Source organism: Pteropus medius, unplaced genomic scaffold (genome assembly GCF_902729225.1).
Source record: "Pteropus medius unplaced genomic scaffold, Ma_sr-lr_union100, whole genome shotgun sequence".
Lineage (NCBI taxonomy): Eukaryota > Metazoa > Chordata > Mammalia > Chiroptera > Pteropodidae > Pteropus > Pteropus medius.
The window spans coordinates 5,557,859-5,629,947 of NW_024342257.1; the positions used below are offsets into that span (position 1 = coordinate 5,557,859).

Below are 72,089 nucleotides of genomic sequence, written 5' to 3' on the forward strand. Positions count from 1 at the left end.
ATTCTTAACAGAGTGCCTGGCACATGGTAAGGACTCAATAAGTGTTAGCTACTATCATTGCTATTATGTGTGGTGAGAGATGGTAAGTATGAATGTGCACAAGGGTGACCAAGACTTCTTATTCTTCCTATTCTTCCTAAGCCATCAAGAAAGATACACCACAAAGGTTCTCAAAGAGATATCATGTATTATACACTCAGAAAGATGTACAGCACCAAATGTAGACATTGTGATTAGGAATAAGTGAATACACAGAAATCCTGGTTGCTGCATTCTTGACCATCCCTAAAAAAGAAAGTATAATGCAAAGGAAAATAGCATGAGCAGCCTCATGTTAAAATCCAAGGTCTGGAACTCACATAGCAGTATGAGGCTGATCAAATCAATTAAATTATTTAAGTTCCAGTTAACGAAAGGTAGTAATATTTACTCCACAAAAATTGTTGTGAGAATAATATAGTATAGGTAAAATGTCTAGTACTGTCTCAGCACCTAGTAGCACTCAGGAAATATTCGACAACTTTTCCTCATTTCATAGATAGCTATGGTCTGACTACAGAGATGTTTCTCTCCAGCCTACTGGAAGTGAGGATTATTGATTTTATAAGAGGTATGCCTTCTCTTCTTGCCTCCTTACCAATATATACTATCCTCCTGAACTAAAATATCTTTGAAGTTGAAACTAAAAAATCAGTGAGCAGTTTCTTTACCCACATAAGAAGTGAGAAAAGCAAAACTCTAGCTCATCACTAGGGTTGAACAACTGCAAGTCCAGAGCTGTGTGTGAATTAAAGACATTTCTTAATCTCCTACTGCTATCACACTCCCAAACTTCATAAGCCTTCTACTCAGAAGCTAAGAAAAAAGGAGAATGAAAAGAGAATCTTTGTTTCCTTTGAACAGCAAAGAACCGGGCAGTAGCCTAAAAGAAACTGTTCTTTCACTCCGTGAAAAGAAAAGAAAAAAAAAAAAGACTCTTATACTCATGATCGGACAAAATGTCAAATGAATTAGACCAAACTGTAAAGTTAAACCCAAAAGAAAACCTTTCTTCCTAAATTACTGCATTTCTCTCTAACTATCAGGCACTTTTCTGTAACCATGCTAATGATCTGAATCAAAAGAAAAAGCAAGGATTTGAAGCACAGTGTGGAAAAGAAGTGTGTGTGTGTGTGTGTGTGTGTGTGTGTGTGTGTGTGTGTGTGTTTGAGAGAATCTCATTATTACATCATAGGCATTAGGTTCTAGGAGGAAAAAAATGTTTAATGTTCTATAAAGCAAATCTTTAAAGAATGTGAAAGGATAAATGTTGTCTTTATGATATAGAAGGTTACCTTTTTATCTCAAGATAGTCAAAGAAATATTTTGTCCTTTATAAATGATATTTAGACACTTTTATCCTCTGGCAAAAGAGCTTCTGAACTACTGGGATTTAAAGTTAAAGTTAAGGTACACGTTTAATGGAAAATCTTTGAGTGATGTGGTTTGGAGTTGATATTACATTATGTAGGCAGTTGTATCCAATAGCATAGAAAAAAAAGTATTCACAGAGTGATTTCACAAAGATATATTTCTGGTGTTCTCCAAAATTATATGTCATTACTGAAATTTTAAATTCTAAAACTAAAGGATAAAGTAGTATCTAATATATCATTCTCATCCCTCGATGAGTATACTCTCCCTTTCTCCAATTATATGGATTCACTATGATCTCACAAGAAAATAATAACAATAAAAAAATTCACCTGACTGAACCTACACATTTCAGAAAGCTACAGAAATAAATATTCCATTCACAGAGAAAACTACACTAGATTCACCACTATGGTTGGTGGTAGAAAAGTAGGTTTCTAGGGTCAAGTAGGCCAATTTCTGATGGCACCACATTCTATAACCTAAGCTCTAAATCCATAAGAATTTGGAAGGGTGTTTTCACTTAAGACAAAGGGTTGCTGAGAACAAATAGTTTCCATATAACATTTTCCTCCAAAATCACCCCTTCTGTAAAATCATGTGATGACTTCCCTTTGCCCACTATACTACAGTCACACTGCCCTTCTGTTTCATATACACATAAAATCGATCTCTGCCTCAGAGCCTTTGTGTTTGCTGCTCCATTTACTGAGAATGCTCTCCCAATTTTTCATCCTTCAGAGCTCAGGTCAAATACAAACACTTCCAAGAGGCTGTTCTAAACCATCCTATCTAAAATAGTCCCCAATCCTGCCCTCAACCCCACCATTCTCTGTACCATTACTTTGTTTTATTTTCTTCCTAACAGTGGAACATACTCACCCACACAAATATTTATGGAATAAAGGAATACTTCATACAGTAATCCTTGAGGTGCCTCTACTTCCAGGTAACTGTGCGGAGGCCTCAGACTAATGCAGAATCTATACCAGGATTAAGATAAAGGCAAATTAATAATTGTGTGTTCTCAAATTTTGGAATATATAGTATCAAAATGAAAAAAAAAATACAGATCACTAGCTGATTTTTTTTTTTTACTTTTATCCTATAGATATGATGGCAAAAAATCTGACATGATTCTTATCAAGAACTGCCTTCCTTTAGCAGTAGGAAAAAGAGAGGAAATAAAATCAAGGAGGCCCTGAGAAATGCCTTATCTGTCAGATTGCAATAGTATTGCATCTGGTTGGCATTACAAGTGGAATTATATAAAATTAATGGTGTGAGAATATTCTGCCACTAAATGACTGGGTGGACTTAAACAATTACTTTAAAGGTTTTATCTGTTACATTGGGATAAGAGTTCCTGTCTTGTCTAAATCACAGGCCCTATTGTGAACTTCAAATTAAATAATGCTTAGGAAAGTATTTTATGCTATCAAGCAACATGGAAATGTAAAGTATGGTTTTAACAAAAGTTTTGTATTTTCTCAAAAGGAGAAACAAAATATTTTTGCATAAATTTCAAGTATTTCTAGAAAACAAATGTTTTGGTTAGCTATTAATATTCAAATCCAGTCAAGATGCCATCCTAACATATCTTTAATACCCTCTCTAGATCCATATAGATATATAATTATTTTGTAATAATAAGAAAAAATTTGAAGACTTCTCTTGTATATAGCAAACAATAAATTCACTAAGATTGTGCTGAATTTGTGGGCTAAAAGACAGGTGTAGCAATGAAGGATACCAATTAGTTGAATAGAGCCCATCTTGTGACAGAGGCTGTGTAGAATGATTGAGGAAGCAATGAAGGACTTAAAAATACCTTCACTAGACTACCACAGTTGTCTTAAATTTCCACCATTAGAAGAAGCACTTTTCATGTATCTGAATAAATTTTAATTTGTCTGAGGCATTCATTATTTACTTTGAGTGGGACAAATTGCCACCTAATTAACACTACAGCAGAGACTAATTTTTCTGATTAACCCACTATTACCCACTGCTATTTAGTGAAAAAATCTAACGGACTCTCTGAGGATACCAGAAACAGAAGATGAGGTAAATTTTGCTTGGGTGAAAGAGGTCAGGAGCATAGTGTTCTCATTTGGACACTTGAGGCTTTAAAATGGGCCCTGAGCAGCCAAGAGACATCAAGTAAGGAGGGTACCTGAAGGGGACATGGAAAGTCAATTTAGCCACACAACCAGTAGAAATTAAAAAATAGCAGCCACTCAAACAAAACTACCATGTAGCTGGACTTCAATTTAAATAGAAGTTAAATAAAGTTGAAAACGTTCTTGAGACTCTTTTGCTTTATCAAGTGTTGGTTCTATTTATTCATGGAGTGATTTTTAATTACTTTAACTAGATCTTCACCAAAACCAAACAAAAAAATTTGTCCCCACTTGTGCTTGATAGTTACAAGTTTATCTTTGTCTTTTGCTAAAGAAAATAGTCTTAATAATGTCTATTTCCATGAATTATGAAAACTGAGATTTAATAAAGAAGAAAAAAGGAGTTCTAGTCAAGACAGTGGATTGGGAAAATGCTGTGCTTGCTTCCTACCATGATCACATTAAAATTACAATTAAATTATAAACAATCAACCTGTAGAACCATCTAAAGACTAGCTGAACAGAAGTCCTGTAAATAAGGATACAAAAAAGAAGCCATGTAGAGATTGATAGAAAGGGCAGACATTAAAAAAAAAAAAAACAGTTGGCCCCACACCCATGTATGATGGTTGAGAATTGGGAAGGATATCTCAACTACAGAGGTATTCCCTGAAGACTGAAAGGTTCCAGGTCCACAGCCAAAAGCACCAGTGTCAGGAAGAGAAGTCCCCACAACATCTGTCTGTGAAAATCAGTGGGGATTTTGTCAGTCTGGGTGAGATGAAAGGCTGCTGGAAACTCAGATGTCCCCTTTGAAAGCCCACATACAGACTCCGTCACTTTCAGGCACTCGCCCTGGGCTCCAGGAGAGGGACAGTGGCTCGGAAGGTGCCAGAGACATACAGGGAGAGACTAAGTTGTGTGGATTCAGGGTAAGGGCTGGAGGAAAAGCCACCATTGTCCCTTTGTTGAGCCTTCTTCTCATGTAGCTGGTAGCCAGGTGCCCTCTCTCCTGTGTTATGCCCTCTCCCTTCGCCCATGACCAAATATGAATCTTCATTGGCTTGGTAAACGCTGCTTACTCCACCCTGGTGACTCTCTGGGGCCCTGCCCAAACCAATGCATGCACCTCCAGATGTTCTTTCAGTGGCCCGATAGAAGCTGGTATTGGCCCATGATGCAGTCTTTCTTGGACAATCCTTGGAGGTCTGTGGATCCCAGGTAGGCAGCATCTGGCCACAGTATGCCCCGAGCCTTTTAAAAAGTGGCCCCAGGCTCATCACTGGCACCAGTTCTGAATATGCACTAAAATGGGGAATATCACTCCCCCAACCTTGGTGACTCCCTGAGAACCTGCCTGACCCAACTGACATACTGCAAGAGGCTCTTTCAGTGGCTGAGCCTTACGGGCATATAGCAGATGGTGGCAAGCTTTGGGTTGCCTTAGGCCTTTTGCTGAGCTGTCTCAGGCCTGGTACTGGTGGCAGCTGACTTGGTTTCAAGCATGGCCTCTCTCTCATGCTCCAGGTCTAGCACAAGCAGCGACCAACTCTGGATTGCTTTGTAGCTCATACCAAGTAGCTCCAGTCCAGTCATAGGCAGCTGCTAATCTTGGCCTACATGACAGCCCCTCCCAAGGGTCACCAAAACCAGCACACCTGATGGCTGGCTTCAAACTGCAACAGACTACCACTCAATTAACACATAAGGGGCAAACCCAAATGGTAGCAGAGGGCACCACAGACCACTGAGATGAATCCTGCTCCAGTGGATGAGCCTCGGCACAGCAGCTCAGATGGTATGGTCGTGGCCAGTCCTTACAGCTAGTAAGCCTAAGGGTCAGTCTCACCTACTGATGTGCCAACAGCAATCAAGGCTCAATTACAATGGGAGGGTTCACGCAACCCACACAAGGGACATTGGCAGAGCATCTGGCTCAGCTGATCAGAGATACTGTACCACTGGGCCCTACAGGACACCTACTACATAAGGTCGCACTTTCAAGACTGGGAGAAATAGCAGATCTACATAATACATAGAAACAAACACAGAGAGGCAGCCCAAATAAGGAAACAAAGAAACAGGTCCCAAATAAAAGAACAGGGGAAAACTTCAGAAAAATAACTAAACAAAATGGAGGCACACAAACTACCAGATACAGAATTCAAAACACTGGTTATAAGGATGCTTAAGAAACTTAGTAAGAACACCAACAAAAAGACAGTAAGCATGAAAAAGGACATAGAAACCATAAAAAAGAACCAGTTAGAAATGAAGAATACAATAATTGAAATAAAGAATACACTAGAAGGAATAAACAGTAAGTTAGATGAAGAAGAGAGCAATTTGGAAGACAGAAAACACTCAATCTTAACAGAAAAAAAAAAAGAATCCAAAAAAGTGAGGATACTTTAAGAGTCTTCTGAGAAAACATCAAGCATACCAGCGTTCACATCATAGGGATACCGGTAGGAAAAAGAGAGAGCACAGAACTGAAAACCTATTTCTAGAAATAGTAATGGAAAACTTCCTTAACCTGGTGAAGGAAATAGACATACAAGCCCAGGAAGTGCAGAGAGTCCCAAATAAGATGAAGTCAAATAGGACCATGTAAGGCACATCATAATTAAAATATCAAAGTTTAAAAACAAAGAGAGAATCTTAAAAGCAGCAAGAGAAAGGCAGTTAGTTACCTACAATGGAGCTCCCATTAAAGAGTCAGCTGATTTCTCAACAGAAACTATGCAAGCCAGAAGGGATTGGCATGAAATATTCAAAATGATGAAAAGCAAGGACCTATAACCAACACTCTTCTACCCAGTAAGACTATCATTTAGAATCGAAGGACAGATAAAGAGCTTCTCAGACAAGAAAAAGCCAAAGGAGATCATCACCACCAAACCAATATTACAAGAAAAGCTAAAGGTACTTCTTTAAGAAGAAAAAATTGGGAGAGAACATAAATATGAATAATAAAATAGCAGTAACTATGAACCTATTGATAACCACTTTAAATGTAAATGGATTAAATGCTCCAATCCAAATACATGAGGTAGCTGAATATGTAAGAAAATAAGACCAATACATATATTCTCTACAGAAGACTCGCTTCAGATCAAGACACACACAGACTGAATGAAAAAAGATATTTCATACAAATGGAAATTTAAAAAAAAACATCGTTATAACAAGAATTATAACAGACAAAATAGACTTTAAAAGTTATAATAGGAGATAAAGAAAGATGTTTCATAATGATAAACAGATCAATATAATAAGAGGATATAACACCTTGTAAACAGTTATGCACCCAATATAGGATCACCTAAATACATCAAGTAAATATTAACTGACATAAAGAGACAGATGGAAAGTAATACAGTCATAGTAGGGAACTTTAACTATCCATTGACATCAATGGAAAGTTGTTCCACACAGAAAATCAACAAGAAAACAATGGGCTTAAATGTCACATTAGACCAAATGGATTTAATTGATATTTTTAGAGCACTTCACCCTAAAGCAGCAGATTATACAATCTTCTCAAGCGCACTTGAAATATTTTCCAAAATAAACCACACGTTAGGCCAAAAAACAAGTCTCAATACATTTAAGAAGATTGAAATCAAATAAAGTGTTTTCTCCGACCACAATGGTATGAAACTAGAAATCAACTACAAGAAAAAAACTAGAAAATACACAAACACATGAAAACTAAATAGCATGCTACTAAACAATAAATGGTTAACAATGAGATCAAGGAAAAAAATCAAAAGATACCTAGAGACAAATGAAAATGAAAACACAACAACCTAAAATCTATGGGACATAGCAAAAGCAGTCTTAAGAGGGAAATTCAAAGCAATTCAGGCCTACTTTAAGAGACAAAATATTTCAAATAAGCAATGTAACTTTACACCGAAGAGAACTAGAAAAATAATGGCAAACAAAGCCCAAAGTGAATAGAAAGAAGAAAATAATAAAAATCAGAGCAGAAATAAAAAAATAATAATAATAGAGTCTAGGAAAACAATATAAAAGATAAAAACAAAAAAAAAACAAAAAACAAGGGCTTGTTGTTTGAAAAGATAAACAAAATTGATAATTCTTTAACCAGACTCATCAAGTAAAAAGGACAGAGGATACAAATAAATAAAATCAGAAATGAAAGAGAAGTGACAACTGACTCCATAAAAATACGAAGGATTATAAGAAAATACAATGAGCATTTATATGCCAACAAATTGAACAATCCAGAAGAAACTGACACATTCTTAGAAACATGTAATCTTCCAAGACTGAATCTAGAAGAAATAGAAAATCTGAACAGACTGATTACTCCTAATAAAATCCCATTAGTAATGAAAAAACTCACCAAAAAAAAAAAAAAACAGAAGTCTTGGACTAGATGGCCTCACATGTCAATTCTACTAAACCTTCAAGAGAATAATAACATTCATCCTTGTCAAACTTGTCCAAAAATTGCAAGAGGAGAAAAGGCTCCCAAGTTCATTTTACGAGGTCACCATTACCTTGATATCAAAACCAGACAAAGATATTACAAAAAAACTATAGGCCAATATTCCCGATGAACATAAATGCAAAAATATTCAACAAAATATTAGCAAACCAAATTCAGCAAGATGTTAAAAAGATCATACGCCATGATCAAGTGGGATTTATTCCTGGGATGCAAGGTTAGATCAATGTCCACAATTCAATTAACATGATACATCATATAAACAAAATGAAGGATAAAAGTCATATGATCAGCTTTATCTGCCTGTCATATTTTGCTTAGTGTGATAATCTCAAGATCCATCCATATTGTTGCAAATGGCTAGAGTTTTGACTTTGGTTGCTGAACACGCAATGCAATATATAGATAATGCATTATCAAATTGTATACTTGAAACCTATATAATTTTATTAAGCAATATCACTTTGAAAAATTTAATAAAAATAATTAATAAGATATCCATAGATGCAGGAAAAGTGACAAAATCCAGCATCTATTTATGATAAAGACTCTAAGCAAAGTGGGAAAGAGGAAACATCCCTCAACATAATAAAAGCCATATATGACAAACCCACAGCTAACATCATACTCAACAGGGAAAAGCTAAAAGTGCTTTTCTTAAGATCAGGAGAAAGACGAGGATGTCCACTTTCACCACTTTTATTCAGCAGAGTATTGGAATTCCTAGACACAGTAATCAGACAAGAAAAAGAAATAAAAAGCATCCAATTGGAAAGGAAAAAATAAAACGGTTATCATTCACAGATGACGTGATTCTATATAGAGAGAACCCTAATGACTCCACCAAAACACGATTAGAACTGATAAATAAATTCAGTAAACTATTAGGATACAAAATTAATATTCAGATATCAGTTGCATGTTTATACACCAGTAACGAACTATCAGAAAGAGAAATTAAGAAAATCACATTTACAAATTGTCTCAAAAAAAAAAAAAAGTAAAATACTAGGAATAAATTTAACCAAGGAGGTAAAAGAACTGTCCTTGCCATTTTCGACAGCATGGACGGACCTCGAGATAATCATCCTAAGCGAAATAACCCAGACAGAAAAAGTTGAAAAGCACATGATATCACTTATATGTGGGATATAAATCTACAATCAACAAATGAACAGGACAAACAGAGACTCATGGACATAGACAATAGACTAGTGTCTACCAGAGGGTAGGAGGGGAGGAGGGAAGAAGAAGATAGATGGGGAAAGAAGGGGTCGAATACGTGGGGACAGAAATAAATCTAACTATGGGAGGTAAACACATAATGCAATATATATATGCCTTACTGTTAAATTGTACACCTGAAACTTCTTGGATTTTGTTAATCAATGTCACCATAAAAAATAAAAATTAAAAAAAAGAATAAAAAAAGAAAATATATTAAAAAATTATAAGACATTGAAGAAAGAAATTGAAGATACAAATAAATGGAAACATACGCAGTGCTCCTGAACAAGAAGAATCAATACTGTCAAAATGTCCACACTAGCCTAAGTGATAGAGAGATTCGATACAATCTCTGTCAAAATACCAATGGCATTTTTCACAGAAGTAGAACAAACAATCCTAAACTTCATATGGAACCATAAAAAGACCCCAAACAGACATAAAAATCTTAAGAAAGAAGAACAAAGTTGGAGGCATCATGCTACCTGATATCAAACTATACTACAAGCTATAGTATTCAAAACAGCATGGTACTGGCATTAAAAAAAAAAAAAAAAAAAACAGACACATAGATCAATGGAACAGAATAGAGAGCCCAGAAATAAATCCGTACTTATATGGTCATTGAAAGTCTATGACAAAGGAGGCAAGAATATACAATGTGGTAAAAGACAATCTATTCAATAAATGGTGTTGAAAAACTGAACAGATATATGCAAAAAAAAATGAAACTGAGTCACCTCCTTATACCATACACAAGAATAAAATAAAAAAGGATTAAAGACTTAAATATAAGACCCAAAACCATAAAACTCTTAGTAGAAAACATAGGCAGTAAACCCTCTGACATTGTTCTTAGCAATATATTTTTTCCCTGATATATCTTCTTGAGCAAGGGAAATCAAAGAAAAAATAAACAAATAGGACTACATCAAGCTAAAAAGAAATTTGCACAGTAAAGGAAACCACCAACAAAACAAAAAGACAACCTACTGAATGGGAGAAGATATTCACCAATGATATATCTGATAAGGGGTTAGTAAACAAAATCTACTAAGAAATCATACAATTCAATGCCAAAAAATAAACAATCCAATTAAAGAGATATGACTCCACAATGAGATGTGACCTGTCAGAATGGCTATCATCAATAAATCAACAAAGAACAGTGTTGGTGAGGATGCACAGGAAAGGCACTCTTGTGCACTGTTGGTGAGAGTGCAAATTGGTGAAGTCACTATGAAAAACATTTTGGAGTTTCCTCAAAAAATTAAAACTAGAATTACCTTATGACCCAGCAATTCCAATTTTGGGTATTTGTCCAAAGAAATCCAAAACACTAATTCAAATATATATATATGCACCCCTATTCTCATTTCAGAGTTATTAACAATAGGGAAGATACGAAAGCAAACTAAGTACCCATCAATAGACAATTAGATAAAAAAGTTGTGGTACATATATACAATGGAATATTACTTGGTCACAAAAAGAATGTGCAGCAACATGGATGAACCTGGAAGGTATTATGCTAAGTGAAAATAGTCAAACAGAGAAAGACAAATACCATATGATTTCACTTTAAAGTGTAATCTAAAGAATAAATTAAGTGAACAAGCAAAACAGACACAGACTCATAGATACAGAGAATAAACTTATGGTTGTCAAATGGGAGGGGTAAAAAAAAGAAAGTGGGTAATGGTGAACAAGGATGCACATTCAAGCATTGTTTCTAATAGTAAAAAAAGAGCAACAATCCAAATATCTATCAGAAAGGAACTGGTTAAATAATTTATACCATGTTCATACAATAAAAGACTATGCATCTATCAAAATTTGTAATTAAGATATACATTAATTAATCTGAAAAGATGTTCACGATGTATTATTAGGAAAAAAAAGAAATGCATGATTGTTGGAATATTAGGATGGCCTTTGTAAAAGAAAAAAAAACAAGCAAATTAGTAGTCTTTAATTTTGGAGAGCAATTTGGCAATGTCTAACAAAATGGCCAACAAAATGTAATTTGGTTATTGAAATCTTGTTTATTATACTAAAATAAACTGGAAACAGCTTCATATTCAGCAAAAGAAGACTGATTATATACAATGGAAAACTAATGCAGTTATAAAAAAGTCAGAGATAAGATGGCAATCATTCTGATAAAATTTAGGCAAATATTTAATAGGTATTTCAAAAAGGAAAATTATAAATGATCAGTGAGCACATGGAAAGATGTTCAATGTCACTAGTCATCCAAAAATGCAAATTAAAACCCCAATAAGATACATTTACCCACTTACTAGAATGGCTAAAATTTAAAAGACTTAAAATATCACAGTTTGGCAAAGATGTGAAGAGACTGGAACTCTTATGTATTACTGCTGGAAATGGAAAATGCTACAATCACCATGTAAATAGTATGGCAATAACTTACAAAGTTAAGCATATTACCAAGCAATTCCATCCCTTGGTATTTACCAAAGGATTTTATAAATTATATCCACACAACAACCTGTATATGAATGTTCATAGCAGCATAATAGCCAAAAAGTGGAAGCTACCAAAATGAACCTCAACTGGTGAATAAATAACCAAATTGTGGTATATTCATGCCATGGAAAACTACAAAAATACTATGCCACACACAGAAGAAATGGAATGTCAATAGTTGAAATATCATAGATGAATCTCAAAATCATTACACAAAATGAATAAAGTCAAACACAAAAGATTACAATTCCATGTACATGAAATCCTATAAAAGGCAAAACTACAGTGACAGAAAACAAGTCAATTATTAGCAGGGGTGGGGTGGGGAAGAATGTAGCAGAATTGGATGTAGAAGTGAAAAAAGGTATCTGGAACCTTCTTAGGGTTAAGGAAAAGTTATATAGCTTAATCATTATGGTATTTACGCACTTGCATATCATTAACAAAATTCATCAAATTATGTAGTTAAAATTGGTGAATTGTGTAGTAGGTAAATAATAACTTAATAAACCATTAAAGAGTAAAACACAAAACAAAAGTTAGATGTCATTTCCCAAACTTTTGCCCCTACTGAGGGTGAAGGAAGCAAAGGTAAAAATCACTAGGATAAATCCTGTGTCCCTTTTTGATTCAGATGTGAAGGGCAACCACTCCTCTAGTCCTTCTTTCTCCTAGTATCAAAACCTTCCAATGAAGTTGTGTGTTATTTATTTGGCTAAAAGCAATGTTTTTAAAGGACGATTCCTCTAAATACATGGTCCTTCTGAGTTTGTAGCATGTAGACTTTTTTTTTTTTTTTTTTTACGAAATTGAAAATAAAAGAAAGAATTTTTGAATATGTGGATAATTGGGTAAGTCAGCCTAGTGGTTCACTATAAACTGGAGGAATTCCAAGATGATTGCAGCTAAATCATAAGATTAAATATTTAGTTATTTGACCAGATAGAGCAAATCAGTCACTTGATAGTAATTCAATAAGATAACAGCCTTCTGACTATTGATAAAATAACTTGTAAGAATGTAGATCAAAAGGAGTTATTTCTAGGTGCAGTCCATTAAAAGAATTTCCTACATCTATGAAATCTTATCAATGGTAGGTTTTAGCATTAGAACTGTTCTAGGTAGTAAGACATCAAAGAAAGAAACAAAAAAGTTGAAAAACAAATTCTTTCAAAAGAAGCAAGTTAAGAGATTAAAGATAAGCTTCTATTTTGGAAAGTTCTGGAAATCTAATTAGAGTATCTCCAAAGATTGCAAAAGAAATGCCTGGACAATCATATCAATTTCCATCACTCCCAATATTGCAGAGAAACCAACACAAAAGATTTACTTTGTCTTTTGATATAAATGAGTGTGTGTGTGTGTGTGTGTGTGTGTGTGAGAGAGAGAGAGAGAGAGTGTGTGTGTGTGTGTGTGTGTGCGTGCATGTGTTTACTGGAATATTGGGGTTGGGGTAGATAGTGAGAGGGATACTGAAAGGGGTAACAGGCCTGAGGTTTGCTTATTGATCTGTTGGATATTCTCTGGATACGTTCCAATTAGTCTCTAGCAATCTTTTGCCTTCCTGATGTTCTCCTTGGAGCATTCTCAGTATCCCAGGCCTAGGTCATTCTTTCCTCTCTCTCCTTCAAAATAGCCCTCTTGGATCCTTGGAAAAAATGAGTGATTTAAAGCAAATATTTATATATTTAAACCTACTAACTTCCAACCAAGATCAAGTAACAGAGACTGGATTTACCCTCCAGTCTGACATAAATAAAACACAAACAAAAGATATAAAACAATCGTTTTCAATATACTAGATATCAGACGATGACACCATGATAGTGATCACAGAGAGACAGAAAACAAACAAGGTGATCCCTACAAATGTCCATGCTTACTTCCTTCAGTGAATTTCCAGGCCATGTGCAGTGTAGTGAAAACTAGGTGGATCCCAGTGGCCTAGAATTGAGTTAAGGAAGTTTAGAAACTGAGGATACCAAAATAGCTAGTTTCCCCCAATGTGTAACAAAGTACTGGAGAGGAGAGAACTGCATAGAGGGAGAACTCTAGACATATTTAGAGGCCCTCTTCTTTGAGTATCCAGATGAATACTGATCATGCATGCAACAAAATTACTCAGTCTAGGGAACAAACCATCTGATTAGAGGGAACAGTGTTCAATATTCACACACGGTGGGGAATAGTTCATGTTATCACCAGCTAGATTACAAAAACCCCAAGATTTCAGGGCAATGGGTAGAATGTCAGAGGGTCTTACTACAGTTATAGAGAATAATTAGCCTAGACTGAGCTCTAATATGGCCTGATCCAACGAATCTTAACAGCAAAACATACAAGGACCAAACTATTTCCAAGTAAATTCCAGAACAAAGTTCAAAAATATTTGTATAAATATCAACCCCCCCCCAAAAAAAAATTCCAGCACATAACAGGACCAATTTCAAAATGCTTGGCATTTGATCAAAGATTATCAGTCTTGCAAAGATGCCTGAAAATATGACCCATAATGAAGAGAAAAATCAATTGAAACTGAGAACTGACTCAGATCTTAGAATTAGAAGACAAAGACATGAAAACAAGTTATATTCTATTCAATATAATTATGTTAGAAAAGACATAGCACATGTAAAAAGGAGACTCGAATCAATCTTCTAAAGAGAAAGACTACAATATCAGATGAAAAGTACATTGGAGGAGATAAATGATAGATTAGATATTGCAAAAAAAAAATAGAGAACTTGAAGGCATAATGATAGAAACTATCCAAAATAAAACACACAGAGAAAAAAAAGGTAAATAAAGAATCAGCAAACTGTAGAACAATTTCAGGTCATTGGAGTCTCTAAAGTAAAGGGATGGGGAACAGAAAAAAAAATATTTAAGAAAATAAAGGCTGAAGATTTTACAAGTTAAAAAAAAACTATAAATTGACAGATTCAGAATCTTAATGAAACACAAACACAAGAAACAAGAAGAAAACTACACAATAATCACATTGTTCAAATAGGCGATAAAGAGAAAAATCCTTTTCACACAGCTAGAGGAAAGAGACACATATGTAGAGAGAAACGAATGTGAGGGCAATAGCAGATTTTTCATTGCACACAATACAAGGGAGAAGACACTGAAACAACATCTTTAAAGTACTGAAAGTAAACAAAAATCAACCTAAAATTCTGTACCCAGAGAAAATATCTTTCAAAAGCAATGGCAAAATAAAAACCTTTTCAAACAAACAAAAGATAAAAGAATTCATCACCAGCAAACCTGCATTACAAGAAATGATAAAGGGAATCCTTCAGAAAGAAGACAAATGATACCAAAGGGAACCTGCATCTACAAAGGAATGTAAAGAACTAGAAATGATAACTGTATGGATAAATATATGAGATTTTAAAAGTTTATATCTCCTTTTAAAACTTACCAATCATCTTTGAATGATGCAAAAAAATATAATCATTTTAAAGACTGATAAAAAAAAAGAGGAATCAAGCATTTATCCTGACTTTTTTGATGAACTCTACATCAGGTAACCAAATAGTTGATGTGAAAAGTTTTTAAAATAAGTTCTTAAATTTTCTAGAAGAATGCCAATAATAAATGAAGTAATCTTAGACTCATAATACCACCAATTTGAATCCTCCAAAAAATAATGAAAAGCTGATGAGAATTTTTATAATGCAGGGATTAGTTGATGATACCTGATTTCAATGATCAATTCTAACACAACTAAAAGAAAGGAAACTAGACATTATATACTTTCTAATATGATATAATAAGAAGGTTAAAATACCACATATTAGATATTGTTAACAAAGTAACAAAGCTGAATAAGCCTGCATCTAATGAAACTTCTGTATTAAACCCTCAGTTTATAGGCAATATAGTAGATAGATGGACATGTTTGTTTTTAATACCACAGGACTGCAATTAGTAAAATCCAGAATGTCAGGAACTCTACAAGACAAAATCCTGATTTCTCCAACAAATAAACTGAAAAAAAAAGTGGTAAAGGAAATGTATAGACTAAAAGAGATTTAAGAGACATGTAAAACAAATGCAAAATTTGAATGGATTTGTTTGAATCTGGATTCAAACAAATAAATATTTAAAAGCGTCTAAAACATTTGAGGCATTTTAAACAAGGGTACATTCGAAAGCAAGTAATTTACTGATTTTTCCTTCAGCTGTAATAATGGCTTGGATTTTTTTTTATAGACATGGCTCCTTTGTTTAGAGATACATACTGAAAGTTTTAGGGATAAATTGATATGATGGATTTGCTTCAAAATAATATAAAGAGGGAAAGGGTAAAATTACAGATGAAACAAGATTGGCTATTAGTTAATAATGGTTGAAGCTGAGTGAGGTAAACACAGGGATTCATTATACTATACTCTCTACTTTTGCACATGGTGAAATATTCCATAATTTAGAAAAATACCCTGTTTAGTTTGAACACTATATCATTGGTTTCAAAGGGCAATGAGTCTGAGGAAATAAGGAGCAGTAAGACTAGTGTTCCAGTAGAAAATATACTTAACTTATAAACGGTAAAGAGAATAATGAGAAATTCAAGAACAATGGCTTTAGAAACTAGATTAACTTATTTTGAACAATTATGTGATGCATAGTTTATACATGATTAATCTTTAACACTGCAAGGCTTTAGAAATTCATATAAGTTTACTTATGTATAAATACCCACCTTAACCAATTCAGTTCTGAAAGTCCATAAAGAATACTTTTATTTATTTATTTATTTATTTATTTATTTATTTATTTATTTATTTATTTTCTGGCTTTATTGAAACATAACAGACAATTCGTTGCTCGTATTTACACTGTACAATTCAATAAGTTTTTTTTTCAATTATAGTTGGCATACAATAACATATTAGTTTCAGTTGTACAGCACAGTGATTAGAGAGCTATATAATTCACAAAGCGATCACCTCACTATATCTAGTACCTCTCATCCCCCTTACATATACATTACATTGTTCATTATTTTCCTTATGCTACACTTTATATTTCCATGTTTATTTTGTATCTATCCATTTGTACATAGAGCACATTTTGAGGGATACTAGATGAGAGTGGATGGTGAAAAAGGGCAAAGGGATAAAGAAGTACAAATGTCCCATAGGCTTCTTAATTTATTATTATTATAGCCTTGGCTTCTTTTTTCTTGCTGTTCTGAGTGTCTTTGGCTTCCTCATCCTCTATATCAGTGGTTCGATCCTCTTCTTTCTCCACTCTATTGATTCCCTCTAATATACTCTTCATCTTAGATAATGTGTTCTTCATCTCTGACTGATTCTCTTTTATAATTTAAATTTCCATTTTTATGTTTTTTGAATCTCTTTGTTAAAGTTTTCACTGAATTCATCTACATTTCCCCTAAGTTCACTGAATATCTCTATAACCAGTGATTTGAATTCTGCATCTGTTAGATTGCTTGACTCCATTATTCGTGGATCTCTGTTCTGTTCTCTCACATCATTTCTGCTTCTTTGTCTTCCCATTTTGGCTGACTTTCAGTGTCTGTTTTTATGTACTAAGCAAAGCTCCTAAGTCTCCCAGTCTTATTAGCATGGCTTTGTGTAGTAAGTGTCCAGAGGTACAGTCCTGGGAGGGGCTCAGCTACAGGCTAAGTTTAGCCCCATCCTGTGGCCCTCTAGGGCCACCTGTTAAGATTTAGCAAGCAATCCACAGATGCTGTGCTTATAGTGGCCTCAAGAAACTACACGAGAAACCGATGCCAGCTGTCACCAATGTTAGTCTTGGCTCCGCTCAGCAGGAGCACTGGATTTGCCCAGGACACAACTGGACGTGCCTTGGATACGGCCGTGATTTGAGAGAGGCAGAGTTTCAGGAAATCCTCTGGGCAGAGCGACCTCTATTATCCAGTTTGATGACGTCTCAGCTATGCCAGGGCTGCCTCAGCACTCTGGGAGAGGGGAGGGCTCAAAAGAGGAGCAATGAATACCACTGACACTTCTGCTCAGGAAAGAGCCTCGCCTTCGGCCCTCACTCTGACAACTCAATGACCCCGCGTAAGTCTCTGGTGCCCCCCGGCACCTAACCGGTCACTGGTGTTCAGAGCTAGTGAGTCTGCCACTGTGAAAGTCTGGTCACCTACCTGGCCCCTTTAAGAGGAGTCTGCAGTTGCTGCAGCCTTTGTCCCACTCAGCTGCTTGGTCCTAATCCCTTAACCGTCCAGCCCACGTACCCCGTGGAGGGGTGGCTGCAGTCTTGGGTGAAGACTCCCCGTACAGGAGTTGCACAGACCCTTACACTGACCAAGGTGGGGGGTAGGGCATACCTGGAGCAGCAGGCGCAGTTCTCTGCGAGTCCTCTGTCAAGTCAACTGCACTCCCTACTGGGACCACTGCAGTTTGAAGCAGAGCTCCTGGCTGAACCTGCTGAGACGGGGCACTTACCGAATCCCTATGTAGAGGGTCGGGTTCCCATCCCTGAGGATGGCTGGTATACAGACGGCTTATGCTACAGGCAACCCCCAACATGGGCTGTCATGGCATTACAGCTGTCCATAGAAATCTTCTGGTATGAGACTAGTGCTGGGCGATCTAGCCAATAGGTGGAGCTTCATGCTGTGTGGTTGATTCTCATGAATGAAACTGGTCCAGTGCAAGTCTGCACTGACAATTGGGCTGTGTATAAAGGTCTAACTCTGTGGCTGCCCCAATGGGCTGCCCAGGAGTGGATGATAGGCCACCGCCCCCTATGGGGCGAGGGGCTGTGGGAAGACCTATGGAAGTGGGGTCTTCACCAGGGAGCCACTATATACCATGTCCCTGGCCATCGGCCATTACAGGACCCAAGCAATGATGCAGCTGATGCTCTGGCACAAGTCCGCTCTACCCATGTACCACTGGTTCAGGCGGACACTGATTCCTGGCTCCACTGAAAAATGGGGCCCGTACCATGGAACAGGTAGCAAAGCGATGGGGGCTATCATTGATTCAGGCACAAGCACAAGTTACAGTGTCACAATGCCCCTGGTGTGCTGAGCAGAGAGACTGCGGGTAAAGAGTACCCTGGGGGTGGTGCCCCACAGGGCTAAGCCACTCCAGGTATGACAAGCGGACTACATAGAGCCTTTGCCCACAGACCGGGGACACCGCTATGTGTTCATAGGTGTGAACATGGCTACCGATCTAGGGTTTGCATGGCCGGTGGAAGCTGCTGATCAACATCATACTGTGACTGCTTTCGAGCACCTCACAGCGACCTATGGCTGGCCCTTATTAATCTCCAGTGACAGAGGCACTCATTTTACTGGACAGGAGGTACAGGCCTGGGCCAGCACCAATGATGTGCGGTGGCAGTTGCATGTTCCTTATTGCCTACAGGTAGCTGGAATGGTAGAGCAGTTCAACGGCTTGTTGAAGGGCAAACTGCATGCCTTGGGCTGGCGCCGTTGGTACACTAACCTCCCACGGGCTATACGCCTTCTGAATGAGCAGCCCCGGTGAACAGTGAACGGGGTTGTCTCCCCTTGAGAGGGTTGTAGCAGGCTTGCTGTGGGCTATCAAAGTGTGCCGAGGCACCGCTGCTAAACAGCTCTTGCTCCGGGCCTACCAGAGAGCATTGCTCTTGCCAGCCCCAGAATCTTTGGCAGCAAGTAAACAGGCCACCTGGTCGTGGCCCTGGACTACAGGTAACACAAAAGTCATGAGTGGCCCTGGTGGAGCCCTGGGGACAGGGCTTATGCAATGGGTTGCGGGTAGAACCCTAGACTTGCATTTGGCCCACGCCCTTGCAAGTGTCACTCCTAATGACTGTGGAAGGTTCACTGTTAACAGGGAGTTTTGTCCTTAGCCTCTGGCCCATTCCTCTCTATACCATAATGCCAGTGGAGACCCCCGCGCCTGCTACTCTTGAAGAAACTGTCTGGTACCACAGGCCAGGGGCAATTCCTCTCCCGGCCACCATTCTATCTCAAGACGTGCAGGTGGCCTGTGTCCTCCTGTAAGGACGGGACTTGCCCTTTATAGTCCCTTTTTCTGCTATATCCTATTGCCCAGGCGGACAACAGGGAACAGTGTCATGTCCTGGGTTCATGGGTTTGCTGCTATCCACAATGCTTCCCACTGTTTGGTGTGTACTGAACTATCAGTGGAAGCAGCCGAGGGACTACCATTACTAGGGTTACGGCTGAGAATTGGACATGGCTGGATACCTGGAGCACCACAGCCGAATGGAACCAGCAATGGCGAGCCATGGATGCGCTGCTCCACTGCGATCTAATGGATGGAGATGGCTAGCGGGAGAACATGTGGAATTGCAGGAGCAGGCCCCTCACTGCATAGAGCAAGTAACATCTGTGCCCAACTGTATCATGGAGTGGTTACCCCCCGAGCTGTGTGCTAACACCACCCTTGCTAATATCTCCAAGGTCTGCTGGAATAGGCAACGTTATGTCAGTACAGAGCCTACCGACTGGCTACCTTCAGGGTATCTCTGGGTCTGCAGGCACTACAGTTAACCCTACTTGTCCACTGTTTTGACCAGCTGTTGTACCTGAGGACATCCATATTTAGCTGAATGCATATTACCCACCCTGCCCCAATTCCCTCATAATTTGGATCCCGTATATCACCACTGGCACCAGCAGAAACGGGCAGCATGGTGGTTCTACCCACTGGCGTTATTCATTCCAGGGGTAGGATCCATAGATGTAGAACTGCAGGTAGAAGCTTTAGCCCAGCACACTGCACAGGCATTGGATGCTACACGTCAGGCTATAACCCTTTTAATGAGAGAAATCATGCAAATGCGGAAAGTAGTTCTGCAAAACTGCATGGCCCTTGACCTCCTAACTGCTGCCCAGGGTGGCACCTGTGCCCTACTCCATGTAGAATGCTGTGTCTATATTCCTGATCATGCAGACCAAGCACAAGCAGCCCTCCAGGAAATGGATGCTGAAGTCCAAGTCGTCCATGCCCTGGGTGAAGTCTCCTTGACAACTTGGTAGAATTCCTTGAGGTCCTCCTGGCAGTGGACAGTAGCCATCCCAGCCTTTGTAGCCTGTAGCCTGGTAGTATTTTGCTGTTCTGTATATTGTTGATGTGGATTGTGGGCCCAAGGTAGTGCCCTCCCAGCCAGATCCTGTGCCGCGACCCTCGAGTGGTGGAGTGTGGGTCCCAGGTCTGGCTGTGATCCAAGCTTGCGGCTAGGGATAGGACTCCAGATTTAGAATGTTACATTAATGTAGTAGGTCACCTGTGCCTAACATATAAGTGTGATACAGCTTATTGTATCATGCATGTGTGGCAGAATGCCACTATTGTTCTCTGACATATAAAACCCATGCAGTCCCCTAGCACAGAAGTGCACACTCCCTGAATTAAGTTGGTGCCTGCCATTTCATTCTCATGTCAGCTCCTCATGCATTCTTTCAACTGGACATCTCACCACCGAAACCTTCCCTTCCTGATCAGCTCGGCACTGACACTGGGCTGCCTCTCATCTTCACTCCCTCCTACCTTCTACTGTTGCAGGTTGATGTCTTATTTCTCTCCCTAGTTGCAGGGTTTCTGTTCATCTAGATCCCAGACAACTCTGCCTGCTGTTTGCTCCTTGTTTCCATCCCAATTCTGATTTGGTCGCAAGAGGGATAAACAAAGTCTCTATCATCTATGCCATTTTTCCCAGCTCTCAAGAATACTTTTAAAGTTTAGGAATTGCAGTAGTCAGATAGTGTTATTTGATCTTAGAGTTTATGATAAAGATAGGAGGTAAGCTTCTGATCTTTTGCCATACTATATTAAATTAGAAATCAACAAAAATTGGATTGTTTTGAGCTAAGTGTATGTCTTCTTGCTATAGTGGTTTTTTCCTCTTCTGTCTTATTTTATGCTCTTTTCTGATATTTCATTACAGATTTGGAATGTAGTATAGAATTATATAGTTCATGGCCTCAGAATACAGCACAAGAAAAAATGTTAGATAACTAAAAGCAATGGGGAAATATCAGTTAAATTTTAACCCAGTTACCAGAGTCGATCTTTTCCAAATTTGTTTCCATTTGGTCTCCCTGATGCAAGTTTATATTTAGTGAAATTAAAAAATAAAAACCAGGAAATAGCTGTCAGCATCTAAGCTATCTTAAATCAAGCTTAGTTAGCAGCCTGGATAATACCAATCTAGATAAGAGCAGTGGCCTGTATTTGGCCTGGAGAGGGGAGGAGCGAAGAGCACTAAAGCTGATGAGGGCGGTATACACCAAGGCCTCCCTCCTTCAGTCTAGGAACAGTGCTAAATAAACACATTAAAAAAATAAAAATTTCAGTTTGGTCTCACAATGAAAAACATTTAGATATTTTAAAGTCTGCAATTTTCACTTTGCAGGAAGATATTAGGTTTACTCAGCTATAACAATATGATTATAGATAAGTCCATGAGCCTATGATTTCATTCAATTTGTTTAGCTGTCATGCCATGTGCCTAAGTGACAGTTTTTATCATTAGAAATGTCTGTGCCCATGATTATCTTTTGAAAGCAGTGGAGCTTATCAGGGTTTTATAAAGAAGTAGAAAATAGAGCAAGAGAAAAGAGCACTCAAATGGCAGTCAAGACACCTGAAATATCGCCATAATTTTGGCACTTACCAGCTGTAAGATCATGGGCAAGTCACTTCACCTCTTGACCCCAGTTAACACATTCTGAAAATAAACCGGTTGAATTAGATGATATGCATGGCACTTTCCGGTTACAAATTGTTCATTCAACACATATTTATTAATTGCCCACTATAAGAATACAACATAATAGCTAAGAGCATGTTTCTGAAATCACACTACTTAGGTTCAAATTCTGTATCCTTTCTTTACTAGCTGGGTGTGTCAATGGGTATTTTAACTTCTCTGTATTTCAGTATCCTTGCCTATTAAGTGAGGATAATTATAGCAACTACCTCATAGAGTTGGAAGAATTAAAGGGAAATAATGTATTTCAAGAATTTAGAATCATGCCTAGCATTCAATGAATGTTAGTTGTCATTTGTTGTTGTTGTTGTTGTTGTTATTATTATTAGCTAAGCATTGGGGATACAATGGGGAACAAGAAGGAAACAGTCTCTGTCCTCAGGGAGCATCCAGAAAAGGGGGGTGAATGACAAACATGAATAAAGCTATGACAGCAGAAGTACTTGCTGGAGAGAAACATAGCAAGAAGCAGCAGGTGGGGGCCCTTAATGTAACTTGTAGGAGAGGCTTAAACTGTGAAATAAAGATAAATAAGAAGTAGCTAGTTAAGGAGGAATAGGTTCCAGGCAAAGGAAATGACATGTGTAAAGGCTATGTGTCAATAATTCCTATGGGCTAAGACATGATATTTTCATGTAAATGTAATCCATAAAACAATTATCATACATTAAAATGTACCACAACTTTCATTTCATCAAGATACAACATTAAGAGAGTAAAAAGGTAAATGGCTGAGTAGGAGAAAATATATGTAGACATATATCTGTCCTAGGACTCATGCAGAATATACAAAGATGAAAGGAAAGAATAGATGACCCAATAAAAAAAAATAAGCAAAAGACTTGGCCAGCAGATACTTCATAAATAAGCTATCCAAATGGCCAATAAACATACAAAAAAGTGATCGACTTCATTTGTCACTGGAACAACATAAATTAAAATCACAATGCAATACCACCACACATCCATAAGAATGGCTAAATCTTTTTTTTTTTTAATCAAGTGTTTACAAAGTTGTAGAGAATCCTAGACTTTTTTATAAACCTCGGGTGGGAATGTAAATTTCTATAAACACTTTGGTGATATCTATTAAATCTGAACGTATGAATATTTTATGATATTGCTACTGTACTCCAAGATATATACTCAATAGAAATGGGGGCATATGTTCACAAAAAGATATCTATTAGACATTCCTAACAACGCTATGTTTTCAGTTTCAAAAACTGAAAATCTGAGTGTCCATCAACAGTAGAACAGACAAATCAATCATAGTATATTCACACAGTAGGATGCTAAATAGCAATAACAATGAGTGATCTACAACTAAACCCCCAAATATGGATTCTCACAAAGCTAATGCTGAGAAGAAAATGCAGGTACATACGAAAGTATAACACTAGAAAAAGTATTCTATGCTATTGGAAGTCAGAGTAAAGTTTACTCTGAAGGAGAGAGTAATGACTTGAAGGGAATACATGGGTGGCCACTAGATTGCTGGTAATATTTTATTATCTGATGAGAGTGCTAGTAAAGCAACCTAAAAATCATACTTGAGTCTTCTCATTTTAAAGTGTATCAACAATGTCTATTAATTGGAAACAGAATTGACATTCTTCTTGCAGAACTTTCACAATTAAGAGATGATCATAGCAATTCCAAGAAGTGCATGAATTTGCACTTCCCTCTTCCTTATGAATCTAGGATGATGATGTTTGCAAATCCAGAATCATAATTAAAGAGTAATAAAATGCTGAGAGATCACTGACCATGTGTGTAATTTGCAATAATGAAACAAATAGAGCAAGGTGGCAGCTGACATGTCAGGCTCTACAAATTATAGGTTGGGCATTTTAATTATGGATATAACTTTATAATCTATACATCTATTAATTGTATTCACTTATGAAAACATCAATATTAGTGGCATTATCCTCCTGTGACATTCAACTCATGTTCTTTGAAGTATGAGTATCCACTAATTGGATTCCACATCACTTATCTTGCTCCCACCCCTCAGGCCACACTATGTACTCCCAAATCAAGTTTACTCAATCTCAGTTAGAAACAGGGGTCCCCTTATTCTCCATGAGGTAAATGAGAAAATCATGCCAGATTTCTTTTACTTAACTTTGACAGGATGAGTCCCTTAGAAAAGTTTTTGGAGTTCATAAGTTTTCAATCAAATCAAGAGCCCAGTGTAGTAGACTGAATAATAGTCATCCAAAGATATCAGGTCCTAATCCTTGGAACCTAAGGATCTTAACATAATAATATTATTCTGATTATTCAGATGGGGCCCAAATCCAATCACATGTGTCTTTTATGAGTGAGACACAGGTGAGGGAATGAGAGAGACAAACAAGAGAAGGCCCGAGAAGACGGGCAGAGATTAGACTGATAGGGCCAAAAGGCAAAGAACACCAAGTAATAACAGCACCCACAAGAAGCTAGAATTGGCAAGAAATGGATACCCGCCTAGAATCTCCAGAATGATTGCACCACTGCCAACATGACACCTTGATTTCACATTAGTGAAACTGATTTAGACTTTTGGAATGTTGTTTCAAGCAATCAAGTTTGTGATTATTTGTTACAGAAGCCACAGGAAACTAATATACCAACTCTCTCATAAAAATATATATATATATATATATATATATATACATATATACCATATAATAAATATGTGTGCATAAGAGATAGGCAGAAATTCAATATTGGTATAAACCTTTCCTTTCTATCCTTTAGAATATCTGTTAGCTGCCCACATAAATGAAGATGTCCTATATACCACCTACCACCCTGATGCCCAATGCCTAGTACACAGCCAGGTATATAAAATGGTTGGAGTAAATGAATAATCAGAAACAGTATTGTGCATTTATCTGACATCTTTAGGCACATTAATCTCTAAATTGAAATTTCTAACCTATTAAAATTTAGACATAAAGCAAAAAAAAAAAAAAAAAGGCCTTGCTATTTAAAGTGTGAGCTGACAACCAGCAATATTAGCATCACCTGGGAGCTTGTCAGAACTATAGAATCTCAGACTCCTCCTTAGATCCACTTAATCAAAATCTGCCTTTTAAGAGGATCCCCTGATGATTCCTTTGAAGATTAACATTTGAGAAGCACTGATTTGTGAGATAAGGAAGACTGAACTAATTATTTGATAATATTATGAATTACTGTTAACTTTTTTTTATGTGTGATAATGACATTGGGTTAAAAGAGTCCTTTTAACTGAATATAAAACATGAAACAATAAAATGCTAAGAAGAAAACATAGCAACTAAACTCAAAGACCTTGAACTTAAAGAGGATTTTATGAATTTGGCCTCAAAAGCAAGGGAAGTAAAAGCTAATATAAATGAATGGGACTACATCAAACTAAAAAGCCTCTGCACAACAAAAGAAACCATCAACAAGGTAAAGACACAACCATCCGAATGAAAAAAATATTCGCAAACAACACCTCCAATAAGGGCCTAATATCCAAAATATACAAAGAACTCATACAACTCAATAACAACAAAATAACAAACTATTCAATCAAAAAATGGGCATAGAATCTGAACAGACACTTCTCCCTAGAGGACATACAAACGGCCAACAAATACTTGAAAAGATACTCAACATCGCTAGTCATTAGGGAAATGCAAATCAAAACCACAATGAGATACCATCTCACACCTGTTAGAATAGTTATAATCAACAGGACAAGTAGTAACAAATGCTGGAGAGGATGTGGGGAAATAGGAACCCTCATACACTGCTGGTGGGACTGCAAATTGGTACGACCACTATGGAAAACGGTATGGAGGTTTCTCAAAAAACTAAGAATTGATCTACCATATGATCCAGCAATCTCTCTTCTGGGTATTTACCCCAAAGACTTGAAAACCAATATCTGAAAAGATCTGCACACCAATGTTCATAGCAGCATTATTCACAGTGGCCAGGACATGGAAGCATCCCAAGCGTCCTACGATAGATGATTGGCTAAAGAAGCTGTGGTACATATATGGAATACAATGGAATATTACTCAGCCATAAGAAGAGATGAAATACTGCCATTTGCAACAACATGGATGGACCTCGAGATAATTATGCTAAGCGAAATAACCCAGACAGAAAAAGTTGAAAATCACGTATCACTTATATGTGGGATATAAAACTAAAAGCAACAAATGAACAGGACAAACAGAGACTCATGGACATGGACTGGCAGGACTAGTGGTTACCAGAGGGTAGGGGGTTGGGGGAAGGGGGAGATAGATGGGGTAAAGGGAGTCAGATATGTGGCAACTGAAAGAAATCTAACTATGGGAGATGAACACAGAGTGTAAACATAAATATGCCTTAATGTTAAAGTATACAGCTGAAACTTATTGGATTTCGTTAACCAATGTCACCATAAAATAATTAATTAATTAATTTTAAAAATAGTTCCTTTAGAGAAAAATACTGAAATATTTATTGAGGAAATTATATGACATCTAGAGTTTACTTCAAATCATTCTCGAAGTGAGGATAGGAAGTATATGGGGGTATACAAAGAACAAATGTGGCCATGAAGTGATAATTATTGAGGCTTAGTGATATATACATTATACTATTCTCTCTACATTTGGATATGTTTAAAATCTTCCATAATAGAAAGTTTAAAAAATGTTTAAGTATAGGATCAGTCATTTTCTCTTCCATATATTTTATGTGTTCACTAGTATTCTTTCCTAATAGAAACTCTCCAATACCTGAACTATAATTTAGACACTATTGATTCAGGGAAAAATGCACCATAGTGATCTCATATTTCTCTCTACTCCTACTGCAACCTGTAATCTGGGATAGAACATGTAGAAGCAGGGGCAAATACAAATGAGAACATGCTCATACAGGATTCTGAAGAATTATGTGGCCATCCTGGACATGGGAACAGAGCCTTTTCAATGCTAAAAACATGTAATCTGAGCAGACGCTCTTTCAGACACTGTCTACACCAGAATGCTTGATTAGGGAGTAAATAACTCTAACTGGACAATCTTCAAGGGATACATATTATGTTTGAAGGACGAGAAAAAGAATATCCTGGTATTCCTTTAAGGGACAGTGAGTGTGAAATGAAGCTAATGACAAAAAGATCCATTTTGCTGGCATCGCCTCAGCATTATCACAGAGTATTTGTCTGAGTGATAAATACTATACATCTTCCATTTCACAGGCAGAAGTCTGAAAACGTGCTTCAGGTATCTTATTTTAGCTCCATTCCCCTCTTTGGAGTTTTCAACAGTAATTACTATTCATCTGTTTTACTCATCTTCCTCTGTTGCTGCTGCAGGCAAGAATTAGCAGCAGCAACTCCTGTGATGATTGGTCACTAGATGGCTGAATTTCTATCCGGCTGCAGAACTCTTTTGCTAGGCAACAATGTCATCGTCATTACTGGAAGCTTCAATGCATTTACCAGTAAAAATTGAAAAATTAATTCAATTAAAATCAGTTTGCCTACAGAAAATCAGAAGATTTTATCCCTTTCCTAGCTCATTTTTCTTGAATACCTTGGGTTTATTGAGAAGGTGTAAATATTACCATTCTTTAAAAAGGATGCTCAATACTTCTGTCTGATCAGGACTCCCTATTTTTGATAAATAATCGTCACATCCAAATTGAAAGCCTAAAAGTAATGACTGGTAAATTGGGTTGAACAACATGATTGTAACAGAATTTACTTCCATCCTGCTGCTTTAAGAGCCTAGGAATGGATGGGTGGGAGCTCGAGAAGTTAGGTTTTCTATAGCAATGTAAGTATACCGGGTATATCTTTCAATTAAATTGCATTCATTTTTGAAATCAAATTAATAAAACTGGCTTTGTAGTCTTTTGAATATAAAATTCCATTATGTCTTCAATGCACTACAGGTTTTAATATTTGGGCTCAGTATATAGGAACTCCAAGTTCCAATCAGATCTTTATTATTCCGCTATTTATTTAAAGACTGAGATCAATTACTGAAGATCTGTGGATCCTAACACTGATGCCAGGCAAGAAGAGTCAGGTTGAAGCTAAATGAAATCGCTTGGCCAGAATGTCTACATTATCTATCAATTGCTGACTGGTAATGAACTAAAGGGGAAAATCCTGAGAATAATTTCAATCCTGTTCTCACAAGCCTCAAGCTCTCCAATTCTCACAGCAAAAGTGTAAGATATTGTTCTGCTCATTTTACACATAAGGAAATTGAAGCGTAGAGACCAAGTGACCAAAACACCTTCTGAAACTTCTAATCCACTCTGTCGGGCACTCCTACATAATGTATGGCAGTTTTCTTCAAAGTGGAGTATGTACACTCCTGATAATACATGAAGACTTTCCAAGGAGTCCAGAGGCATGGGTCGTTTAAAAACTCCTTTCCCAAATTTCAACTTCCATATGTATTTTTTTTTCTGTTCTAATATTGATCATTTTCCAAGTCCCCTCTCACTTTCTACAGAAGAAAAGCAGACCTCTTACACATCCAGAACCTGATTACGGCAATTCTTTCAGAGCGTACAACCTCCAAAGAATGCTACAATATAAAGGAACCTCAAAAAAACATTTTGCTCAGTTAAAGAAGGTTGACACAATATGCTACTTATTGTATGATTACATTTACATAAAATTTCCAGACAAAGTAATTCAGTATGGGCAGAAAGCAGAACAGTGCTTACATGGGACTGAGGTTAGGAACAATAATTGTTGACATGTAAGCATGAGCAAAAATTTTGGGAATGATGGAAATGTTCTAAAACTAGACTATTGTGATAGTTACACAACTGTATAAATTTACTAAAACAGTACACTGACAATGGGTGAATTTTTGACATGCAAACTATGCCTCAATAAAGCTATTGAGGGAAAATAACTCCAAGGAGATAAACAAATGGAAAATTAGAAACATTGGTGTCTAAGTGGACTATAATGCTTAGGAACAAAATCTCTTTGCAATCCGGGTAATTTCTAATTCTTTGCTTTCAACAAAATTGAAAGCATACTCAATTCAATTATCAGCTGATAGGTCATTAAAAATAATTATTGATGATCGATAACTATGTTATTTTTTTGGCATATGATGCTGAAGGAAGACAAAAAATTGAGTAATATTGCTATAACACATCTCCCTGTATTTTTTCTACTGAGTACATTTCCTCATTATTTACATTTACAAAAACAACAAAAGAGATATAGGTCTGATGATAAACTGTATCATTATACCAATAAGTAATATTAATGAATATATATAAATTAATTTAAAAATCTATTATGTTAGAACTGCATTTTAAATTGAATGTCTAGTTTTAATGTTTAATAATTATTGATCATAAATTATATATTTTAGGTTGTTTTGATCAATGTTCTATGAACAATAATCATGATAATAACCCAGTCTAGAAAAAAATTTAACCTAGAACCTTATGAGAGGATATATAAACAATTAAACATCAACATATTTACATATTTTTGTTGAACAGAAGTATAATAGGGTTATCAACAAAAGACCTTCTAACATAAAAGTATAATGTAATAACATCTGAATAAAATTCTGTGAGGTAAGAGTATGAAAGTAGAAGTTCAAGGAGAAAAAGAAATTATAGAATTTTCAACTGTTAAAAAAGAACTTTAACATGAATTTTAAATGGATAATAATGGGTTTTATACCAGTGTTTAGCTTCCATTTGGTACATCGATACTTATACAATAAGATTGTTGATACACTGTTTATTATACATGTAGTTCAAAAATTGGCAAAACTAATCCTTTGTGATAAAAGTCAAAATAGTGGTTATTTCTGGAATGTTTTCACTGGGAGGCACATGAGAGAGCTTTCAAAGACTATGGAAATACCCTGAATAAGTAGATCTACAGGACTGCACAGCGGTATGCGTATTCATCCAGCAGTACATTTAAGATCTCTGGACTTTATTATATTTATGTATACCTCAACGAATAAATTAAAAGACAATGATCTATTGACAGAACGCTGGAAATCACATCCTTTGCAACTATTTAAACTCACGATGTAAAAAAATCGAGGTCATCTTCTAAACTTGTAGGAAGCACGCGAGTAAAATGTGTGCTTCCATTGAATGAACATTCCTGACCGGAAGAGCTGTAGCCATCTCCTCTACTGTTCAGGTGCAGCTCTCTGTAACAATAATTTTACTCTCACCTCCATAGCTGCCCCCACCTCCACCACTAACCTGGGCCTCTCCAGGCTTCTGTAGCTCACTGTCCACCTTCATTCCGGGACTACACTTCCCAGTAATGCAACCTGGCTCCTGGTGGAAGTTTACATTTCTCACATTGCATTCTGGACTATGAAGTCATCAATTCAATAGCAGGAAGGGGTGGAAACGATTTGGAAGCTTTGCTCTCTGGGAGTTGTAGTTTTCCGTGTGCTATACTGTTTCAGATCTGCAAGGGCGGGGGAAGCCGACCGCGGCCTTCAAGAGAGAACCAGGCACAGCAAGAACAGAGGCATGTTAAGTAAATCTCAGTAGACCCCAGCAATTTGGCCAAGGGCTACGAATGGCAACTGGCATCACCAGATTAAAAACTAAACAGAATTAAAAAATAATAGTAACTATAGTGTTTTTCAGGTTATAATGAAAATGTTTAGTCTGGTCCCAAAAAATACAGAAATGTTTTCAAATTTTGTTTTGTTTTATTCTTCCATCTCTTCCTTTCCTTTAACCTTGGGGAAAGTGGAGTGTCATAGGAGAGAGAAAATGAAACTAACATTTGTTGGACATCTACTGTATCTCAGGCATACTCTTAAGAAATTTACATACTTTACTCACTTTAAGCCTGACACCAATCCTATAAAATATATACCAACTCCAATTTATAGATAAGAAATTTAAGGCTCAGAGAAATTAAGTAAAAGTTACCCAAGCCCTCGTCACTAATAAGTGGTAGGTCGATGCAAACCTAGGTCTTAGAATATACACATGCTTTTTCTACTGAGACATGGTCTTTTCACATGTTAGCTTTGTAGGATTGGATTCATTACTTATGTGTTTCAGTTTGCTTGCCTTTGGAATGGAAATAAAAATATACCTAATCCATAGGGTTGTTGTGAGAATGGAGTGATCTGATCCATGTGATAAGTGCCTGGGACATAATCAGTGTTCAATTTATGATTGCTACTATTATTATTGTTAGTGTTGTTATTACTACCAAAAAGTTATTGGGAATGAAGTCCATTAGTTTTTTCAGATATTTGTCAGTGCTACAGAAGTTGGATAGTTTGTAATTATTTTAACAAATATTAATTGAGCATTTTCTTTTCACCTACATTGTTCCAGGCAGTTTTACGTATGCCATTGCTAAAATATAAAAATCGAAGGAATTGGAGCTAGAGAGAATTTGTATAACTTGATGATTACTATACACCAATAATTTTTTGAAGCTACAAGAAATCTTACCCTATTCACAAGACCATATGTCCAATTAGCACACGAGCTCAAAATTCCTATTTTTTTTTCACTTCCATGTGTAATAATCATTTTATTCATTTGTCTGAAACATTTCACAATCTATCTCCTAAGAAAGTGTTCATCCAAGTGTATGAATTTTTCATATGGAAAACTGAGATTGCTTATGAATTTTTTTCCCATAAAAAAATCTGTAGTAGTTACGTTGTGTTTTCTCTGCTTGCTTCATGAACTGGATTAGGACACTATATCTTATATGCATGAGAAATTTTCTGGCATGTACTTGAATTTTAATTAAAAGCTTTTAGTAATAAGGTCGTAAAGAAAAGGGTCACACAATTGGTTTGGTGAGAACAGTTCATAAACAACGAATAAATCTAAGTTGCAAGAAGAGTGAGTTCAACAAACAGAATTAGAAATCTAGTGATACTGTTATTAATAAATTAGCACCTAGGCAAGCCTTGAATACCTACTATCCCAGAATGTGATTTCAGTGTTTCCTTTTGATCGATTTTAAGAAATATCTGTTAGAGGAACATCAAAACATTATTTATAGTGCAATTATGTTGTTTTTTTATAATTCCAAAAAGATATCACTTTTAAAAATGTCCTCACCTGAGAATTGCAATATACTAAATTGATTTGACTATTCAGAGATCTCTTAGTCATCTAGTTTATATAATTTAATCACCCTCTGTGAGTAAAAAGCTAATTATTTAGTTTATTTTTTGTTTGTTTGGTTATTATCTGTTTGCAAACACCCTCCATGTCCTAGACTATCTTCTTTTAGAGCAGGGTATTTGTTGTGTTCACTACTATATCCTCTGAGCCTAAGATAGTGCCTAACAATAGCAGAAGCTCAATACCTATTTGTTGAAGGAATTAATCCTACTCCAACATATTAGGAATGTTTTACTTTCTAAAATACAATATTTCAACAATACTTGAACTAAATGCCAATACTCAATTATTCCATTATCAGCCTGCATATCATAGTGTTCCAAAATGTTTGGGCACCTTGGATTTTTCCTTGTGACTTATTGAACTTTTTGTATGAGAAGATCTGGTAAAAGACTCATCTTGAAGATAAGCATTGGAAAGAATACAGAACTATGAGTTCACAGATCATAATTTCAGTTCTGATTTCACTCACTGCATGACCTTAGGCAAGTCACTGTCTCTGTGCCTTAGTTTGCTCATCTGTTAAAATCGGCTGAATAAAAGCTTTTCTTACAACTTCTCCTAATGCCTGTGGAAAACAATGAAAATATGAAGTAGTAACCATATGTGGCTATAATTGTCTGACTCTTAAAATTCTCTTCCTTCCATCCTGGGTGAGATATTATTAGTTCTCCATCCTGAGTGAGATATTATTAGTTCTCAGTGCAACGATGTAAACATGTTGGTAATTAATTGTCATTTGCAACATCAGGGCAAGGTTTGTGATCCACCTTTAATTTATCAAGCTGTCACATCCATAGAAAGAAACTTTTTATCATTATGCAAATTTGGAGGAAGAGGAAGGTAAAATGCATTTGAACTCCCTCTTTTGGAGCCATAAAAATACTTGTTCCAGGTCCTCAATAAATAAAATAAAGCCTCGTTGATATTATTATTCTTATTTTCACAATCATACAGCCTTTAGAAATGTAGTACAGTATAGTGAAACATGTACTACATTGGAATCTAAATAATTCTAATTTGACTTTAGTCCGCCATTTACTGGCCAAATGACTGGACAAAGCTGTTAACCTCTCTGAGCTTCTACTTCTTCCTCTGCAAAATGAAGATTGTATTATGTGTCTAGAAACATAATGAGATAATGTATATGAAATCATTAGCGTGCCATATAGATGGAAGACATTAAAAATCTGAATATATCTCTATTCAGCAGTGAATTTATGCTATGTTTTTCTTACTAATGTTAATTTGGATATAATGTCTTTTTGGCTCTCGTCACTGTCTATCCTTCACCTGTATTAAGGACTATACGACTTGGTGGAAGGATTTAATTTTGACTGCATAAACTCACTATATATCCCAGTCTGGCTCTCTGGAAGTACCACAAATAATCAGGTAATTTTTCTACAATGGTAACATTTACCTGTTCTAATATATAATTTTTTAAAACATCGCAACTAATATATGTATCAATAACTCTTATAACAGGTAAATATGGATATATTTATAATATATTTATAGCCTGAATTAAACAAAGTCAGTATTAGGGAATATTCTCTGTTATAAACTGTAGATACTGCTCTTCGAGGTATGATAGCAAGCCATTTGTTTAACAGAAAACATATTTCAAGAAGCAAATATTACCAACGTATATATAAAATATATTTATTTGAAAATATAATCCATTTGAAAATATATCTATCATCATTTTGTTTTAGACGAAAAATATAAATTACACTTACAGTGTCCTGATGCCCATATCACATGCAATTTAATTAAAATCTGTCCAATATTTTAAAATAAAAAGGTCGTAGAACAGGTAATAGCAAAATTTCAAGAAGTTCAATTTAAAAATCACTTCATTTTGATTTAATGAATCCATATTTATCTATTATGACACTTCCTTTCATTTGAATTGTGGATGTTTCTCAGTCATTTTTAATATCACTTTCTAAATTGATAAGCTTTATCTGTAAATCAATGAGCATTACTGTCAAGCTGTCCTTGAGTAAAAAAAATGGAGCCTGAAATACTGGTTTTCAGTCTTTCATTTTCAGGAAAATAATTATGCAAATGTTGCCACATCTTTCTAATATAGTGAATAAAAATCTCATGATCAGTAATTCCACAAAAATCTATTAATATAATTTAGAGTTCAGAGAGATTTTAAGAAGTATATTGAGAAACTATAGAATAATTTTACTGTAGAAAATAACCAGCACATAGCACCACTCCAAACTCCACTTTTCTATTTCATCATCTATTATGGAATTTTTGCTTGTTTGGTGATGAAAGTAAAAGACACTCAGTTATTAGTAATGATTTCCTTAGTTGAAAGTTTTAAAATAAATGACTGAAACATTTGGCAGAGTTTTTAAATAAGAGTCTGCCTATTATTGATTCATTTTATCCTAACACTTTAATGACAAATACACAATTAATATTCAAAGCATGGTTAATTATAATTATATATCACAGATGTTCAGGAAAAAAATTGAGAACTGTAGTGATTTGAGATTGAGTTGCCATGCAGGAATTCTAATCCTTTGACTCTATCTTTCTCTTAAAAATAAATATCTAGTTTAGTATTTAGATGCCCAAATGCTCGGACAATATGAAATTATGCCTAAATAGTAAATACATAAAAAGGATAGATAGACTTGTTGAGATTTGACACTAAATATACAGAGAATATATGTCAAAAACTTATATTTATTTCTACTGAGTGACCATAGCAGTACTCCTCATACAGTAATATATATATATATATATATATATATATATATATATATTTATATTTATATTTATATTTATATGAATCAACTGGATCTTGTTAAATTTCAGTTCAGTATGGGGTGAGAAATGGGATCCTGTATTTCTTACAAGTTCCCCAGTGATGCTGATGCTGCTGGTCTTGACTATACTTTGACAATGGACTAGAGGGTCCTATTATATCAAGTGTTGTAAAGGCAAATGTAGGCCATCACACAAGCTTCTGGACAAAAAGTGAGACAATTATCCATATACTCAGTGTATTTTACATCATAAATAATACACTTCTATGTTATCTATGTTACTTCTATGTTATCTTTGTGTTTGGCTTGCTCCTAAGTGGACTGGATGTTTTTGTTTCATGCCTTTGCTCTAGGAAAGTAATGAAATACAATCTCCAAAACAAGATGGGTGACCTAAGCTTTCCCAAGAGGACACACAGGTATAGGAAACTGTGGGGGAGTTTTGAAACCCAAAGGTCCTGGGTTAGAATTCTGGTTCTGGTTACTAGCCAGGTGGCTTTGGGCAAGCCACATGTTTTCTGAACCTCTAATTTTTATCTCTCAAGTAGAGATAGTAATAACAGCTAACAGAGAGTTTCTAAGTTCCAATCACAGATCTGAGTGTTTTAAATGTATTATCTCATTACAGCTTTATGATTATCTGAGATAGGCACTACTATCTCCATTTTATTAATTAGAAAATTAAAGAACATAGAAGTGAAGTAAAATGCTCAAAATCACAATGCTAGTGTATGGTATAAGTGGCATTTGAAGTCTGGCAGTTTAACTCCATAGCCCACTCTTAACCACTATGCCATGTTCCCCTTGCAAGGCTACTATCGGCAAGAGCTAATTAAGAAATAGAGGCAGAGAGGTGAAGCAGATAGACATCAAAATAGCCCCTTTATGATTTATAAAACTGATATAGGAGAATATGGGCTCTGTAAGAGGAGAAGTATGGTTCTTAACACTGAACCCCCAAATTAAGCAGACTTATCTGTCCAGGTTCAGGTAGCCATGGAACACCTACACTAGGTTCGTTCTCCCAACTGTCATTCAGAAAAGTCACTAATGGAGCTTCCCCAACATGGAAGAAAGCAAACATGGTAGAGAATAAATATTTTTCCACCTACAGTAAGATTGTCTTTAATCTATATCTAAAAATTGCAATGACAATTATTATATATTTATCTTTTAAAATATTTGAGACTCTCAAATGAGACTTGCTACATACCTTTCTCCTACTAATTAGACAGCCATTAATCATGAGAGGTAATTGATACTGAGCAGGGTACAAATGCTAAGAAACCTGTTCAATGTTATATAAAATAAACATCTGCTCAATTTTAAATTCAGAAAGGAAGATCTATTAGCAAAATCTTTTACACATAGGGACAACTAAAAATGGCATTTGATATCATTAAGCAGCATTCCTCCAACATGTTTCTAAGTTTTTATAAATAGCTCTGAATTTGAGGAAAAATATTTCTGATTAATAGCATTCGTATAAATATCCAATTAGAAAATACTAAAAATATATGAATTTGTAAATAGGAGTCTCAAAACAATGTGAAGACACCAAGAAAGTGTATGGTAACATAATAATAAATTTTACGTTTTGTAAATCAAGTTCATTTACTTATTGGTTGCCTTGCATTGGATCATATCATTGTTCAGTGCTGCCTCACTGAAAACTAACCTACCAGCATCACTTTGGGTTATTTTCTTATTCCCACTAGGTTTGTTCTTTAGCTTGCCTAGCTCTTCATCCTTTCCTTTTTCCTCAAGTCATCAGCCACCATCTAATCTCACTTTCTTCCCTATTTAACTCTGACCCTAGAGTTGTCTCTTCAACTACTCTCAAAGTTAGCACCCTCAGCTTTCTTGTCTATCTGTATTTGCACGGATATTGACCTGCAAATTCTAAAACCTGGGTCAATCCAACCTATTAACTCTTTCAATCCCACCTTAGGTCACTGAGATTGGCCATCTCCCCATAAATATGAATATCGGTACAACCATAAATTAATGGATTACAATCATAGCTGCACTCTCAGCAAAGTAGGGTAATTTGCTCAAGTGCCCCTGGGAAGATCCTTCTTCCATTTCCCACATCATCTATACTTCATAATTCTCCACTCATCTCAGAGGAGTATAAAAATCATCACAATTCTCTATTCGCTTAGAGAATAGATGTCTTTAGGGAAGAACTACTACAATTTCCTATTCCCAACCTGCAAACTTATCTCTATATAACCATATTTCTATTGGTTCAGTCTCTTTCCAAAAGGAAGTTTTCTGCCCGTGTTCTGGGTTACATTCTTTTTTTGTCTCCTCTAAAATCTTGCTCTAATATTAGTTTTCCCTTTACTATATCTTCAATCTATCTTTATTATCCAGCAAGTTCAGTGTGGCCTATAAATATTTTAGTCTCCTGCACATTAAAATATATCAAGCCCTTGACTCCTCTATGTCCCTTTCTGGCTACTAGTCCCTGTCTTTACTTTTCTAAACTATTAATCTTAAAAGGGTTTTCTACACTCATTATTTCCATTCTCTGGCCTTCTGTTTGCTTCACATTTTCATCTAGTCTAGTTTTTGTCTCCACTATTACATCAAAACTGCACCAACCAATTCAGCCAAGGTACCAACAGGAAAGAGATGGCATCCTAAAATTTGTTAATTTAATGATAACTTAATAAAGGCATTATTTATAAAGATGTAGGCAGGATGTAGGTAAACAACTGCCAAATCCTAGGGGTTGCTTTATCACCCTTCAACCCGAACAGGCAAAAGAAGGAAACAGTTCCTAGATTACAACCTGGAAATAGAGAATGCTGCCTAAAGATGGACACTGGACAAAAACTGTGATTTTCTGTTATGGGAAAATAATCTAGCATATGCTGACCACAAAGAGAGTATAAAGTGAATAAATATCCAAACTATACTCTTTTCCTTCCCTTAGATCTGCATCAAGTGCTCCCCAACATTTGAACTTAATAAAAGTCAATTGATGAAGTTCATACACATCACCTGTCCAGGCACAGATCATAATGGAATGCATAAGAGTGAAGAGTGGACCTAGAGAGGCCTACAGAAGATAGCACATCAGTGTTGCCAGATCCAATGACCACCTTTCAATTCTTAATTTATTTGACCTCTGCAACATTCGACATTGTGAGTCCCTCTGATCATCTTAAAATTCTCTCCTCCAACAATTTTTGAACTTGATATTTTTTCACCTTCTCTTCTTCTCCTTGCCTACCTCTTACATATAGGTGTGTTCCAGGATTTGGCCCTCAGCCTATTCATCTCAAAATGTCATCCTTAGTTTGATCCCAGTCACATCTAATATTTCAACCCATGTGCTGAAAAATCCCAAATCAATTTCTCCAGGTAATATATTTTTTTTTTTTCCCAGAGCAACCACCTATATTTTCCTTTGTATATTGGATATTTTTTTTCAGATATCTCCCAGATAACTCTATTTCGGCATGTCCAAAATATAACTTTTATCTTTACCCAAGTAAAGCTATTCTTTTACAAACCTACTCCTCTTTATATGTTCCCTATTTCAGACAATGAAAACAAGTATCCCACTATCTGTTCAAGCCAGGAATTTGGGTGATGTCCTTGTCAGTTTCATCTGCCTTACCTCAGATATCCAAGCAATTCTCAGATCATTTCAATACTACCTCTTTGAAATACTTCATATCTACTTTCTCATCTCTATTCTACTATGACTTTCTTACATTAAGTCCTTATTTCTCCCCTAGACTATTGTTATAGTATCCTAACAGATTTTCTTGGCCTAAAAGGTCAGTCTCCATTTATTATGCTGAAGAATTATCTTTTAAAAAGGCAAATATATTCATAAGGTTACTCTTTGAGAGCAAAGAGAATAAGGCTTTCTCTAATTTGGCCATCGCCTATCAAGATAACCTCATCATCATTCTTTATGAAGATGTTCAATAAAGATTTATGTAATAAATATATAATCAACTGCACTCAGTTGCTGATAATAATTGTTACCATGTATAGAGGAATTACTAGGTGTTAAACACTGTGAAAAATGCTAAGTGGTTAATTTCACTTAAACTTCATTACAATGCTGTGATCCAGATATCATTTTCCTTGTTTTACAGATGAGGAAATGCAGCTCAATAAGATTATCTGACTAAAGTAACAAGATTGGCAATTGACAAAGGCCGAGTTTTCTTCAAAAGTTATCTGAACCCAAAGCTTACGAATCTGACAGACACACAAGGCTTTAGACCCAGATCTCTGGAGTCAGACTACCTAAATTTGGTTCTCCGTTTGGAAACTTATTAGTAGTTATGATGATAAAAAAGAAACTCTCTATGCTGAACACTCAGAAAAGTTCCTGGTACTTGGTAAGTACACAAAAATGTTAGCAACTATTATTAGACACTTGGCTTTTAGGCTTTCTAGGACCTGAAAGAGTTAAATGGTTTTTTAAAACTTCTACATTGATTGCTCTTCTCTCACCCACAATTGCTTTTCTATAGGAAACTTGAACAAGGAATCCTGCTAATCCTCATTCTGCATACAAGGCAGGTTTTGCCTGAAAAAAAGGACTGCAGCGTTTTCTCATTAGGAATTCAAGACCACAATCGCCTGCAGCCTCACAGTGAGCTTTTTTTTTTTTTTTGAGTAATCATTTTAGAGATTAACTTGAGCATCTCCAGATATTGTTATTTATTTTAGGCAGGGTATTATTAGGAGCCGAGTTCAGGGAAGAAAGAAAGAACCACAAACTGGTTTTCTTATGGAGTTTGAGAAAAGAGACCAATATTAAATAAATGTGGAGTAGTATTGGATTGTGGTAACATAACCTTGTTCTCTCCTTTAGCCTTTATAGCATGATGGACCATCTATGGACTGTTTCAGACACAAGAAACAGTGCAGTAGCTCTGGTTTTGGTCACTGCCAGCGGCCCTAAAACTCCATGGCTTCTGTCTGCTGCCTGAGTAGGCAACAGAGTTGAATGACCCTGTCATTTGCTTTTTACCATAAGTGCATGTTCCTTTTCAACATCTTGCCTCAGAGCCTCCTGAAAAACAGTGCACTTCGGTTTGTAGTGATGAAATATATTAACCATGCACATTCTGCTCTTGCTTTCACTCCCTGTTTTTGGCTTAAGAATTAAAATAGTCCTCCTTTTCTTGACAGATTTTCACTAAAAACTACTTCCTTGGCCTTAACTCACTTTTCAGATATCATCATTCCCTTTTATCCCTTTCTCCCTTTGTAAGCTTATATACAGTAGTTAAAACAGTTAATTCAAAAACATTTCTCACTCTCTTCCACTGTGCCAGACACTGCACTGGGCACTGAGAATTCAGGGAATGATCAAACCTATTCCCTGTCCTGAGGAACTTACACATGAGGAAAACCGGCTGTCATCTCTTAGGTAGCTTAATGCCATGGGGTCAGTGAAATTTGTAATCTGAAGTCACTTAGAGGTAGACACATCAAAAAGAACACATTATCAGAATGCTTTACTTTTAATTCAGGAGATAAACATCGACCCAATCTAATAACATTAAGTTTTCATAAATTGAATCACTATCACTATAAGATAAACCAGAAATAGTCAAGTTTTTTGTTTGTTTGCTTAACTAGAATTTCAAACAATTCTTATTCCATGCCAGTGTAATGGTTAGTTTCACTAATCTCAATATTATAGTGCCCATCAGAAAATTTTGACCCAATTCAATGTTTAATAATTAGGAACTTGTTCTTCCCCCGTAAATAGGAATATGTTCTTTTTCACATATATAACATTATATAATATAATATTATATTATATATTATTATACAATATAATATATATATTATTATATAATAATATATATTTCACCTATATAACATATCATACATAATACATAATATACAAAATATAATATAATATATTATGTATTATGTATGATATAATGTTATGTGGGTGAAATATATATTATTATATTATATTTAATATATATTATTATAATATATTATTATAATATATTTATTATAATAATAAATATATATTATTATATATTATTATAATATATTTATTTATTATTATATACTAATATATAATATTATATATATTACATATGTATTATTATAATATATTATTATAATATATAATATTATAGGTTATATTAATATATATGTATTGGTTGCACATATTTCTACATATTATATATTAGCCATATTATTTGCTATATATTATTATATATAAATATATATTATTATTTTTATATATTTATATATAATAATATATTATTATAATATATTTATTATATTATATAATGATATATAATATAATATTATATTATATATACATATAATATATATATATATATTGTAGATGGTTCAGAGTGGATGGAGGTTAGGTAAAGGTACATGGATACAATACTCTTGCACAATTTCCCTTGTAATAAAAAACAAATATTTTTGTCTAAAGATGGCTAAGTAGTATGACTATGAGCCACAGCAAAGGTCACTAGGTTATCAGGAAAATAAATTGAACAGCCTTTAAAGATGGCTCTGGATAAAAATAGAAATTATGTGGCAGTGACCTTCGATGCAGCCAATCTCAACCATCTTTTAAAATATTTGCCAGACTTTTTATTTCTTTTATCTCTTAGATATCAAATACTTTCCTGCTACACTTCATGCTCTTCCATTACAGAAAAATAAAGCATTGTTTATACTAATAATTATCAATAAAGAAGTCCTATATATCAAGTATTCTTAGTCGCCACTTTCTATAAATAATTGCATTTCAAAAGACCTTTGAGGAGGCACAATTTTCTAACTTTGTGTCTTTCATATTACATCGCGAAGCTGGCTATTTGTCCTTAGGTTAGTCCTTGTGAACTCATTTGCTCTGGGTTCTGACTAACAGTTGTTTGAGAAGAAAATTTCTTGGCTGCTGGGCTGCAAAGCACTTACTAGTCCCTAGTGAGGTAGTCCCGAGTAATATACAAATTAGTTGGTTGACGTAAGTCCCCCTTGACTTACTAGTTCCTAATAGAAGCACATCATATATTTGATGGTCATGCAGAATGAGCACCTGACCATGTCAGAGGAGTCTGAAACACAGACTCTCAGCCTTTTTTCTATTATATTTAAGAGAAGACATATCAACCCTCAAAGATATATTGCCATATATAAGGCACTGATGTTCCAACTTTCAAGTTTTTTTAATTGAAATCTTTAGTAAGAAATGTATTTTATATCTTGAATCATTAAACACACACGTATATGTATGCATTTTCATACATGTATGTGTATATGTATATGTGTATATATATATACATATAAATATGTATATACACATACATAAACCAAAAATTTCACAAAGCGATACCCTTATTACTTGAGATATACTCTTAGATCTTCAATTCTCTTTTATTCTATTTTAAAATTAAAAGAAATAATTGTCATAATCTACTAAATTGATCACAACTTACTAACAATAGCAATCTCAATCCACATTTGTAAAAAAAACACTGATATTACTCATATAAGGTAATTCTGTTCCATACAAGAAGCACAAGTTTCCTTGTTCTTACGGAGTCATGAAGCCTCCAGCAGACCTGCTCACTGCTACCAAATGATCTGAGTAGAAACTGGAGGTACCTCCTAACTACCTGACTTATTTCTAGGGAATGTGAAGAAAGAAAAAGGCAGAGGTATTAATTATAAGATTAAATGTTACAGTTTAATTTCACCCCACCTTCAATAGCTTTATTAGGAACTGTGATTCTATTTTTTTTTTTACAGATAATCTTAGATAGTAAGAAAATATACACTTCAAAGCTGTTGTCTATATTTTTAAATTTTTAAGTATAATTAATATAAAATAAAATGTGTCCTTTTTAAATGCACAGTTTGAAGTGTTTTGACAAATGTATACAATCATGTAATCAACATCATACTCAAGATATAGACTATTTCAAACATCTCAAATTTTTTTTTGTGCTCCGTTGTATTAAAATTCACTCTACGAACCCCCAGGCTCTGGAAACTACTGATTTGCTTTTTGTCTCTATAGTTTTGCCTTTTCTAGACTGTCATATACTTGGAATCATAAAGTATGCAGTGTTTCATATCTGGCTTTTTGTCACTTAAGATGATACTTTTAAGATTAATTTCTGTTGTCGCATGTGTCATTGCTGACAAGCAGTACCTTGTATGGATATAACATAATTTTTTATTCGTTATTTGTTTTTTATTGATGAACAGCTGGGCTGTTTCCAGTTTGTGGCTGTTCTAAATAATGCTGCTATAAACATTCACATAAGGTCTCAGTTTGGACATACATTTCTTTTTCTCTTGTGTAATAATCTGGGAGTACAATGGCTGGATTGTATGAAAGGTGCATGCTTCACAAATTAAGAAACCGCTAAGGTGTTTATCACAGTGGGTGTACCATTTTTCATACCCACTAGCAATAAATGAGGGATCTAATTGTCCTATATTTTTGCTCAAACTTGGCATTTCCAGTCTTTTTAATTTTAGTTGTTCTAGTTGTGCATAGTGCTATCTCATTGGGATTTCTGTCTTACTTTAACAACAGTAATTGAGAAAGAAAAAAATAATTAAGCAGATATACTACAATCGTCATATTTAAGTTATTGAAGGCACTCATTTCAGCACAAGAGCCAGCCAGATGACAGAACACACTGCTAAAAAATATCCTTCCAAATCTCTCTCTCCTTATGATACAATGACTCTGAAGCCTCAAATATATATTAATTTTAAATATATCTTTTTTGGAACACTGCAATGTTATATGCAAAACATGTACAGGTGTACAATTAAAATCTTCAATATGCTATTTCAGAATGTGAGGATTTTTTTTTTAATATTTGATGGGTTTAAGCATTAAGAGGGAATAGCTCACAGACTTTAGTTTCCCAAAATTAAAGCAAAGCCACAATAACAAAACACAAAAGCAAAATTAGTAGCCAATAGTTCTATTTTCTGATAAAAATAGTGTCTAAATTGAGATTTATGATTGGAGGCATTATAAAAATGAGATTGGGAAGGAAGCTTAAGGCTAAAATGGTGCTTGATCTTTAATGCTATGCCAAGAAACCAAAATATTGAATGACTTTTACTTGTTTGCATGCGTGTGTATGCATAACACTTCATGTGTTGCTCTCCATTTGTCTGTTACTTCTTTTACACATATAACAAATAATTTATTTAGTAAAATTTTCTATTGAAAATTTCCCTCTATCTCTAATTTCTTTATGTATTTAACTCCTACTCACTATTTCTACCTTATCTGTGCTATTTGTCTCAGCTCAGACATTATTTTCTCACAGAAGCCATTCTTGACCCAACTCTCATTTTGAGTTAGGTGGTCCTCCTCTGTGATCCTAATGGCCAACCTATACTTAGCCCATCACCCCTAGCCACACTATTCACCTCGTATCGTAATGGCATATTTACTTGTCTATTTCTCCTACTAGACTAGAAATTTCTTGAAGTCAGAGACACAGTCTATTCATTGTTGCAACAACCACACCAGGCACAACACTTAGTACTCAATAAATATTTGGTTAATTAATTAATAATTTCTACTTTTATCTGAATCATGCATTTCAACAGGAGTCTTCAATGTCTTGAAAAGATGTAGCTAATACTGAAATTTCAATTAAGCCATATGTTGAGAAAAAGTTTGGGTAGGACATCAACAACCTTCTAATTGAAGAATAGTCTTGCCTCCACATCCTATCCCACTCTCTGTAATGTGTGCTTTCATGTTTTAAGTATATGTGGAATAACTTCAATAATGTCCTTAACTCAGTCTCAGAAAGAGAGGAGATTGATCCAAGAATTTTGTAAACCTGGCACCAGGTACCCTCAGAGGCTCTAGAATACCTTCCTTGACTAAGATCTTTCTTTTCTTCATATTAATTTGTGCCCCAGGTGCTATTTTTAAGATGTGTTCACCATCCTTTCTGTCTCCAAATTGATTTTATCTGTGTGTACGTCTCTCCAACATGTTGTTAGCAGCTTGAAATGAAGGAATGCACATTTTTTAGTCTCCTCATGCCTGCATATTTGGCACACAACAAAAGCCCTTGTCTAATTTTGTGAACTCTCCTTGAGAACTGCTCCTCTCATTTCAGGAGAATCTCTCTTCCTGCAGTGTCCCGCTTGCCCAAATATGTCGGAGCTGAGAGAATTTACATAAATGTGTTATTACAAAGGTGAGACAAATAAGAAAAAAGGCAAAACAAAACTCTAAAATTGAGTTAATTAAGGAGAAAATTTAAAGCATCATCTTTTCCTTTTAAAATGGTCAAACAGAATCACATCCATTCATTCAGGGAACTGATATGATAAATTTCCAGAAAGAAAATTTGTCATTCTAAGCCTCAGTCAATTGCAGCTAGCTATTGGTTCTAACAAGTACCTTTCATTACTTGTTGCTTTTAAAACACATTTTTCTTTATGTTAACATAGCTACATAAGAAGCAGAACTGATTTCTTCTCTTCATGTGATTACATTTTGAAGCAGGATTTGCTGTTAATATGAACGTAGTTAAGAAACTGTTCTTGTTATAGCTCTCAGTACTCCAGGTAGTTGCATTCTAAAGTACCACTAAGAAAAATAAGGAAATAGTTGGTAAGCTAAGTGGAAAGCTGATAAATGACTAAGATGAGGATTTTTTAAAATTTGTATGACATAATGAGCAAAAAAATAAATATTTCAGCAACGGTGTATGTAAAACAAACTTAGAGAAAGCTGGAGTCCAATGGAGCAAAAGGTGTGTGTGTGCGTGCGTGCGCACGCGTGTGTGTGTGTGTGTGTGTGTGTGTGTGTGTAAATACTGTTGTCAAGGGCAAGAAAAGAAGAGCTAAAGAAAAGCCCATAGGTGGACACTAAGAAGAAATGGTCTAATGAAAAGAATGTCAGGGTATCAAGAGGGGAGACTCAGAACAGAGCTTAGATAGGATAATCCAGTACAGTACCCTATTGTTATCAAGATAAAAGGTTATATTCGAGTAAAGGACTGTGGGGCGAAAGTCATTTAAATTGCCCCCCCTTACCTTGTCCAGGTGTAGATGTGAGTTATTCCTACATACAGAAGGATAAATCCAAAAGCAAAGCACAACACAATGGAAGATGATAAACATGTGGGACTTTTCACCCAAATGAAAATTTATAATTTTAGAAAATGTCTTCTAGTTCTTCACCCTCAATAGGCTCAGATGAAAAATAATTGTAAAAGACAACAGAGTGGCATAACTTGGGATGCCACCAGGTCTGACTCAAAGTTTACAAAGTTGGTTCACTTTACATTGTTGCCTCTTGCAAAGTACAGAAATGTTTTTATTTTTTTCCCCTATGGCATAATAATAAATTTTATGTGTTTGCTTATATTTATTTTAAGAAAGAAGAACTGAGGCCGTGAATTGAATAGTATGTGATGGAGAAACCATAACCAAGGGTTGACTCAAAGAAGGGATAAAACTGAGACATAAAAAGGAAAATCTGAGGGAGAGACATCCACACTGAGACAAGAGGAAAACTACATTTTAACATAGCATACTCGACTAGCATTCATTCTCTTCTTAGAAGAGGTCTAGGAGTCTGTCTTTGTCAAGAATTCTGAGGAACCACATGAGGAAGGCTGTTGTTTTTGAGTCCTTCGAAATATTAAAGATCTACTTGAATAGCCTGGTTTTCTTGTATAATGAAGGTCATGTCTGACACTTTTAGAACCCCTTCCTTGATACTCAGTGAGAACCATTATCATTGCCCCCTAGAAATATAGGGAATGACATGTCTTAAAAACATAGGGGAAATGTGCTTTAGTTTTGTTTTGAACAGATAAAATGTTAAATATTTTATCTAGCTGCTAATTATCTTAGATTTTAAAGAGCTGACACAAAACCTCTATTTTTGAAATAGCAGCGATTTATGAAATACAATATTAATAATCAAAAGGAGAACCAGTGTGAATTCCAGTTATTTAAAGAAGTTCTTACCTCCCCCATTAACTCAAATTCATTAAAGTGTCAGCTTAAACGTCACTTAGCAAAGAGATTTTTCCTGACTACCCTGTCTATAAAAGCACCCCATCACTTTCTATATCCTTAGCCTAATTTTCTTTTCTTTTTTATTTATTTTTATTAAATTTATCAGGATAACATTTGTTAATAAATTTATATAGACTTCAAGTGTACAATTCAATAACACATCATCTGTATATTGCATTGTCCGTTCACCACCAAATCTCTTTCTGTCATATATTTGACCCCCTTTACTTCTATCTACCTTCCTCCTCTCCTTTTTTTCCCCTCTGGTAACCACTAAACTTGTAATTGTTTGTTTGTTGTGTTTTTTTGCTGCTTTAAGTTTTATATTTCACATATGAGTGAAATCATATGGTTCTCAACTTTTTCTGTCTGACTTATTTCACTTAGCATGATAATCTCAAGATCCACCCATGCTGTCACAAATGGAAATATTTCATCTCTTTTTTTATGGCTGAGTAATATTTTATTTTCTTCATGGCACTCTTCATACCTGATATTATATTTTTGTCTATTTTCCACATTATACTATAATCTGCATGATGGCACATACCTTATTTTTGTTTACCACTATATCTCCAACACCCAGGGCAGTTCCTTTGAACATAGATACGTTTGAAGAGGAATACAAATTAAAATTGAAGAGCTTCATGCCTAAAAGTGTAACTGACAATATGTTTAGGCTAGAAAGAGAATGTAGTGAAATTTGAAGGAGCCTAACAGAATAGGAAGATTAGGAGGCATCAAAGGTCTGTATGGAAGACTGAAGAGTGGAAAATGAGAAAGTAGATGAAGTGGAAAGATATAAGAATGTGATAAGAGAGAATAGTTTCAGGATTCAAGATTTCAGAGCTTGCACTCTTCCAGATTTGCAAGGCCCATGGCAATGAGAGGGAATCGCAAGCATGTTGGTCAGAATCTTTGATGGAATATAAAATAGGTATCAGCACTGTGAAGCTAGGTTCTTGGACAGGTCATCACAATAATTTTGAATTTGCCAAGAACAAATTTTCTCAGGATGACAGAAGAATAAGTAAACGGGAAACTGTTAGTGAACTGCCAAATCTCCCACTAGAGATGAGTAGTGCCCAAGATATTAACTAAAAAAATAAGTCTAGGAAATGTTTGGGGAAAAGGTAGCAGCTTCAAAGAAGCAACGGTTGGAGAGCAAAGTGGTAGAAAAATTGTATAGAATTTGTAAGGCTTTCAGCTTCACTCTTCTACAAGTCATACATTCCCCAACATTTTCCATCTGTCACTTTGGTTTGGAATGCATGTAGCTCAAACATCTCTCCCTCCACGGAGTCACCCTTTACCTATTCTTTAGGATTCAGCTCAGGTGTCACCATTTCCAAAAGATCCTATTGACTTCCTCAGTATGACTAGGTTATGTGTCCCTTTTTTGTGCCTATCACTAAAATCCACTAACCACAATTTATTTTAATGATCAGTTTGCATGTATATTTCCTCCACTAGGACCATGTCATAATAACCATTCTATCCTTAGTTCCTAGTAGTCTGTGACACATAGTAGGCACTCTATAAATGTGCATTGAATGAGTGTTCTATCTAATTAAGTTCAATTTTATTAAGGTTTTGCTTCACTGAATCTCATGTAAAAACTCTAATACATAGCAAAAATTGCCACTAAGTTTTATTTCATAAACTACTTCTAAGTTAGAATTTTGGCCTATAACTTGGTTTAAAAAGAAAAATCTCAGATCTACACCTAGAAAGTTTGATTAGATGGTTTAGCATGGATCTCCAAATTTATTTTTAACAAGTACTCATGTAATCTTATAATCGTAATCTGAACACCAAATTTTGAAAAACATTCGCTTAAACAAAATGTTTGAGATAAGGCTAGGTTAATGATGTATAAAGAATGTTTTGAAGGACATATTTGGTATGACTGTTTTAGCATTTTTCATTTCAGACGTGGATTTTTTTCATAACCATGGTCCAGTCATGTCAAAGTTAGTTTTATAAGAATGTTTTATAAATATCTATAAATACTAGTTGAATGGTTGATATAGTGTGTCATGCACAAAATTAAAATATTTGTAGCCATAATTCAAAACAAAAGTCCAACATGACTGGATTTAGATTTTTTTCAACAGCGTTATTCAAGCATCAGTAGTGAAAACAGCAAAATATCAGAAATTTTGTTCAAATAGTTCATAAAAACATAATTATTTGATTAAATAAAACAAATGAAGTTTTCATGACCAGTTATTTTTTATTATTATGTAATATGATAGATATATAAAAAGGCAAGGAAAACATGTATAGTCATGTATCACCACCCAGCTTAAGAAATAAACCATTATAAGTATAATCATACTCTAGGATAATACTCTTTAATCAATTTTCCCTCAGAAGTAGTCAATACCCTGAAGCTGGTGGTCATTCCCATTCATAACTTTCTATTTTTGTCAGTAATGTGTTCATCCATAAACAAAACATGAAATTGTTTATACTATTTCATTGTACATCTATACGGGACTATAATTTTTTCTCTTTCTCCTGTTAATGTTGCAGCTTCTTTTTTCAACCTAGAGTTTTAAGTTCACCAGTTTCAATCTCCCAGCTCCAACGTCTTTTACATGCTCCTAATTTGTCTAGTTTCCTTTTAACAAACTTGAGAATTTCCCCACTCTATCGCCAGCATCAATTTTTCTCTTTCTACATTCTAATTTACATAAAGCCTTTTTGACAATTGAGTGTTCAAAGTAGACATGCAAATGATTTTTCTATATATAAAAAATGAGATTCTTAATTTTTATTTATGGAAACTTTTTTAATACACCTGGAATTAAAAGGATCATCTGCTTTGGTATGCAGCCATAGTAACTGCACTTCAAGAAGTTAAAACAAGTGAAATATTATCATGTGCTTGGGAGGAGAACCATAAATATCTATTAAATAACACTAATGACTACCACACCAAGAAAAGTTTATTAAACAACTAGGTAGTTGAAATATTTTATAGAATCAATCAAGTTATGAAGGGATAATCTGTCAAGTAGGATTCAGGACCTAGCCCACAAGATGGACAAGATTTCAGAGCAGACTGGTGAGGAAGCCAATTAAGGCTCAATGTTTTATAAGATCGGATCCATCACCCGTAGATGGATTCCTGTGCTCAATATCTTTTTGCCCCACCAACTCCACTCTCTATACTTCTCTACACTTTGCTTTCTGTCCTGGGAGTCTAGTTTTTATGGCTTACATCAATAGACCCCCATGCCCTCTGACTTCCAGTTGAGTTTGCCAAAAGGGAGCCCTGGAAAGAAATAACAGATTAGGAGATGAATGAGCCCCTAGTATTTATTCTTCTGGCTCTTTCCCTGTGAGATCAGTTCAGGCTTACTGTGTCCCTTAAACTCTCTTGCCAGCAGAGGCAATCCCTCTACACAAAACACTTCCAGTTGTAGCACCAGGAATGGTTGCTTCACAAACTGGAATTATTCCTCCTTGTGAGTCACCACCTATCAGTGTCTTCGGGCCCATAAAAGTATGTGGAGAGCACATATGAGGATGAATTATAAGGATGCTAAACCAAGGTGAATTAAATTTAAGACTCGCAAAGGGCTAAATGCATTAACATGGGTACATTCACTTAGGATTCAGCATGTGATATACTCACTCAAGAACCTGAGGGTAGCATTGGCAGTGCTAGATTGGCTAATTGAATTCGGGACCCAAGGATGTCCTACGATTAACGAGGTAAAAATGCTAATATTTTCCTGTTATACACTGGAGCAGTTGTTCTCAAAAAGTAATCTGTAGACCAGCATCATCAGCCTAATCTGGAAACATGTTAGAGTTGAAAATTCTTGGGGACTACCCCAGAATTATTTACTCAGAAACTCTTGGCATAGGACCTAGTAATGTATGGTTTAACAAACCCTCCAGGTGGTTCTGATGCACACTGATGTTTGAGAACACTGTACTTGGAGGAAAGAGGGCAAAGGCCCAGAGAAATGGGAATGTTAGGATGGATTCATTATAAGTGATCTTCTCAACTCTGTTGTAGCTGAACTCTGTAAGTCAGAGATAACAACAGGGGGTGTCGTGGTAGATTTTTGGTTTCCTGATGTCAATGGGATTAATGGGATCCTGGTATGTTAGAGGTCAAGTAGTAGTATTTTACTATCAGAAATAAGGTACATGCTGCTTCATAATAAGCCAAGGAATATAATAATAATCACAGTATTTTGACCTAAAGCAAACTGTGGCAATGGCCAACTGATCACAGAGTACCTAGAAATTAAATACACTGACAGCCTACTAAGTTGCTAGTGGATAATAAAGGTGGAAAGATTTCAAATCAAGTTAGAAGCCTAACTTGAGTCACCGTATTAGAGACCTAGGGCTTCTTCTCTAAATCCTCAACTTCAATCGAATCAAAGCTCTTCAACTGCGGGGCAAACTGTGAACCTGTGAAGAGAAACCCAGCAATGTGTCCATAGTCTTACACCATGACCCCTCCTTCAATCCTTCTCCAGTGAGACCTGTACCCATTAACCCAAGTAACTGTGCACTGGGGGAAGAAAAATACCCTGACTTTCTGGGGATTAATAGCTACTTATCTGAAATTTAGGTCGATGCCTAGAGAAAAAAAAAATACCACTGTAGTCCACTGGTCAAAATAAGGGCTTAGTGAAATCAGGCGAGAGTTGGAGTCTTGACCCACATCCATTTTTATAATACATCTATTTGTAATGTAGACCTGTTCTGTTATTTCCCTGGTTGCAGAGTATATAGCAGGAATAGATACATTAAGTAACTGGAAGAATTTCACAATGGCTCCTTGTCTCATGGAGTTAAGTTGAAATACTTTATAGAATTGATCAAGTTGCAAAGTAACAATGTATCAAGCAGGAGGGCTATTATGGTAGAAAAATAGCCTCACGGAAGGTTATTATGGTAGAAAAAGTGAAGTGAGGGCCTTTTCCAAGATAAAAAACCAAAAGCCCTTGGAGAATTTCAGAGATTAGTGCTACTATCAAAGACTTTAGAAATGAAGGGGAAATGATTCCTGTAACACTCCCATTCATTGTATTTGTTTGGCTGGTGAAAAAGCCAGAATAATCAGGAGTTGATGCCAAATGTAGCTGTGGTTTCAAATATGGTATATTCGCTGAAACAAATCAACACAGCCCTTGGAATCTAGTATGCAGATACTTGTAAAATATTTTTTTCTTTATATTCTAATAAGTAAGGAATATCAGAAACAGTTTACATTTACATGTCATGGACAATGATATACTATTTATCGTATCACATCAGGACTGTGAACTCTACTGCTTTCAGTCATAAAATAAATAGTCCAGAGGGACTTTGATCATCTTGACATCTCGTAGAATATCATTTTGGCCCATTAGATTAATAATATTATACTAATTGGACCTACTGAGTAGGAAGTAGAAAGCACTTCCTACTAGATCATTTCCTATCAAACTTCACTAGTGAAGAATCATTTTTTAATTTACAATTTTTAAAATTTTAAAATAATTTAATTTTTTAATTTCATTAAAGATCAATACTTTTGTAAAATAATATAAACATAAACCACTAGAAAATATTCATGTGATTGGATGTTGAAAATACGTCAAATTGCTATACAATTTTTTTAAACATTATAATCAATTTCCATATTTATTCTGTTACAGATCAATAGTAAATAGTTTAGGAATTGACACAAGCCCATGGACTATACTTTAAGTAGCACTGTCAGAGAGTAGGAGATAAACTATGCAAAAGTTCAAGACCTGCCATATTAATGAAGCTTCTAGGAGTCCAGTGGTTTGGGGTATATTGGGATATTTTCTCCCAAAATGAGAGACAAGTTGCTTTATCTTTTACCACTCACTACACACACAAAACAAATTAGCATAATGCTTTGTGGTCCTTTTTGGTTTGGGAAGCAATGTAAAACACATGTGTGCTGCTCTGACAGAGTCATTGGTAATCTGTAAATCTTCTAATTTTAACTGCGTTCTAGAAAAGAATGGACAGTCCAACAATTCCAGGTTGCAGTGCAACATACTTCACTACTAAGGCTTATGAATCAGAGGTGCTAAAGGTATGGAAAGTTTCTGTCAAAGAAAGAGATGTTATGTGGACCTCTGGCAAACCCTAATGGGAAGATAATAGCACAGAATCTTTGGGTTTAGGAGAAAGGTCTTACTCTATTCTGTTCTCCATTTTAGAAGCAGTTCTTAGCTTAAGCATGAGCCTTAGAAGAGACTTCTTGTTCATCATACACTAGTGCTGATTCACACAGTCATGATTTTGGATGTGCACAGAAGCATTTCATTATAAAATGGAAGTGGTAGAAGCCTGGCCTAAACAAATCTGGAAAGAAATGTAAAAATTATGAGCAGATGATTCAATCTGCTTGATATTTATCCAAATGAATTGAAAACATGTCTACACAAAAACTTGCACATGGATTTTTATAGCAGCTTTATTCATAATTGACAAAACTTGGAAGCAACCAAAATGTCCTTTAGTAGGTGAATGAATAAATAAACTGGTACATCAGACAATGGAATATCATTTAGTGCTAAATTAAATGATCTAGCAAAGCATAAAAAAACATGGAGGAAACTTAAATGTATGCTACTAAGTGAAAGAAGCCCATCTGAAAAGTCTCTACATATATGATTCCAACTATATGGTATTCTGAATAAAAACAAAACTATGGAGACAGTAAAATATCAATGGTTTCCAGGGATTAGATGTGAGGGAAGAATAAATAGGCAGAACATGGAGGATTTTTAGAGCAGTGAAACTATTATGTATAACATAATGGTGGATACATTTGTCCAAACCCACAGACTGTACAACACAGAGTGTACTCTAATATAAACTATAGGTAATAAAAATGTGTCAGTGTAGGCTCATTAATTGTAACAAAAGTACCCCTCTGGTGCTAGATGTTAATAGTGAGAGAGGCTATGTGTGTGGGGAGAAAGGGGATATATGTGAATTCTTTCTTCTTCTTTCTACTCGATTTTGCTGTGAACTTAAAACTGATTTATAAATGAAGTCTATTAAACTTATAAGCGGATATCTCAGATGCTCATGGTACCTGGTTATACTGCTTTACCACCTCTCCCTCAAACATATCTGTTACCTAATGTGGAATTTCTTACAAGTAGTTAATGAGGAGGAAAAGCATGGGCCTAATTTACAGATGTATCTGAATGGTAAGCGAATACCACCTAGAAGGAATGTCTGTGAAAGTCACTGGTAAAGGGGAATCCTTCCAGTGGGCAGAATATTCCTCAGTATATCTGACTTTGCACAACAGTGGAAGGAAAGATGGCCTGTAGTATGAATATACATCAATTTGAGCAAAGTCTAACAGGTTGGTTAGGGATTAGAGAGATCAGAATTGGGAAATCAGTAATAAGGAATTCATGTTGGGTAGGGAGGAGATATTTAGATAGATCTCTTTGAACGAGCTAAGTGTGTGAATAAATTCATAGTTTATGAAATACTGACAACCAGAGGGCATCAATATAAGAGGCAACTCAATAATTAGATGGGCAGGATGACCTGCTCTTTTAGTTCAACAAGCTCTTTCCCTGGTCTTCCTGATGCTTATTCAGTCAGCTCTTGTACAAAGTATACGTGATGGCTGAGACAGTGGCTATGCATGCGTTCAACAGTATGGTACTTTTATTGCCAGAGCTGACTTGGCTACCACCACTTCTGAGTGTCCAACCCGATCACAGCAGAGGCTAATGTTTAGCGCCTAATATGGTATCATTTCCAATGGACCAGCAGGCTATATGGTATCAGAGTGATTATACTAGACACTTCCTCTTATGGAGGAGGCAACACTGTCCTTGATGAAACGGACACATATTTTGGATATGGATTTTCTTTCTCTGCCTGGAAAGATTGTGCCAGCACCACTGTTCATGGACTTATAGAATACTTTTATTGATTGACATGGTATCTTACACAATATTATCTCTAATCAAGGGATACATTTTAAAGCAACAGTCTCACACCCACAGAATTCATTGGTTTTATTATGTGCCTTTTGTGCTTTACTGAAGATTCATTTGTATGACAAATAGGGGAAAACAACATACTGTCCTAAATGATGCCATATATGCTTTAAACCAGTGGCCAATAAATTATGCAATTTCTCCCATAGCCAGGAACTAAGTGGTGGGTGGGAGTGTCCCTTCTCACCATTAAAGCTCATAATATACTTGAAAGAAATTTATCCTAGCGTAAAATGGAGGATACTTCCACCAGGAAACAAGGTCAACAGTTTGATGGATGGGAAGCTGAGAACACTTCATGACCTTTCTTAAGCTCTTCATGCCACAAAACCAATAGGCAAAGAAGGGAGTCATTGTAGTGGACTAGGTAATTGATTCTAATTTTAAGAGGAAATTTCTTTGTTGCTACACAATGGGAAAGGAGGATTGTGTTTAGAAACCAGAGGCCTCACAGTTGTTACTCCCTTGCCCAATTGTCCTCATCAACTGAAAATTGCAACCACCCCCCAAAAAAGGACCACAGGACTCAGATCCTTCAGCAATAAACATTTGTTGCACGCAACCAGATAAAGAACCTCATCAATCCAGGTGCTGGCAGAAGATAAGGGGAGCATGGAATAGGAGAGGAAAGGTAGCTATGGTTACCAATTCAGCCTTTTAAATAGTTACAGAGGAGAAAAATATAGCACTATGCTTTGTGTTCCTTTTTTCTCCTCTCCCACATGCCACCAGTCTTTAATAAATAATGTCAGTAGTGGCTGACATGTTAGGTGGTGTATGCTCAAAATGACATCATCCTGCAATGATATGGTAACTTGTGTGACTTCATGCACCTGTTGTGGTGGAGGCATGAAATTTTCACTCAGATGAAGGACCAGAATGAATACTGAGGTGCAAAAGAGGTAGACAGTGCTAGTTGTCTTTCATTTGCCCCTCTAACTGCACTCTCCACCCTTCTTCAGCCTATTCTGGGCCCCAGGAAGCTGGCCTATATGCACTGTATTGACAAGATCCCATGACTTCTGAATTCCAGTTGGATTCAGCTAATGGAGAACCAGGATCGATCAGAAGAAAGGAAAGAAATGAGATCAGGGCATTTGTTCTCTGAAATGTCAGCTCAGGCTGACTATGACCATATTTAAATGTTTTCTTTAATACATAACTCTCACCTTCATAATTCTAATCCCTACAGGCCTAGAACAGCTCATTGTTACTAACCCCAGGTTACTGCATTCTCCCATGTGGTTCTCCTACACTCTGCCAACACCTTTGTAAATAGCCCTTTTGTAAATAAGCCCTTTCAAATGACCCTAATTTGTGTGTGCTATCTGTTAAATGATTGAATCTCTTATCGATACAATCCCCTGGGCAATGCCCTTAGTACAGGCGGTGTATGATCAAACTATATATGGCAGGGTGGATATGTGCCAGATACCTATATGTAATTTTCTAAAGGGTTGTTCTGTACATGTGCATATCTGGATATATATTGCAAGCAATCAAATTTTGTTCTGCTACTTGATTGCAATTGTCTTTTAGAATTTGATTATTAAAGATTTATTCAAAATTACAAAGGACTATTGGACATATAGAAACCATTCATACGGGATTCTTGATTAGGTCCAGAAATATGTGGCCAACAGGCAGGAGCAGTGACTGCTTAATAGCCATACAATACCTTTTTTTAAGTTTCAAATTTTTTGGTTGATATTCATTTTTCTATTTTTATTTTGTTTTTATGTACTGAAATATTATTGTTTTGAGTTATACTAGGCCATGGATTTTATTCACTGCTTTCCCTACTGTTTATTTGTAATAGACGTAATGGGGTTTTAACTATCGTTCTGTTGTACTGGTAAAACCTTTATCTGAGTAAAGAGGCTATAATAAGAGAAAACATGTTCTTGTGGATTGTATCTGAAGAAGATCAAGATAAATTAATCCTGTGAAAGTTGAGGTAGGGAGTAAATGTGATACATCTTAAAATCAAATTTAGGTAAACTAGTTGAATAAAGATTAGAATGTAAGGTAGATGCGTTGAGAATGAGATATACTGATACTTAAATAACTAAGGATTTTTTTTTTTTGGAGGAGCATTGAATAAGAGAATTACAATTACCTTTGTAAAAGGAGACAATCTGTACCATGAAGAGAAGACAGGAGGAAATGAAGTCTTAAAAAATATAGGGAACTTATTTTATTATTTGTACTTTGGTGATAGATCCATATGAATATATATACACATATGTAATACAAAGGAGTATTAAGAACTGGGAGTGGGATGAGATATTGAGATGCAAGAGATATCTGTTGCTTTTGTAATGGAATAGGTGGGAATGTTTAAAAGGTGGAGAGTTTTAAAACCTAAGTCTTATTAATTTGGGGTTACTGTTTCTAAGGCCTGCACATTGACTCTAAATTTGGCATTAAATTTCTGCACCTAAGTTTGCAAATAAAGTTGACAGCAGCAGCTGAATCATAGACTAGATCAAAACCAAGTAATTTATGCCAAGCCTGTTTCACAGCATTTAATGTCAGCTATATAATAACTGTGTTTCGGTAAAATGATTGGCAGCTAAGATCTGGCCTGGGTTCTGAGCTGGGTTGGGAGGGAGATAACTTCATGGCTATCGATAGACAACTGCAACTGTCTATGTATAGAGAAAGCGTGGTAATATTCATATGAAAAGGGACTTTGAAGTCCAGAGACAAAGATATAAATATTTATTTTACATATATGCACCAACAATCCTACCATGAGATTGGGGAAATATCTTTGTTCGGTGTGAGACCTGAGTGTCTACAGCAGTTATTCAGAGAATGGAGGGAGTGTTTTTTGGTCACACTATGTATTTGAATCCTCTAGGTTCATATAATGCTGTCAAAAGAAGGGATGGACAACAGGTGCAAAACTGTTGATTTTTAGTTTAAACTAAAAGGTTTCGGAGATATCCTTTAAAACTATTCCTGTTTTTTCATGAAATATTATGTAGTCAGACTCTTTAAGTAAAAAAAAAAAAAAAAATTAAACACTTTCCTGAGTTGTCAGAATTATTATCTAAAGATCTTTGATGCAATTTTAGAGTCTAAAACTATCACAAGATAGTCTGAATGGTGGGAACACTAACCTCATAGTCTGCAGGCCTGTCACACAGCACAATGTACAAACCAAATGCAGAGACTCTCAAACTTTCAGGCTTTCCTCCTGTGTGGAGAATAACCAGGCTTTTACAAGATCATATTTCACTGGCTATTCTTAGATAGTATTCTTATTAAAAATATTTGATCAAGATTGTTTGAAAAATAGAGTCCATGGAAATATTTGGTGACTTAACATAAACACTTTGATACAAACGGTTATTTTAATGGTTAAAAAGTTGGTTTGCATTTATATTTCACAAGTTTCCATAAGCTATGGCATTTTGAGTTCTAAGATAGCAGAATGGGTAATCATTTTACAGTATGTAAAATAATTCTATAAACTTTATTTCAGCTTGAATACAAGGAACAAATAAAAGATTTACTATCCCCACACAGGCAACAAGATGCTAAAAATAACTAGCAATAAGGTCATTTATAATAACATTATTAATCATATAAATCATTTGATTTTAGTAAACAGCTTCTGGAAAAAGATATCTGAAAACAGCATATAGAGTTCTTAATTATGCCATTCAATGCAGTAGTATATTGGAGGGGATATTAGCATATCCATAGTCCTCTTTAAACACTTCTACTCTTGCCAAATTTCTCAGTGCAAAATCATACTCAACTTGTGTTAGTTATCAGCCCCCGTCATAAAAATTGGTTCAATTGCTCTCTCATGAATCCTTATTTGAACATTTTTATGTCCAGAAAATATAATCTCTCAAATAGTCTGCAATATTTGAAGCAGTACAAGTCAGATTAATGATGCTCAACATAAGTATGGAGGTGGTGTTTTTCCTGGTTCCAGCAGAAATTTTGTATGTACTAGATTTTCTTTCATATTTTCTTGGTATATAGTTCTTGATACATGCTACAAAATGGATGGACCTTGAAAATATTATAGTAAGTGAAAGAAGGCAGCCACAAAAGACCACATATTGTATAATTACATTTATAGGAAATGTCCAGAACAGGGAAAACTATAGAGACAGAAAGCATGTCAGCAGTGTTTCAGGGCTGGGAGGCTGGGAGGTAGTAGGAATGAGAAAATATGGAATTTATTTTTGAGATGATTAAAATGTCCTAACATTGATTGTGGTTTTGCTTACATATTTATGAGTATATTAAAAAACATTGAAATGTATATTTTTAAAAGTTAAATCATATGCCATGCAAATTATATTTCAGTAAGGTGATTAAAAACTGAGGTTGGGAGCTTATACATAGCATCTAATACATTGCATTTATTCAGATTTTCTTTTCTTCCAGGGCCTGACCAACTAATACGATTTACTGAAAATCATGAGACACCTATCGTATGCAGAACATTGTGTACCATTATTCTAAGAGATCAAAGATGAAACAGCTTCTACCTTTGAGGAGGTTAAAATACAGTAGTGGGGATAATGATATAATGATGCTGATGATGAAGATAGGAATAGATAAAAGAATAACATTTATTGAGCATTTACTATGTGCCAGGGACTGTATTAGATGCTTTAAATGTTATTTTGTCTTCTTCGCGTAATAATTCTAGAGATAGATACTATTTTTTTCTGATTTTTCCCCTCAATCTGAGGAAATTGAGGCACATTGAGGTAAACTAACTTACTTAGGGTCACATATCAAGAAATGGCACACTAAGAATTTCAACCTAGTGCTTAGTTAAGAGCAAGTACTCTTAATAAGTAGAGTACATAAGTACACAAAATATATAATACAAAGTAAATTAAGGTAAGTGTCATGAAAGAGACAAGTAAAAGTGATGGAGTAATTTGAAGAAAGAACACATTTTGTTTGGAACTCAGGAAGGACTAGGAAAGTCAGTTCAGCTCTGAAGTACATAGACATGTTTTGTTTGGCTACAATTTTCATGAGTCATAAAGTAGCTATAAATCTACATCAGAATATTGCTTTTTGTAAAATAAAAATGGTCAAAAAGGAAATGACTATAGAGTTACAATGTCAAAGGTACAACTTTCTCAAGATAAATTTATAATCAAAGGAATTATCACAAAATACAAAACCAGAACCCCAAATTTTATTCATTCTCCTTACCTCCAATCTAATCTTTCATCTTCAGGCTGAGATCTTTCAAATTCTTCTTCTTGTGATTGCAGCTACATTCCTAATCTAGATTGTATTGTTTTTCCTCTCTCCCATCTACTTTCTTATTGACTTCATCACTGCTTCCCTTTCTACAGTCAACATTTGTTGAATGTTATGGCTAAAGCTATTATTCTTAGAGTTACATAAAGCAAATTACTAATAATAACTTTAGTAGTTTTCACATAAGGGATATATTTTTCACTCAGTCTGGAGGCTACATATTAAATGTTCACCTAAATCTACTTAGCTCATTGTCCACATATTCCCATATCACTTTTCTTTACCATATCATCTATATTTATATGTATAAAATAGCATTCCTCTTATCAGGACCCCATGAGTGCTTTTTAAATTTCCTTCACAAATCACTTATCGGAAGATTGTTTTGGCTACAATCAGAGGAATAATGAAACTTTATTTCTTATTTTGTCAGCATTGCTGATAAGCATGAAATACTATGTTAGACTACTCTCTTCTTTAGTTATTACATAAAAATCGTTGTAAATGAACTAACATTTCCTTCTACTATGCATAAAAAAATCCCTCTGAAACTGCAGACTACTTAGATGTGATAGAAGATATGTGAGTTATTTTATGTAAAAACTGAAACAAACATTCTAGAGCCCTATGTTATTAGTCAGATTAGGTTAGGTGATACTGTAGTAACAAAGAAGACCCCGAATCTCAGTGGCTTAACACGTAACAGTTTATTTCTTACTCTGAAAACATTCACCGCGAATTCATCAGCTCTCCAGGGGAGGTTCTTTACAGACAGTGACTTAGAGATCCAGGTTGCATCCATCTTGTATGTATGCCATGTGGAGTACATTGCTTTCAGGTCACTGTGGCAGGTAATGAGAGAGCTGGAGGATCCACACAGGACTTTTATCGCTCCAATATCAAAACAACACATCACTTCTGTTCACAATCTCTCTGCAATCCTTCTGCTAGAAGTAGTCAAATGGCATAGCCTAACTACAAGGGGCTGGGAAGTGATGGGAGCACATAGATATTTAATAATCTTTGCCACATTCTACAAATAATATAAGCTTTTTTCATATTTTATTGAACAACAATTTTGAAAAACTCTATATGGATACAAAATACCCCTTAAATATAATAATTTTATATAGATATAGATATATTCTTAGGAAACAGATAATGTTATGAAGCTTACATTTGGCATTACATTTATACTTTTCCATGATCCTTACTGAGAAATTTTGTTATTTCCATTTCAAAACTTTTGGGAGCCAATATATTATTTATCTACTAGATGTTTTGTATAATTATAATTGCTTGTGATCCAAGGGAGCTGACATGAAATCTATTTAAAAAAATAGCTATTGACTCTCTCATCATGCCAAAATATTTTGTACATATGACATTACAATGAACATATCCTCTGTAATAGGTGTTTTTTGAGGCATCAATTTATAATCCACATTACTTAATATATAAAAATGTAAAGTAAAAATAATTTTCAACTCATTTCAGCATTAGTGATAAACGTGAATCAGCAACAGAAATGAGGTACCAAATATTAGTAAAACATGACATAGGAAGATCAATGATATCATTATCTCCTAAATTTAACTTCTATTTTAATTCAATATTAATGCTTAAGACAACAAACTTTTAAACAGCACATTTACTAAGAGTGTGGCAGTAGTTTTATGTTACAAGACACACAGCATACAAGATACCTGGCACTCAACTTGCTTACAGTAAACCAGCTTCAATATGAAGGCATTAAATATTTTTTAAAAACCTTCTTTTTACATGCTAAGTATTTTGGCAAGTGTGCAATTAAACACGGTAATTAAATTAATATGGTAAGATTAAGAAATTACAAACTTGAAACTTGTATCTTAAGCATAAATCATATAAAAAAAAGGATTACTGGTTATACAGAACATCCCTGGATAATCAAAACTGAATAGTATAAAACATGCAAAATATTTCAGAATCTTTATTAATCAAAAAATACCAGGGTCTATTTAAAATTATTCCCCTCCAAAGGGTATCAAAGTTAATTCAAATCATGTAATACTCTAATGCTAAATACTATTCAGTACTTTGAAGTAGAGGTAAATTTCATAGAATTGGGGGCTTACTTATACTACTAAGTTGCTGTCTTTCTTGTTCACTTGAAACAGCATACAACAATATCTCAGAATTTCACTAAGAAAAGAATGGCTGCTGCACTGGCAAAAATAGAATGTGTAAGGATCAAAGGCACACTATTCAGCTAGCCAAAGTGATAGCAAACTCTTTTTTCCCCCACAAGCCCTTTCCCCATGTAAACAAAAGTTTCTTAAGGAGAAAAGTAAACTAAACTAAACTAATCTTCAAAAGTATTTTAAGACATCAATGTTAAGTCCATGCTTCAAAAATGTCAACTATCGTTGTCTGGATATTTCAGATTGTATTTTAAAGATGTATCCAAATTAGATAATTTTAATATTAGATATACTTTGTCAAAATTTATTGTCTAAAACATTTTACTTTAATTGAAAACGTTTTAACCACTAGTGTGACAACAGCATTTTAGTTCTCAGAGTAATTAATACACTGGAAGGAAAAACACACAAACAAAATCCTATATTTAAGCTGCAGGCAACAATTATGGCCCTTTTTGGCACAGTGGCATTTGACTGGCAACTCAAAGTCCAATAATAATTCTATTAACACAGGGAAACTCATGCATTTTGGTAAATGTGCCCTAACATTCACAGTTGAAGTTCACTTTAGATCTTGCTTTTTTTTAAATAGGGAAATTTTGCCTTTTTTCTTGATGTTATCCTGACTTGTGACTTAATTCGACTTCTTTTTCTTCTTCTTACTGTGTTTTTTGTGCTGCTTCTTCTTCTTCTTCTTTGCTTTTTCCACTGCTTTTTCTCGTTCTTCACATCTTCTCTTCTTTTTGGCTTGAAATTCTTCTTCATAATCTGATTCTGATGAGGACTCCGATGATAAAGGCTTATCTTCAGGATAAATCTTCTTTCTTTTTTTGCTGACACTTCTAATATATTTTTCTTTCTCTGTTTCGTCCTTTGACTTCTTTTTCTTTTTCCCAGATTCCTTGCTCTCTGATTCAGATTCATATGTAGAGCTTTCTGATGACTTGTGTGAATGGCTCTTCTTTTTCTTTCTCTTTTTTACTTGTTTCTTTTCTTCATTTTCAGAATCTGAAGAGCTGCTTGAAGAATCAGAGCTTGATGAAGACGAAGACCGACAAGATTTCTTCTTTTTCTTTTTCTTTCTTTCTCTTTTTTTGGATGAACTTTCATTTCCACTTAAGACTTTCTCTCTGCTTTTTTCTAGTTCTTTCTTCCAATTCTCGTTCATTTTTTCTTCAAATTCAGCTAAAGCCTTAGAGCCTTTCTTTTTATTTTCTAATTGTTTCTTCACTTCTTCCCATGTGGGCCTTGGTCGATTGAGATAATCTTGTATTGTTGGGCCTGCAGACTGACTTGGGCCCCTCCATCTGGCCATTGCTATAGGATTCATATAGGCTACCCTATTATCCCGCTTTCCCATGGTGCCTAATGGTTCCCAGAGCAGACTCTCAGTTGCTAAGGAGATTACAGTTAGACACCCTCTTTAAGTTCTTCAACTGCTGGTATACCAACTGGGCTCCATCCTGTGAGAGAAGCAGATGAAATGATTACTAAACAACTTTAATGTAAGACAAAATAAACACATAAGTTTAATGGTTCACCATCTATCACACAGTACAGTAGAAAATTTCAAAATCTTAGATCTTGGGAACAAAGAATATACATATTTAATATTTTTGCATATTTTAGACATTGTGCATAAATACAACAAAGTGTCTGATATACCTCATATACTTTTGTTATCTAAAATTTTTAATAAGCATTCCCTTTATATTGTATAACATGTATTTTTTTTCTTTCATTCTGCTTTATATGGTATAAAGAGAGAGAAAACTTTTATTGCTAAATTTTATACCAGGCAGACCTCTCTAACTTACAAAAGTGCAGGACAATCCACTCCATTCTTTGAAAGAAATCTAGAAATTCAGAAACACCTGAAAAAGATCCTTCAAAAAATCTCCCTCAGCACTCACATTTAATCCTTTACTAAGTCCCGCTGTTTAAACCTCCACAATAAGTCTCGTATCCATTCACTTCTCTCCAAGTATACTGTCACTAAGTTAGTCCAGGCACTATCATCTCTCACATGGACTATTAATCTCTAGTTACTACTGCTGTTTATTTTTTTTTACCAGGGAATGCTTAGTGTTTTGTAATGGATTATGTCATTCAATCTCTAGATTTATACTATGAGACTGATTCTATTATTCTCCCTAATTCACAGAGAGAGAAATTGAGGCTTCAAGAATTTGAGTAACTTACATAAAGTAATAGTTAATAAATGTCAGAACCAGAATTAATTAATTAATTAATTAATTATGACATTGGTTAATGAAATCTCGTTAAGTTTCGGGTGTACAATTGAACAGTAAGACAGATATGTATATATATATATGTATGTATATATATATATGTATATGTATGTATATATATATACGTATGTATGTGTGTGTGTGTGTGTGTGTATATATATATATATATATATATATATATATATATACTATATATATGCATTGTGTGTTCCCCTCCCATAGTTAGATTTCTTTCTGTCACCACATATTTAAAACAAGGTGGCCTGACTCCAAACCCTTCATACCTAACACAACACTATATTGCCTCCTTATATCAACTCCTAAATTGATTGCCCTATTTCTACTCCTTTTTCCATTCTGGTCCTACGCTGCAATAAGAAGGGCCTTAAAATACTCCAGCGGCTTCACACTTTAGTAAGAATCAAATCCAAACTCCTATAAAGGTCCTGTATGATCTCCCTTACTTCCATCTAAAGTCACTCATCCCTCTTCTCAATTCTATCTTCTCCAGTCTTCTCTTGGTTTGTGGAATATACTAAGCTCCAAGCTTAGCCATCACGGCCAGTTTCATATCATCCTTCATGTCTAAGTTTAAATGTCAATTCATCAGAAAGGCAAATATTACATTGAACCACATCAAACTGCCAATTATATAATACAAAACAGTCAAATACAAGCAATTTCATATGGCACAACCTCATACTAATGTAGGTTGCCTCTATGTCTACCACTCCTCTTTATTATACTGTATCCCAGTTCCTTGTTTCTTTTATTCATAGCACTTTGTAAATTAGTGATTATTTCATTTGTATAATTTGTTGGATATGTGTATATTGTGTTTGTGTGTGTGTACCCACTGCTAAATATAAAGCCAAGAAGGGTAAAAGGCCATGTTTGATCTTTCTTATTGACCATTGTGCTCTCAGTACCTAACATGGCATTTGGACTACACTAAGTACTCAATAAATATTTGCCCAATAATAAAGAAACGAATGAATGGATAGGATGGGTAACTCTGGGGGAGAAGGACATTCAGAAAAGCTACCTGGAGTTTATGATGTCTGTACAGGATTTTGAAGGATAAACAGGAGTTTACCCAGGAAGTGAGAAGTGAAAGACATTTTAGGCATAGGAAACAATATGTAAAACACACACACACACGCGCACACACACACACACACACAGGATTCTGAAAGTATCATGTATTTAGTGCTGATGAAGCCTAAAGTGCAAGAGGGCAATGGCAGCAGGTGAAGAGGCATAGACAGGAAATAGCTCAATCATGGAGGCCCTCTTAGGTCATTTAAAAATTTTTGATATTGCCCACCTGGCACTATACATAGTTAATACAATATTATTGATTATATTTCCTATATAGTACTGCTACATAATTGGTATAAAATATAAAAATGAAATAACGCTCTCAATGTTAAAAAATAAAATCAAATCTTGGATACTGTCTTATAAGTTTTAGAAAGCCAATAAAGTATTTTAAATAGAATAAAAAGATGATCAGCCATATCATAGATTTTTTGTCAGTATCAATCTTGATTTTGACTCTCTAAGTCAACCAAACGCATGTACCTATCATAAACTTAATGCAACAGATGTTACGGACTCTTGGCGATAGTTTCCTGCATTTCATTTGCTGTGTTCTTGCTTGTGTTAACCAATTGACAGTAGGTTAAAAACTAATTGAGAGGTGAGAAAGTAGAGACATAGGGTAGACAGACTCATATGAGATGAAAAGTAAAGGAATACAAAGGTAACTATAATGAGGGATGCAGAATTAAAGAAAAGGATGTTTTTCATTAATTTTTATAGAATGAATGAACATATTCATAGTTTGATAAAAAGGATAAAATATAAACAAGTTTTAAGAAGATAGAAAAGAAAGGAGATAGATACAGCAAAACCATAGAGGAAACAGAGAAGAACCAAATTAAAGTCACAGGTGGAAAATGCTTCTTGTAAGAGAAAAAATTAAAAAAATTAAAAAGCATATGGCTGCCGGCTTTTTGTGGGAGGAGTAGGGGTGGAGAGAGATGAAAGGGAGAAAGTTGAAGTATTTCTCACTTTATAGCCTTTATTTTCACTCAAATGTAGGTGTCAAGATTATCTACTAAGATTAAGGCAGGGTGAGGTAGCATAGGAGTTTTGAGACCAATAATTAAAATCACAGATCCATGTAAAAAATGAAATTGGACCACTTTCTTAAACCATATACAAAAATAAACTCGAAATGGATTAAAGACTTAAATGTTAGACCTGAAACCATAAAACTCCTAGAAGAATACATAGGTAGTAAACTCTTTGACATGGCTCTTGGCAGTATCTTTTTGGATATATCTCCTCAAGTGAGAGAAACAAAAGAAAAAAAAAATCAACAAATGAGACTACATTACACTAAAAGTTTTTGTACAGAAAGGAAATCAACAACAAGTTAAAAAGATATCCTACTTAATGGGAGAAGACATTTTCAAGTGATACATCTGATAAAGGGTTCATATACAAAATATATAAAGAACTCATGCAACTTAATACCAAAAAGGTAAACAAGCCAGTTAAAAAATGGGCAGAGGATCTGAATAGAAATTACTCCCAATAGGACATACAGATAGCCAACAGACATATGAAAAGATTTTCACTATCACTAATCACTAGGGAAACACAAATTAAAACCACAGTGTACTATCCCTTCACGCCTGTCAGAATGTCTATCATCAATAAATCAACAAATAACAAGTGCTGGTAAGGATTTGGAGAAAGGGAACCCTTGTACACTCTTGGAGGAATTGTAAATTAGTATAGCCATAATGGGAAACAATAGAGATTCCTCAAAAAAAAATTAAAATGAGAACTGCCATATGATACAGCAATTCCAATTCTGGGTACCTATCTAAAGAAAATAAAAATACTAATTCAAAAAGATAGATGCACCCTTATGTTCATGGCGGCATTATTCAGCAATAACCAAGATGTAAAAGCAACCTAGATGTGCATCAACAGATGAATGGATAAAGAAGATGTGATATATTTGTATATACACACACATAGACACACACATATACACAATGGAATATTACTCAGCAATAAAAAAGAATGAACTCTTGCTATTTGTAACAACATGGATGGACCTAGAGGTTATTATGCTAAGTGAAATAAGTCAGAGAAAGACAAATACCATATGATCTCATGTATGAAATCTAAAAAAATGAATAAACAAAACAGAAACAAACCCAGAGATATAGAGAACAAGCTGATGGTTGCCAAAGGGGAGGGGTGGAGAAAATTTTAAAAATTAAAATTTAACTTTAAAAAGGAATTATTGTGATAATGGTCACAGTTATGTAAAAAAAAGTCAGAAATTTAAAAGTAAAAATATAAGGTTTCGAATAACTTCACAGGGGAATTGGAAGAAGGTACTGACATAAGACAATTGATGTCAGAGGCCTTCAGAATTGCAGAATCTGTGTTCTTTTCTCAAAAGATAAAGAACACTGAGAAAATAGAATAAGTAACACCAACAAAGTCTCTTGCTCAAATACTCTTTGTTTAAAAGTATTGTGGCTTACCTTCTGTTTCTATTATAGAAGATACACCTGATTCTCTGTATCTCTACTTGTATAAAGTCTGCTAATTTTGTATAAAGATTAGATATAAATTGTGACAACCCTGTTGGTAATCTTATGTGTTCATTCATTCTTAAAAAAAAAAATCAGCTCCCCTTTGATCACGTTATGTGCCCAACACCATGTTATATGCCATGGAGATTATGGTCTAGTAAAGATAACAGTTATTACACAAATATCAAACAAGTGAGTATATAATTATAATTGGAATATTGAAGGAAAAGTACAGGATGCTATGAAAGGTATAATGAAGGACCTAATTCAGAATGGAAAGTCGACTTTGAGATACCAATAGATAATCTGAGACCTAATGGATAAATCAGAGCTAGCCAGATGAAGGAGTTAAATAAGATGAGAGTAACAAAGAGTCAAAAGTTGACTGAATGCTCCAAACAGAAGGAATAGCAGATGCTAAGGCTCTGAGGTAAAAAGGAAAAGCCAAAAACAATACAAAATATTCATATTATTACACTGTTGTAAACCAGTCATCATATCAATTTTTCTCCTTGAAACATTTTATTTATACCATTTTTCAGGGAACATGCTCAGGTAAAAGTCAATATGAATTTGTTAATTAAAAGTATCTTTTAATGTTTCACAGTGTAATTTCTATTGTAGATAGATATTGCCAAGGCTAGTTATTTAAGAGACCTACTCTATCTTACAAATCATTTCATTGAATTTTCAATGATATGTCTAACTGTAGATGGATTCTCATAGACACATGCACTTGAGTTGAAAATCCTTTTTGAAATAGCTGACAATTGCTCCAAGACTCAATCTGAAGTACCCAACTCTTCTACAAAGGTCTGAATACTTGGATGAGGCCCCTATAAAAAGAAACTGGGTGTTCTTTGTTCACACTACCTAATGTAATTTTAAGTACCACGCTACTAAATTAAATGCCTCTTATAAAGCTACTTAAAGGATTCAAGATAACAAACAGTTACTAAATTATAAAATAATAATAGCCTACATATATTATAAACAATACCTTTAATTATCACACTAAGTTTTACGGTTTCACATTGAATGATAATATAGAGAACAGCTGCAGTACAATCTAATTTACAGGCCAACTAAGAGACAAAGAGGTTTTATGGAGAAATTCAGTGATATTCTACAATTTCCTGAAAATATCTAGCTCTAGCAAATGTATGTAATATGATATCCTTCCTTCTCAATAAAATTCAAGCATGAACACATTCTATTCTAGCTGTTAACATGACTGTTTTGAGGGAGAAATTATTGCTCTTATCTTGACTGGGATCAACATGATGGAAAGCTGTGATGTATTGAAACCATTCTTCTCATGTGAATTCCCTCAAGTATAGTTGTGTCATGGAGCATTTGTTATTCTAGGGAAAAGGTGTAGAATTTGAAATGCTGCCTCCTCTTTCTTCCTTCCACAAAATTTTCAAATGACAAGATATCAATTTCTACCATCTTAAGGGTGATACCAGAAAGCTTATAGCAACAACAAAATATTGCAGATGAACAAGATAAAATAGAAAAGAGTGATTATGAGAGGGTGTAAGCTTTAAGTGTACATTTTAGCTAAGTGTTTATTTTAAAGAAACAAGTACTTCACCATCTTAATATTTTGGATTTTATCTTCAGAAAAACAAATCATTGTTATTGTTTAGTTCTATGATAATGAAGTGATATGCTTTTTAAACAAACTTAATTTTAGAATTGTTTTAGTGTTGCTAGTACAGAGAATTGCTGTATCCTCTGCACTCAGTTTCCCTTATTGCTAATATCCTACATTAACACGGTACACCTGCCACAACTAATGAGCCAATACTGACACATTAATATTAAGTTCATTCTTTAATCAAATTTACTTAGTTTTTAGTTAATGTCTTTTTCTGTCTGAGGAATCCATCCAGGATCCCACATTAAATTTAGACATCATGTCTCCTAGGCTCCTTTAGACTAGCAGTTTCTCAGAATTTCCTTAGTTTTGATGATTTTGACTGTTTTGAGAAATACTGATCAGGTATTTCTTTTTTAGAATGTTTTTCATTTTAGGCATGTCTGATTATTTTCTCATGGTTAGAGTTAGGTTGTAAGTTCTTGGGAGGAAGAAAACAGATAAAGTATGATTCTTATTACATCATATCAAGGGTACATACTAGGTGACTTATTACTGATGCTAACCTTGATCACCTGACTTACGTAGTGTTTTTCAGCTTTCTCCACTGTAAGATTACCCTCCATTTCCATACTGTACTCTTTATTTTTTTAGATTCTATTTTTTGAAGAAGTTTTAGGTTCACAGCAAAATTAAGTAAAAGGTAGAGATTCTCCATATACCCTCTGCTCCCACCCCGACAGCCTTCCCCATAAACATCCCCCACCAGAGTGAGACATTTGTTATAACTGATGAGCCTACACTGACACATCGTTGTCACCCAAAGTCCATTAGGGTTCACTCTTGATGTTGTACATTCTACAGGTTTGGACAAATGTATAATGACAGGTATCCAATATCATACTATGCAGACTAGTTTCACTTGATTTTTAAACACTATTTTTTTCTAATCTCCTTAAGTTTCTAATAGTTTTTCTAATTGATTCTCTTAGCTTTTTCTAGGTAATAATCTAAAAGCAGTGGAATCTTGCCTCTGCATTTCCAGCACTTATCCTCCTTATTTATGTGTCCTGCCTAATTGAGTGGGTCAGTTCCTCCAGAGCAGTGTTAAATTGTTGTGGTGGCAGGAAATCCTTACCTTGTTCCAGAAGTTAATGGGAATGCATCTTGTGTTTCACCAGTGAATATAATGCTGGATTTGGTCATATATTTATATATTTCTATCATGTGAAAGCATAAAAATCTACATATTTTTAAAAAGTCTTTAAAATTAGGAATGGATGTTGGATTTTATCAAATACCTCCTTAGCATCAATCTAGCTACTCATTTGCTATTTCTCCTACAATCAATACATTTAGTGAAAGATAGAATTTTTTTTTATTGCTTCAAGCAGCTATATTTTATTTTTATTTTTTTTAAATTAAGTTTATTGGGGTAACATTGGTTAATACAATTATATAATTTTCAGGTGTACATTATAATTTGACATGTGTATATTCTATTGTGTTTACCACCCAAAATCCAGTTTCCTTCAGCTACCATATATTTGATCCTCTTTACCGACTTCACCCTCCCCTTACCCCTATATTTGATCTCTTAACCCATTTTACTCACCCTCCCCAACCCCCTACTCTCTGGTAACCACT

General features: G+C 35.0%; 1 protein-coding gene and 1 long non-coding RNA gene across 2 annotated transcripts in view; both read right to left on the reverse strand.

The window, feature by feature from the left end:
- Window positions 1–17,297: 17,297 nt before the first annotated feature.
- On the reverse strand, window positions 17,298–30,818 carry LOC120600017 (uncharacterized). The gene is made up of 3 exons (XR_005652060.1): window positions 30,724–30,818; window positions 22,384–22,437; window positions 17,298–20,944 (listed from the first exon to the last, which is right to left on the reverse strand). It is a non-coding gene; the product is annotated as an uncharacterized LOC120600017 (long non-coding RNA).
- A 30,661-nt stretch (window positions 30,819–61,479) lies between these two features.
- Window positions 61,480–72,089, reverse strand: part of FAM133A (family with sequence similarity 133 member A) — a 45,869-nt gene continuing 35,259 nt past the window's right edge. Inside the window, exon 4 of the mRNA XM_039859253.1 lies at window positions 61,480–64,424. Within this exon, the coding sequence (XP_039715187.1) occupies window positions 63,596–64,321 (726 nt within the window). The 5' untranslated portion in view covers window positions 64,322–64,424 and the 3' untranslated portion in view covers window positions 61,480–63,595. The remainder of the gene's footprint in view (window positions 64,425–72,089) is intronic.